Source organism: Lissotriton helveticus, chromosome 8 (assembly GCF_964261635.1).
Source record: "Lissotriton helveticus chromosome 8, aLisHel1.1, whole genome shotgun sequence".
In the NCBI taxonomy this organism is placed as follows: domain Eukaryota; kingdom Metazoa; phylum Chordata; class Amphibia; order Caudata; family Salamandridae; genus Lissotriton; species Lissotriton helveticus.
In genome coordinates, this window is record NC_136069.1 from 1270210843 (window position 1) to 1270282931 (window position 72089).

The following is a 72089-nucleotide window of genomic DNA, read 5'->3' on the forward strand; positions in this document are numbered from 1 at the left end:
AATGAATATATCCTGGACAACAGAGTCGTTAACCCATTGTCAACCACAGAGAGAGTTTTCTCTAAATTAATACAATCAATTTCTCGTATTCTTCCTGCAGTCTCTGCTTGCGTAATCTTCCATGCTTCATTATAAGCAGCATAGATACTGGCATATATAAAATGTTTAAGACGCGGTGTTATTGGTCCTAGCAAGAATTCCCTAAGATCAGCGCCATCTTTCAGTAAAGATAAGTGTTGTTTTACATCCTTTAGTGTAGATCTATGTAACCATTCAAGGCACAGTTTCCCTACACTGTATGTTGTTACTATTCCTGGGTGCTGTCTTTGAACATATCTTGAATCTGGCCTATTGAATGTGAAACCCTGTGTTTTGTTCAGGAATCTATCTTGACAGTTGTTTGTGTCTGTGGGCCAGATTAATCATTTATTCCAATCTGGGTCCGTTCTGTTGTGAAGCAAAATAGTATGTACGTCGACCTCCCCCTCTGAAGTGTTACTGCTATCAGGTGTAGGTGTAGGTGTTGACGGATTGTTCATGTCTTTAATCTTGGCTAACCCAAGGCAAAACGTCTGTTGGACAGTGTCATTCAAAAACATAATTTGCTCAGGGATTATGCAGGCTCTAAATAAAGCTTCTGTACCCTGCACTTGCCAATCTTTTGTACCCCAGGCAGTTTATGTCTCAATGTTGTCTTTCCAAAAGTCAAAACGTAGTCTAGACACTTGGGCATAAAAGGCTGCAGAATAAATCTGTTTGGTATTTGTCAACATACTCTTTATTCCTGTTTTGATCACATTTTTAAAGTAAAATGATTCAGCATTTGATACATTGAACCCTGAAAAGTACGGAAATTTTCTTGCAAATGTTTTTGAGCTACCCTTTGGTGGTGTAGAACAATGTTCCCATTGGTTATACATTAATACATTTCTAGGCAGTATTGATTTGTGCAAGAAATGGTGACCATAATGGTTATAACAATAAATTTGTTAATAGTCTGATGAACCTTCTACATATTCAAGATTAGTGAACACTGCAGACATTTCTAAGTCTGACATCATATCATTAACAGTCTCGAAGTCCCAATCATCAGAAAAGGTACTAGATAAAACAAAGTCATTCAAGGAAATTTTGAACTGGTGTAGAATCTTCAACAGCTCTGACGGGCCAAAAATGTCATATTCAGTTCTGTCCCAAACTATACTCCACGGTATAGGACCAGCTGTGATGTTCACTAAAGACAAGTCTCTTTGTTCACACAAATCATCGATGAGATGATTTGTGTGGCTTGAGGAGTAAGTTGATGATCTTACTTGCTGTGTCCATTTTGACATATCTTTCATTTATCAGCATACCCAGAGTTATTACTAGAGTCAACCAAAGTAGAAGAAAAAGCACCCCCAACACAATGCAAAGTTCAATCCAAGGTGAAACCAGATAAGTCTTTTCCAGGTGATGAAAAAGTTCTGTTGCTTGTTCTTTGAAATTTCTTTTTGCTGGCATCGTTTCAGGTTTGCTGGGATCCTCAGAAAACGTATCAAAGTTAATGAAATAGCCAGAGGCAGTTCTGCCAATTGCAGAGATTGCATCAGGATTCGTTGAAATCCCTGGAACCACTTGATCACTTGATACATTTGTGTAGTCAGTTGATACATCGTTGTAGACAGGTGTTTCTTGACAAACTGTTATTTGGGTTTCAAGAGGTACAAGTTCCATTGCTTTGTTGCATAGTCCTTCTTTTCGCACTGCAGATTCTTCAAAGGTGATGAGTCTCTCAGGCTGAACCTCTTGGATAGTAGCCAGATTAGGGTGTCTGCTACTTAGTCGGAATCCACTTGGCCTACTGGTTAGTATTGGCCACATGAACGTGGTTTGACCAGGTCAATTGACACAAACCTGTTCTCCTTTTGACCAGCAAGGGGCGGCAGTAATACTGGTCTTGATCCGTGGATTGCTAGGACAGGTACTGTTTGTCTGTAAGAAGGCCCAAATTCCTTCTTGTCTGCGATCTTTTCTCTGACTAGATCCCCACCTTAGGAATTCAGACAGGCCTTGCTGGGACAGTCGGTTTCTCTTCAGTTTTGGTTGGCCTCAGGAGCACGTTACTTTATTTCATTCTTATTTCATTTAAATCCTGTAAAACAGCCAAACGGTCTTTGATATCAAAAGATTTTTGGTCTACCACTGAAGTCTGACAATCGAGATCTGCTGCTAACAGTCTGGTCCCTAAAAGGAGTTCCTATGGAGTGATACCCCCTAGAGAACTTCTTGGCAGATTGTTAAGACTACGTTGGACACTTATTAGATGTTTGACCCACCCGTCAGCCTAATACCCTAGCTGTAATAGATTGCTTTATGTGCCAGTTTCTTATCTCCACAACCAAATTTCCCTCAGGATGGAATGAGCTAGAGTACCGCAATGCAACACCCAAACTGGCCATGGCCTCCTTGTAAGCTCGAGAGCTAAACGCAGGACCCGGGTAGAATGTAGCATGCAGACTGCGTATGTGCCGATAAAGACTCGCAAATCTTTTATAACATATAGCAGTAAATAGTCTCTGTATTCGGATTTTCTTTTCTTTATTCCAGTAGTTGTTGCCAACACGTGCTTTGTCGAGGCCACGAACGCCAATATCGAGACCCGTACTCGGGTTGGAAAGAGAATCGCCAGGTAAGCTTGGAGAAACAGCGTAATTACGGGGGACAGGGCCTTTCTTACATTTAATAGGTAGTCATACTAAGATATGTTCTTAATTTATTTGTATGCAGAATCCGAATAAGGACTGTGATTTCACGTACTAATTTTACTGGGGAAGACTACGCCACTACAATGTTCCGCCTTCTCCCTTATTTACTTGCTACGAGCCTTCCGAGACACTATTTACTGCTATATTTTTTTGCATGTATATGAACGAAATGGAATAAGGATTTATGTGTGCTAGGACATTGTAACTAAATTTGTACAGTTCTCATGTAGGATTTCTGAATGATGAGGTCAAGGATGAGGTCCCCCTCCCTAAGCACCATAACACACTAAATAGTACAGTACAGACATACTGTTAATTAAGTGAGGCGCCACTATCACTAGACTATACTCATCCTCCCGAGAAATAAATCTTTTATAACAGTTCGAGCGTCAGCCGAGCGCTGAGGCCACATTCAAATGAACCTTGTCTTAATATTTGTGGGACCGCATTTGTCCACAGGGACGTCTGCGTGTAGAAAGTCTAATGATGTCTAACAATGGTGTCTGTACTGGTCTGGCTATGCTATAGTCAGGTATCTGGCGGCTTTCTCTGCTGCGATCTCTATTGCAGTCATGGCATTTATGTGCAAATAAATGAATGTGTGCATTCATTCCTGGCCATCAGTACATCTCTTTTAATTCTTATATAGTCTTAGACATCCCCTGATGTATCAGACCCTCTCCCATATGTGCTTCGTGAATCAAAGCTATCCTGCGCTTCCTGTTTGGAATTACTCTGTCCCCCACTCCAGGGATTCGAGCAAAAGGAATGCTGTTTGCATCAATTATGTATGAGCATTTGAGTGGAAAGTTTTGAGGTAACGCTGCACCGCTGCCTTTGCATGTCGCATTGACAGCAAGCATTATTTCACTGTCTATTTTCGTTTTTGAACAAGTGATTGCAGCTATGGAAGCCGTTTGCACAACTGTCTTTGCGGCTTCATCGGCAATGAATTCCCTTCAACGTGAACGCTATTACACGTTGAAGACTCAGGGTAGGTATCGCATGAGTGTTTTGTAGTTCTTGTCGTAACTGAACTACTTGTTCCCAAAGCAATTTATGCTTGATTGTGCCACCTTTTGCATCTTTGAAACCGTTTTGAATCCAGTTCTGCAAGTATTCATTGTAATATTGAACACAATAATACGAATCGCACACTATGAGTGTGGGGAATTCGCGATCTGTATTTTCAAGTGCCATCTTGAATGCTTGTAGTTCAGCTTGCTGAGCTGTAGAATTTCCTAGCGATTGTGTTTTAGTGACCATTGGTCGGAATTTGCCATCGCGCCAATGACCTTTAACGATCGCGCACGCCGCACTATAGGCTTGTTTACCCCTCGTAGCCGGTTGAGCTGATCCGTCAGTATAAATTATACATTCATACTTCTCTAGAGGCAGAATTTCAGTAGGCAAAGGACATTCTTGTTCGTATTGTAGATATGCTTGTGTTTTCAAATAAGGATCAAAAACGTATTCAACATCTGTTGCAGCATGAGAACTAACCCATTGTATCCATCTCGAATGTAAAGCTTTAGCATTAGGAATGCTAGGTTTCGTTACTGCCTCAAAGGCAGGTACAGGTGTAACGACCATAATGCACATACCTTGTGCGAGGGCTCTCTCTTTTGCTACTGCTGTTTGAACCGCTATCAGAATTTTTTCTGTAGAAGTGAATTTCATTTCTGCTTGTGTGCACAAATGTGATTTGTAAGCTATTGGTACTTTTTTACCTTCGCTAAAAGTTAAGTATGTGAATCCGCATTGTCCTGGAATGATTCGGATCACTAAGTTGCGTAAGTTTACGCGTGTTTGTAAATGTTTTGTTGCTAATATGTCTGTTTGCAATGAACGCAAAATTTCAGTGTGTTTTTGTGTCCAATTTACTGTTTTAAAATCAGGTTTGATTAATTCATAGAGAGGTTTCAACTTTTCTCCGCAGTTTAGAATGTAAGTTCTTCCGAAATTTAAGAATCCTAGAATCAACTGTAAGTTTTTCAGTCTGTTTGGAGAATGGAGCAGCGCACATTTCTCCAGAAAGTTTGCTGCTAGGCTTTTGCCTTCACTTGATAACTCATACACTAGAAATAGGACGCTGAGATGGGCAATTTTCGATTTCTTAAAATTGAATTTGTACCCTTCAGAGGTGAATCCAAGTATAATGGCGTTCACTCTGTTCAAGTACCTATCCAAGTCATCATCTGTCAGATAGATGTCATCCACATATGATAATGCTTCATCATTATAAGTTTGTAGTAACTCTGTTGATCTTGCTGAGAATAACCCAGGACTGTTCTTGAATCCCTGTGGGAGACGACAGAAGTGGTTCTGTGTTCCCATAATTGAGAAAGCGGTCAAATACCGACTTTCTAGTGCAATGTTTTGACAGAAGAAACCGTTAGAAATATCTAATGTGGTTTTATATTTTTTACGCCCAATGTTATTCATTAATGCTGCACTGTCTGCATTTTGTAGAGCACATGTTTTGCAACAGGAATTTAGATGTCTGTGATCCAATACTAAACAATATGTATTGTCTGGTTTGGATACAGGAAACAAAGGATTGTTCATTGCCGAGGTGCATGATTCAATCACCCCCTGATATTCAAGTTGATCTAAGATCTCCCAAACCTGTTTTTTAGCTTCTTGCTTAACTGGGTACTGCCTTTGCGCAGTTGGCTGATTTTTTAACCTCTTCCATGCTCATGACGGCTCCCGGCCGTCATGAGTCACGGTGGGCGGTAGGCAGACAAAATATCGAAATTAAAATATCGATATGCAATAATATCGATGTTTTAATATCGATGGTATAGTATATCGATGTGCCATAATATCGACAGACAGAATATCGAGATTAAGGTATGTATGTTAGTAATATCGAAATGTAGTTGTTTAGTGTTATGTATTTTATTTTGTTGTTTATATGTTTGCTAAATATGTTTAGAAATGTATGTTTGAAAATTAGTAATTTTATTAACATTTTGCGTTTTAGTATTAGAGCGGGTTGTGGGTTTATAGGGTAATAGGGTGGGAAGTAATTTAATAATAATTAATTAATTAACATATGTTTGTAAATATTTTTAATTAATAATTAATTGGTAATTAATTAATATTAATTAGTTAATTAATTAATATAATGTTGTACATATTTTTAATTAGTAATTAATTGGTAATTAATTAATATTAATTAGTTAATTAATTAATATAATTTTGTACATATTTTTAATTAATAATTAATTGGTAATTAATTAATATTAATTAGTTAATTACATTAATTCGAGTAATTTTTTAATATATATAATTTTTTTTATTGTTAATTAATTATTTGGGAAAGATTAATATTAATTAGTAAATTAAATTAATTATAGCTAATGTGCTAATATATTTACTTTATTGTTATTGTTAATTAATAATTAATTGGTAATTAAATAATGTTAATTAATTTTGGGTAAAGGAGTATTTTTAGGGTTCAGGGTCAGTTTTCAGTTTTTGGGTAAAGGGGTATTTTTAGGGTTCAGGGTCAGTTTTCAGTTCTTGGGTAAAAGGGTATTTTTAGGGTTCAGGGTCAGTTTTCAGTTCTTGGGTAAAGGGGTATTTTTAGGGTTTAGGGTCAGTTTTCAGTTTTTGGGTAAAGGGGTATTTTTAGGGTTCAGGGTCAGTTTTGGGTTTTTGGGGTACAGGGGTATTTTTAGGTTTCAGGGTCAGTTTTCAGTTCTTGGGTAAAGGGGTATTTTTTGGGTTCAGGGTCAGTTTTCAGTTCTTGGGTAAAGGGGTATTTTTAGGGTTCAGGGTCAGTTTTCAGTTCTTGGGTAAAAGGGTATTTTTAGGGTTCAGGGTCAGTTTTCAGTTCTTGGGTAAAGGGGTATTTTTAGGGTTCAGGGTCAGTTTTCAGTTTTTGGGTAAAGGGGTATTTTTAGGGTTCAGGGTCAGTTTTGGGTTTTTGGGGTACAGGGGTATTTTTAGGGTTCAGGGTCAGTTTGGGGTTTTTGGGGTACAGGCGTACAGGGTAAAAATAAAATAAATTTAAATGTATTTTAAATCAATTAAATGAAATTAAAAAAAATAAAATTACATTAAATTATTAAGTTTTTAATTTATTTTAAATGTATATGTATTACTTTTAATTTTTTAATTATGTTTTAATGTTTTTATTTAATATTTGTTAAATTATATGTATTTTAAAATTATTTTTACATTATTATTAATACATTTAAAAAAACGATATTTTTTAAATTTCGATATTTTTGTACTACGATATTATTTTTTCGATATTTTTGTACTTACCATTATGTAGATATAATTTCGATATTTTTGACTTCGATATTTTTGTCTCGATATTTTTGTAGGTCGATTTTCTGTCTGTCGATATTTTGTCAGACATTCACGGTGGGCATGTGCTGATGACGGCCGGGAGCCGTCATGACCACGCCCGGAATGTTCAGCACTGCAGCGGAATTTGCGCCACAGTGATGAGGTTAACTGAATCTTATGGTGAGGAGAATCCTCATCCCATCCTACATGATTTTTTATAATGCTGGAGCCTGGGCGACTGCCCATTTCCTGGCATACGTATATTTTTGAATTGGAATGTGGTTGGAGAAAGCTGGCATAATGATGTATTCGCCATGTGAGCACTCCCTGACAATTTCTGGTGGCCAGTCTTGTTCAGCTAGATGAATGTCATAACCCTTAGAGAGTCGCTCCCAAAAGAGTGCTCTTATTTTTCTTGGTATGTCTCCCTCCATCTGGAGTGTTATTTCATATAACTTATGTGGAGAACTAACCCTGGAATCTGCAGTTTCAACTTGAAGGAATTCATTCAAGTCTACTGTCCAGATGATCCTTCAAGTTCTTGCGAGCTATGGTGACTTCTGCAGCGCTGTCCAACATTGTCTGAGCCCATTCCCCGTTCTTGAGTTGTGTCCTCAAGATCCTCGGCATGTCTGATTTTTTGACCTGCTACATTCTTTTTGGTGAATTGAGTTTTCTTGTTTTTCTGAACGTGTTGATCGTCTTTGGACTTCACGTGTTCTTTTTTGTTTTCTGACCGTCCTCTTCTTTCGGATTTCTGTAACAAAGTCTGAAAGGTACGAGAGGAACTTGTATCAGTATCTTGATATCTGTCAGGTTTTCTCAAATTATCCCTATTCCTGAGGTTATACCTCCTTTCAGAGGGCTCCTTTTGAGGAGATTTACCTCTGGATTGAGAACGCTTCTCTTTAGAAGTTTGTTTGCTATTTTCCCACTTCTTTTTAGAAGGCGTAGGAGCAGTTTTAGGAAAGACCTTTTCAGGACTTTCGACAGTTGGGGTTTCACTGGTTTCCCACCCAGACTGTCTCTGCCTAATTCTTCATAGGATTTTCCAATTATTCTGGCCAGTTCTTGTGGTTGCTCAGTTACATCGAATTCCCTTAATTTCTGGCGGATAGCCACGGATGCTGCTTCACCTTTAATATTAGCTAATATTATTGCTGAGACCTGTTTGAAATCTTTAAGTAGTTTCATACCCAAATTTAAAGCAGGCTCTGCCCTGTATTAATTTTGAATCTGTTTCAGGAAATCAGGTATTACCGAAATAGATGGCACATCATGTGTTTTAGTATAGATAGCAGCGAAGGCTGTACCCCATGTGTCACAGTCCTCCACAAGTGGTGCGATCCCCATTGGTAAACAGATTGTTAAAATTGTGTGTTTCTCATGAGGGGTAGTATTAGGAAATACTGCTTCGATTTGAGTAATTTTTTGAGCTAACCAGAATGAAATTTGCTCCCGTTTCGCAGGTAACTTACCAATGACTGAGTGTAAAGTCTGTGGTGTAATTTTTAGTGTATTCCCCTGGTAAGGGGTATGTTGTGGAATCATTATTGCAGGCTAGACTGTAAGAGTCCGCATGACATATTGAACAAATTGTCTGTAGATTTTGATTAACTCTTTGAGTTGAGCTAGTAATGCCACATCTGTCATGTCATTTATGTCAGGATGTGGTGTAAAGCCAGCTAAAACCGGCCATGTGGCTCCTGGTCTACCTAGTGGACCGAGCCTGGTAATTTGATTTATATGTTTTAGGGCGCCTTTAAACCATAGCTCATGGTCCTGGTATGTGAGTGGAATTTCAATATCCTCTAAAGGAATATACTCATCCAGTGGTTCATCTTCTTTGTAGAAGTGAAACATTTGTGTTACTGGATTTGCTTCAGGGTAGACTATCCATGAATAGAATACCTCTGTCTGGTGATATTCATGTGCCTCTATCACAAAAACTATTCTACCACCTCTCGATGTTAGGCCATGTTTTATAAGTTTTATAGTGATGGCTTTCCTTAAATTCACAGAAATGCATATAGCATCTGCGTTGGTTTCATTAAAACCTGTTGTGTCAAAAGCTGCTGGATCAACCGCAGCTCCACCGTTCTCTGTGTTATTGCCTGAAAGTTTGCAGAGCAAGCTTCACGGAAACAAAGATAAGGTGCACAATATTTTGGAACACTGTATCCTTCAACGTTGAACAAACCAAAAGCTAATACATGGGATTTTCGTCCTACTCAGCTATGGCGGATATTATCCCTTTACCCACTCCAGACGTCTATTGGAGTAATACGGATATGGGGTCTCTGAGAAAAGCACGACTGAGTTACTTTAGTATCTAGCATTAAATTAGTGCCTTACCAAATGTTGGGCGCCATGTAGTGTAGTTCCTATATGCCCAATAGGCTCTGCACATTGGAATAATATATCCTATAGATATGACGTAGGACTTAGGTCAGTAGGACTCTATCGAATATACTAGACTTAATAGTGAGTGCCAGCTAGCTCAGAGGTCACTAGAAACTTTCTCAAATGCGCAAGAAGGGATTAGTTTCTGACAACCGCATAAACATGACAACTTTGTGTCCATAGGACTGGAACAATATTTTCAGAGTCGTATAAACAATAGAAAACTATTTTACCCAGTCAATTGTGCATGCTTCGCTTCTACAGAGTTGCAGGGAGAATAGAGAGACGGGTGTTTCAATAAAAAGGGTTTATTGAACAGTCTTCTTTCCCATGCAAGAGAGGTGAACTGCTACAATCGTTAGACAAAATGCAAAGTATAATGCATACAGCAAGAATAGTATTATAAAATAATACTGTAATAGCATTGTATGGTTTCCAAGCAATATAAAAATACATACATAAATAACATAGGCTAAAATACTCAACTGATGCTTCTAAAATACGCCTACCCCAATGACCCTAACCTAGGTCTATTACCAGGGAAGAAGTAAGAGTTTGTTTAGCATAAGTTTTAGTTCTGCCAAGAACTGCTTCAAGGTTTCCCTAGGTTCTAATCAGCTCCATACCTTAGAATGAAGGAGGTTTGGTTTCTCTGTCTCTGACTCGATTTACCAACACCCTGTCAGAAACACTGGAGCTGAATTCTGGGCAGAGGAGGACAGCTTTTCATCAGTGGAGAGTCGGCTTCCTTCGGCACTTGCTGTAGCGAGCTGCGTCGGGCAAGTAACGCACCAGTAACCGCCGCATGAAGCTAAACGCGGCAACCGCCGCTGGAGAAGACGTGGCAGCAGCCGCCCTTGAGACGCGGCAACCGCCGCTGGTGAGACGCGGCAGCAGCCGCCCTCGAGACGCCGCAATCGCCGCTGGTGAGACACGGCAGCAGCCGCAAGAATTAAACCACGGCCGAAGCCGCCAGTGAAACATGGCCACCGCCGATAGAGAACCACAGCCGAAGCCGCCATTGAACCGTTGCCGAAGCCGCCAGTGAAACGCGGCCACCGCCGCTAGGGAACCGCGGCCAAAGCCACCATTGAGACGTGGCGAAAGCCGCCATTGGGACAACGTAGCCAAGGCCGCCATTGAGACGCGGCCAGCGCCGCTAGTGATACGCGACCAAAGCAGCCATTGAGACGCTGCAAGGGACGCTAGTGAATCGCGTCCAGAGCCGCCATTGAGACGCGGCATTCCGCCGCTGGGACAACGCGGCAACCGCCGCCTGAATAAGAAGGAGCTACGAAGAACCAACCAGGGTAACGATAAAGAAACCGCTATGGTATTTTGAGATTCACATTAAATATATTGCACCAAGGGTGGTGTTTTGTTTAATTCCAGAAGCTGTGCCTGATTATCCTTTTTCTGAGAAGTAGAAGCAGGATACTTTTATATTTTCATTCGTCTTTGATGCGCACGGCAGGAGCCGGCGGCACTGCCTCCTCCTATACCCTTTCTATTATTTCTTTGAATCTTCTTAGGCACACGGCAGGAGCCGGCAGCTCTGCCTTCAACACCCAGTATCGCGAGACTTGGTCTGTGGAAGTGTTGGTTTTCAGACTAACGGACCCCTTGCCTTCCTGAGGATTGTCTAACTCGCCAGACCAGATAACTCGCGCGACGCTTGCGTGCAGGCAGGCGCTTTTAGGCTCTTCCTTACAAAACGCGATTGCGCTTTTAAATAACCTTCTTTTTTTGTATTTGTGTTACTTTATTATTTTGGCATTGTTTCCCTGTTTTTAACCATATTGCCCTCAATCTTGCACTATAATCGGTGTACGCACCGCCTGTGGCGGGTCCCCGACCTCACGCCCCTTGTGTAGCGGCCATCTTGGAGGTAGAAGTGGACGCCTGGCGGCGCCATTTTTGTTGGCAGGCTAGCTGTCATCAGGACAGGCTAGACCTGCATTTAAGGCGGGCAGTATAGGCGGGCTCCGTTGACCATATAACTCGCGCGACGCTTGCGTGCAGGCAGGCGCTTTTAGGCTTTTCCTTACAAAACGTGATTGCGCTTTTAAATAACCCTCTTTTTTGTATTTGTGTTACTTTATTATTTTGGCATTGTTTCCCTGTTTTTAACTAAATTGCCCTCAATCTAGCACTATATTCGGTGTACGCACCGCCTGTGGCGGGTCCCCGACCTCACGCCCCTTGTGTAGCGGCCATCTTGGAGGTAGAAGTGGACGCCTGGCGGCGCCATTTTTGTTGGTGGGCTAGCTGTCATCAGGACAGGCTAGACCTGCATTTAAGGCGGGCAGTATAGGCGGGCTCCGTTGACCATATAACTCGCGCGACGCTTGCGTGCAGGCAGGAGCTTTTAGGCTCTTCCTTACAAAACGTGATTGCGCTTTTAAATAACCCTCTTTTTTGTATTTGTGTTACTTTATTATTTTGGCATTGTTTCCCTGTTTTTAACTAAATTGCCCTCAATCTTGCACTATATTCGGTGTACGCACCGCCTTTGGCGGGTACCCGACCTCACGCCCCTTGTGTAGCGGCCATCTTGGGGGTAGAAGTGGACGCCTGGCGGCGCCATTTTTGTTAGTGGGCTAGCTGTCATCGGGACAGGCTAGACCTGCATTTAAAGCGGCCCTTCAAGCGCGCAGTGTTTGCGCGCAGTGTTTGTGCCGTAGTAACGCCGGAGTCACGCCAGAGTCCAGCCCGTCCGCGCTAAGGACGGGATAATGGACGGGATCCATGGGGTGATATGCTGTCCAGAGGTAGATACTCACGCAACCTTTAAATATTCCATCCAGGATATGCGCGCCTATAAACCATCTCGGCTACCATGTCACTTTTCTTGCTCGCCGGAGGCTCTACAAATCTCTCCTTGCTGTGGCTGCTTTGCCAGCCGGGGCAAGTTGTTGATAGGTGACTCCCTTAGATCTCCCCCTCCCGCTCTCCTATCTTGTACCACCAGTCCCACGAAGGACTGCAAGATCTTTGGTGAAAAATAATATTGCTTTTAATGATTTTGTTCTGGTAAGAAGGTCCACCTGGGTATTTATAACTGAAACCTGGGCCTCAGACTCTTCAGGCCCTGATCTGGTGGCTGCCATTTCGGAGGGATATGCGCTGGCCAGGCTGGATAGAGTCGGGCGTAGAGGAGGTGGACTAGGGATTCTTTATAAGATTTCCCATACTTGTCGTATCTCGGAACTGTCTGGTCCCTCTGATTCTTTCCAAGCTCTACACTTTTCAATTGGTCTTCCCAGGGCCGCCCCTTTTGTGGGCGTATTGATCTATAGACCTCCGGTTCCTAGAACTGACTTTAGCCAGTCCCTGCTTAACATCTTGGAACCCTATTTTGGCTGTGCCCAATTGACGGTCCTGGGCGACCTAAATTTCCATTTGGACAACGTCACTTCCAGAGATTCTCTTACTCTCGTGGACTCCTTGTCCGCCTATGGCCAGCAGCAGCTGGTTAAAGTTCCCACTCACCAGGCGGGTCAGTGTGTCAGAAGTGTGGCTCAATGGTTAGAGCAGGCAGACCTTGATGCAGAGCTCTGGCCAGGGACCAGGGTTCGATTCCCGCCTCGGCGGGTCTCCGACTCATTAATTCCCTGACTGGATATTCTCGCCTCAGTACCTGTTCTGATCATGGGTCCCACGCTGCAACTCTGGGCAATAGCTTGCTTAGTCTCCACAACGGCCCCAAAAGCGCTGGGATGCCTGGCTGCACCTGGGGGTGCCCAGGAGTGGACATTTCCCAGGAAAGCCAGGAAGGGTTCCTAAGCGGTATACGGACAGCGCCGGGACACCTCCGGTGGAGGTAGCTGTGCGCTTTACAAATTCCGACATTTACATTTACATTTACACCCTGGATGGGGTTTTCTCGAACGATCCTGGGTTAACGATAGGTTTTCCTATTCCACTGAGCTGGTCTGACCATTTGGCCGTCCCACTGGAACGTCATGCTTCTCCTAGCAATCTTAAGTGGACTGGTCCTAGTAAACTGGAACCTAGAAGAGACTTCAGGAAGGTTACCAATGCTTCTCTTGCCCCTTTGATTCAGATATCTGCCATTAGCTCAGCTAAAGATGTCAATATAGCTGCTTTTGAATTAACCAATGCTGTTACGACAGCTGTAAATGTCTTAGCCCCTGTAACCCTGCGTTACTCTGCCCGGCAGAGACCATCAGCCCCGTGGTTCTCGGAGCCTTTAATACTCCTGAGGCAGGGGTGCAGGAGGCAGGAAAGGTTATGGCGGGTGAGTTGGAATGCCCTAGAGAGGGAGAAACATAAATCTCTCCTTAAGGAGTATAAGGCGGAGGTCATTAAGGTGAAACAAGAATATTTCGCTCATCTAACGACCACCCTCACCTCCCCGAGAGACCTTTTCAAGGTAGTTGATTCCCTTTGTACATTACAGATGCCTGATCCTATAGTATGCTCACAAGACCTCTGTGATAAAATCGCAGGATATTTTCATACGAAAATAGCAGACATCTACTCGGCCCTTGATTCACAAAAGGCCTTAATGCCCCCTTCTTCTCCTGGTCCGGTTCTCCTCCCCTTCGAAGTTGATGCCCCTGCCACCACGGTGAGCCTATCTGTGTTTCCATCGCTTTCTCTACGGGAACTTGACTTGCTTTTAAGCAAGATGAGGTCAGGGTCTCCTGTAGATCCCTGTCCTCTTAAAGTTCTTAAGGATTGCAGAGATACCCTGCTCCCCCCGGTCTTGAACATCATGAACAGAGCAATGAGGGATGGTATTTTTCCCGACCAGTGGAAGAGTGCTGTAGTCAAGCCCCTTCTTAAGAAGCCCACACTAGACCCAGACGTACTCAAGAACTTCCGCCCCATTTCCTTGCTCCCAGCCCCTGCCAAGATGCTGGAGACCCACCTAAACAAGCATCTGGCTGCGTTCTTGGATACCTCGGGTCAGTTAGATCAGTCCCAACACGGCTTCAGGAGAGCACACAGCACGGAGACGGCCCTGACGATAGTGCTTGACAACATCCGCACTGAGGTCGATCAGAGCCATACTTCCCTGCTGATCTTATTAGATCTGACAGCCGCCTTCGATACCCTGTCTCCCTCGGTTCTAACATCTCGTTTGAGGGAGATAGGGGTAGAGGGCGTGGCTTTGAGCTTGCTGGCCTCTTTCCTGAATCAGAGGGAGCAGAGGGTTAAGCTGGGAGACTTTTTATCTCCTCCCACACCTGTGCAATGTGGGGTCCCTCAAGGGTCGGCATTAAGTCCGACCCTGTTCAACATCTATGTGGCCCCACTTGCCAGGTTGGTGAGATCGTATGGGATGGAGGTAGTCTCCTATGCTGATGATACACAGATCTTGGTGTCCCTCTCTCGCTCCGTGCACGCTCCTATTCATAACTTTAGAAGCTGTATGGAGGCGGTTGCTGAGTGGATGATTAACAATTCACTCAAACTGAATGGGGAGAAGACCGAAGTTGTGGTCTTTGGTGGAAACACCAACATCTGGACGGCCGAATGGTGGCCTCCTTCGTTGGGAGTCTGCCCTACACCTACAGATTCTGATAAGAAACTGGGAGTAATTATTGACCTGGATCTCTCAATGGCACAACAGGTCAATAGAACAGTCGCTACCTGTTGGGGCATTATTAAAATTCTTCGCAAAATTAAGCATTACTTGTCCCCGCAGGTTCGCAAGCAAGTCGTCGTTGCATTGGTGGCTTCGCGACTTGACTATTGTAATGCTCTTTATGCTGGTGCTAACAAAGGTCTTATGCAGCGCTTACAGACAGTCCAGAACGCGGCGGCCAAATTCGTACTAGATGCTCCTAGACTATCTTCCGCCACGGCTGCCAGGAAAACCTTACACTGGCTCCCAATTGAGTCTAGGATTGCCTTTAAGACTCTTTGTGTGACCTATGGGGCGCTTACCGGTAATGGGGCTGAGGACGTGAGGAAGTACCGGAGAGAGCACTCCGTTCCCCAACCAAGAGTCTGCTGGTGGTCCCCCGCGTTCGTAGAACCAAATGGGGTGGGAAGGCGTTTTCAACAGTAGCCCCCAAACTGTGGAACAGCCTTCCTCTCGAAATTAAATCCCAACCGTGAGTTCAGAACTTTTGGAAAACCCTAAAAACGTGGCTATTCTCCAAGGCGTATCCGTAGTGCTGGTTAACTGGTTATTTTGATCTCTTTTTTAGGCGCCTTGATGCCTCCGGGCTTAGTAGCGCAATATAAGACTCCTTTCATTTCATTTCATTTCAAGTAGGTCGTCGAACTGCACCGAACCACACCGTGCTTTGCCATAGCAAGTGACTGTATATTTATACCTTGAAGGTGTTTAGGAATGCCATCTTTGGCGTAAAGTCGGGCATATGAACATCATGGATGAACCCCTAAGGAATAGATGTTCATGCATAATAAATTAGCTCTTGGAGAAATCAATATCCAGGCTGGGGAAAGTCCCTTCTGCTTAAGAGTCTGGTTTTCCAAGAAATCGTTGTGACATTTGGTGAACAGATGGAAGTAGCCATGCCTGTATTTGGGTAGCATGGGCTATGCCTAAATAATGGTTTTATTTCTATGCCTATATAAGGGCAACGTGAATTGTACCTATATAAGGGCATGCATCAGAACCTTAAACGCCATACAACAGGACCATCTGCCAGATTTATAAATGAACTCCAAGCTGGTGGGTGGACGATTATCTTGATTGTATAGTACCCCTTCACCTTTGTGAAAAAGCATCTATACAGCCAAGATATAAATCACCCTAGTTGCAATTCACTTAAGTTACATCCACATCTACACTGTTCTGATAGCACTACAAATCATGCAGCCTCAGATCTACTGCATTCAAGCTTTGGAGTAGGTCATATAATACACATGACCACTGAAGGCAAGGCAGGGGAGTCACATATAAATAAATAAAGACAAAATTAACACTAAAAGTGCAAAGCTTGTAACTACCAAAATATAAATAAATGAAATAGCATTACATGAAATATTACATAATCGGATGTATGCCACATCGTACAAATGTAAAATATATTTAAAAATAAATTAAATGAAATAATTTATTTTAAAAAATATTTATAAAAATGTTGACAGTTTCTTCACCCTTATACATTAAATATAACAGGTTACCTCTAGTACATGGATTCATGATCCACCAGGAAGTAAAAGAAAAGAAATCCGATTGTCTTCTCCTGCTGACGATCAGATTTCTTTTCTTTTACTTCCACCAGGATGTAAAAGAAAAGAAATCCGATCGTCAGCAGAGAAGACACCGGAGTAGAGAAAGACGAAGCCATAGCTTGAACGCCGCAACAGATAGAAAGTTCGGAACCCTGAGGAAGAAGGAAAGATAGCCAAAAGAAATATTGCGAGCTTCAGTACCGGACCTCCAAACAAAAGCATACACACAACCCTATTGAAAAAGGACTGAAAAAGAGAACAGAAGAAAAACCACCACCAAGATTTAGAGCCGCTTCATAGCCTCACAGTCTTTAGACTGAAATCAATAGCAGTGTCCTACAACAAGAAAACTACACCAGCCCTGAGGAAGACCTTCTTTTAAGCACTTAGGACCAAACACGAAAGTGTCCATGGTACTAGGGGGAACCTGTTATATTTAATGTGTATTAGATTCCAGTCCCTAGGGTCCTCAAATGAATCAATCCCCGTAATCTTCACCCTTATACACAACATTGCAAAAATGTAAAAATAATTAAAATATGATACAATATATGTGAAAGAATGGAACTATAATCATTGCAGAAACCTATACAAATCATTTGATAAAATTGTAAACATAACATGCAAATAAACAGAAAATTACAAATAAGTAAACTTTTAGTTAATTTAAAAAAAACAAGACACAACACACATCTAACAGTACTCTTTACATGCTCAAATACACATTATGACAAATTGTCTGTTCCAAACACACACACATAAACAGATGCAAAATGACACACAACACAAAGGTAGGTGATGTCTTGCTCTGCTCACAAGAAAAAGAGGTCATAGCGCAGGGTGTGGATTTTATTTGACTGCATACAGAAGTGATGTTTGTCAGGTCTGTTTTATGTTTTATCAGGTGATACCTGTTTCCTGGCTGTGTTCAATTTGTAGTTCAACATAATGTAGGCTGAAGTATCTGTGTATGCGATGTAGAGCAATATATTAGTGACTTTACGGAAGTATTTATGAGTTGTACTTGTTCTCACCTCGTCGAGGGGGTTGTGGTAGCCTATTCTCACTCCTAGGATATAGTTTTCATCTAATGGTAGTAAATTATGTTCATGGATAGATTTATGCGGGGACATGCGTGTAAATCTATCGCTGTGGAGATCTCTGCGCCAAGATTTAGCTCCATAAATTGGGACTGTAAGTATTGCCGGTGTCAGGGTGGAGTATTCCCGAAATTCAAGAGTAAGCAGCACCTACCAAAATCTTTGTGAAAATTCTCCAAAGTACTAGTTCCCCTCACTCCATTCTGCCTGTTCATATCGTTCCTCCTTCATTTATGTTTTTTGTTCATTTGTCACCTCCTTCTTTACCACTCTCAGCCTGTAGTTCTCTCACTTCCTTTGCCATTTCATTTTGTTTCTCTTTCATTTCTCTTTTCATTCAATTACTCCTCCCTCTTTTAAAAAGGAGAAACAGATAAATGAGAACTATGCAGACTAAGGGGAAAAGAGGGAGGAGTAATTGAAAAAAAAAGAGAAATGAAAGAGAAACAAAATGAAAGGGCAAAAGGAAGTGAGAGTATGTTTCCAACTCTCATCTTATTTTTCCCCTTAGTCTGCATAGATCTCATTTATCTATTTCTCCTTTTACTTTTTCTCCCCCTCTGGCAGTATGTTTCCAACTCTCATTTTATTTTCATCCCTACCATCTCTTTTCCTGTATACATTACGGTCTTTATGTATCTGACTAGTGGAAGCTAGCATGGTTCGCTGGTGGCGGGCGGGTGCGGGCGCACGAGGGTAGGACACAGTGTGCAATTTAAAAAAGGTTATTAAAAAAACTCTTACCTCGCCACACCGGGTCCCGTGTCTCTGCAAGGCATGGGGTTGTTCTCCATGCAGGCTGTAATTCAGCCTGCATGGAGAATGGGGAAAGTGTGCATGACTGGTTTGGGAACCCGAGAGGGCCGATCAAACAGTCATTGCACACTTAGGAGTGGGCAAACCACTCCTCCCCCTGCCCTGCTCTGACAGTAGAGCAGCCTCATCCACCCGCCCACCTGCAAAGAGACAGAAAATGTAAAATGATAATAACTCCAAGTTATTATCATTTTATGTTACTTCTTCCTTAAAAGCAGTGGGGCTACGCTATTCCGCCATAGTGGAGGAGCCTCCCCTGTGTTTGACTCTTTTCTCTCTGCTCTCTCTTTCTTTCTGTCTCTTTTCTTCTCTGTCTCTTTATCAATCTCACATTTGCTCAACCTAATTCCTGATTTTGACCCATCTTCTTTTCCATTATCTATTTCTTTTATCCTGACTGCCTTTTTCTCTCTGACCCCCTACGCCTCCCATCAGCTCTCATTAACTTTTCATATCTCCTATCTATCATTTGCCAGAATAATTATATGGAGTAACAAATGAATTAGGGTAAACATACTGAAAAACCTCAAAACAAGGAATAGTTACAGACTACGACTAAACAAATTAAATTTTTAATCTATTTATATGTGTTTGACAGAGCTATTATTTATCACCAATATAGAACATGTCCTTTAATCTAATGCGCTCAGGTCTGGATAGACATTTTGATCTCTGCAGCCTGTTCCTACAGGTTATTTGGAGTATGTAAATTAGTTTTTTGTGTAGGTTCTGCATACTGTTATTGCCTTTTGCTGATATAAAGCAAACAGAGAAGTCTGACCCTTCATGTAAGTGTCGATGTTTATGTAACTTTAGGCTGAAATCAATTACATATTTGATATACTTCTACACCGGGGTATTATGAGAATGATTTAGGTTGTTAAGTCCATTCTTAGAATGCTTTGGAGGAGATAAGTTGCAAAGCATTCCAGGAATGTTTTACAGAAGATGACCAGATGATCATGGGAAGTCTATTGTGAATTTTGGATGTGAATATAATAAAACAGTTTACTATTGCAACATCCAACCAAAAGGAAAGGCACAAAATATAAAAGTCATATAAACAAGACATTTAATGAACGTGTATCTGCTTAAAATCATATTGTTTAGCTATAGAGTGGACTTGATTAAACTGATTTTAGCTGTTGTACTGGGTAGGCAGCCACTCCAAACTAATGGTCTTATTTATGAGAGGCCTGCACTGCTGTTGCATCACTATGTTTGATGCATGTAGCTGAATGCGTCACTTTTGGCAGACAAGAGTCTGCCTGCACCAGAACTGGCTGCTTCAGATAGATAATAATGTATTCAAGGTAGGCGTTCCATCGTAAAATTCAGCCTAAATCTAGCACAATGATATTTATGGGTTTGACAATATGTGACGCATCATTGGTAAGTGGCACAGAGAGCCTGAACTGCATCAAAAAATCTAGACCTCGGCAACCGAGGCATAGGAAATGACACATTGGCTGTAGTACATAAAGACATGCCACACAAAACACCTTTGCAAGCTCCATTGCACCATGGAGGTGCTCATTTTGCAGTTGTGAGTAACCCTCTACCATGTAGGGCTGGGAGCACAGCAGAACAGACCAATTCTTAGACAGCAGACGTCCCTCATTGACCTAAGGGAGGATGAGGTCATCACATACTACCAACTCAGGAGGGAGTCCATAATAGAATTGCTGAACCAGATAGCAGCAAGGCTCCAACCCCCTACTGGAAAGCCAACAACATCCCTCTACCGGCAAGCTGATGGCTGTCATCCACATACTGGCAGCTGGTTCATTCCAGATCACAGCAGCCAGAGTGGATGGAATATCACACCCATCTTTTTATGCATGCCAACCCTCTGTCTGGATGCAATCATCTACCTAACACCCCAGTACCTCCTCTGCTCCAAGACACAACAACAGGAACTGGCAGAAGCAGCTAGTTTCTTTTCTTCCCTGAGTGTATACAGAATCCTTAACACGTCATATGGTAGAATGCAGACAGAGAGTACGAATTTAGATGTTTGCTCATATTCGTGAAAACTATGGTGTATTACATTTGCATAGCACTGCAATATCTTTGACCAAAAGGATGCCTACTCCACAGCTACCTACATTGACCCAAACATACTATACTGTAGGATCAACAAAAGGTTTGTAATGTTTCTACACATCACAATATGCATGTTTCATACTGAAAAATATATTGTCACTCATAAGGTCAGCACAATGAAGGCAATTACTCACATATAGGCACACTGTTTCCAATGACATTCAACACATCCAAATTCATCAAGGATGTCAAGTATGAAAAGTGAAGCAAGGAAAATCAGTCCATGGTTTGTTTACCTGCATTCCACAAATCACTACACTGTATCATAGACAATAGGCCAGTTGCATGGGTCTAAACCCATGCATTGACCCCATAGCGCATTGCATTGCACCCAAAGTGTCGGTTGTTGTTGTCACTTTTATTGTTATTGTCACTGTATTGTTGAATGTTTGTTATTTAGTTGGTTTTTTTTGGGTACGGTTAGGGAATATTTCAGGCTGCTCCCCAAGCCGCACACCACCACCGCTGTGTCCGTGCCTCTCCCCCGCTGCTGCCGTAAGTTCGCCGCTCCTCCATTGTAATTGTAACTGTGCCTGATTGTCCTGTAATTGTGTACTTGTTGCCCACTTTTCTTTTCTGTGCCCCTTTGTCAATTGTTTCCATCACTTTCCTTGGGATGTATGACGTTACAACGTATACTTTTACAACGCATACCGTTACAACAAATTTTTTACAACGCAAAAACTTTTACAACGCATACCATTACAACGCATGTTTTTACAACGCAAGTACCTTTACAACGCATACCATTACAACGTAAGTATTGGTAAGTATATAATATTTTTTTATTTTAAATTAATTGTAATTAATATAATTTAATTTAATTTAATTAAATTAATTTAATTTTTTTTTACCCTGTACCCCTGTACCCCAAAAACCCCAAAATAACCCTGAACCCTAAAAATACCCCTGTACCCCAAAAACCCAAAACTGTCCCTGAACCCTAAAAATACCCCTGTACCCAAAAACTGAAAACTGACCCTGAACCCTAAAAATACCCCTGTACCCCAAAAACTGAAAACTGACCCTGAACCCTAAAAATACCCCTTTACCCAAAAACTGAAAACTGACCCTGAACCCTAAAAATACCCCTTTACCCAAAAACTGAAAACTGACCCTGAACCCTAAAAATACCCCTTTACCCAAAAACTGAAAACTAACCCTGAACCTTAAAAATACCCCTTTACCCAAAAACTAAAAACTGACCCTGAACCCTAAAAATACCCCTTTACCCAAAAACTGAAAACTGACCCTGAACCCTAAAAATACCCCTTTACCCAAAAACTGAAAACTGACCCTGAACCCTAAAAATACACCTTTACCCAAAAACTGAAAACTTAAAAAAAACCAAACATATAAAATATTAAATATAATTATATACTTACCAATACTTACGTTGTAATGGCATGCGTTGTAAAAGTACTTGCGTTGTAAAAACATGCGTTGTAATGGTATGCGTTGTAAAAGTTTTTGCGTTGTAAAAGTTTCGTTGTAATGGTAGTGCGTTGTAAAAGTTGCGTTGTAAAGGTTGTTTCCCCTTTCCTTGTGTTGCTGCTAACCCCCTTTTTTGCCGCCAGTACCCTGCTCTTCCCTCCGTTCCCGCCGCTGCTCCCCTGCGGCCCTGCCCACTCGCCGCCCCGCTCTCGCCTCCCAGCTGCCCCTCCCTCCCACCACCCCATATATGGAGGACACGCAGCGACAGTGAGAGCGACCCTTGACCTTGCTTGCAGGTCAGGCCGCTCCCCAAGGCACACAGCACCTCCGCTGTATCCGTACCTCTCCCCCGCTGCTGCCGTAGTTCGCCGTACCTCCATTGTAATTGTAACTGTGCCTGATTGTCCTGTAATTGTGTACTTGTTGCCCACTTTTCGCTTCTGTGCCCCTATGTCAATTGTTTCCATCACTTGCCCTGTGTTGCTGCTGGCCCCCTTTTTTGTGGCCAGTACCCCGCTCTTCCCTCTGTTCCCGCCACTGCTCCCCTGCCACCCGCCCACTCATTGCCCCACTCCCGCCTCCCCTCTCCCGCCTCCCAGCTGCTCCTCCCTCCATTGCACCGAAGGCGCGTCTAAGGGAAGCCCGTCTGTGTTCGTCCATGCCTGGACCGCATCCAGCGCCAGGACCCCGCCCAGCGCCAGGACCCCTAGCCCCCACGAATGCCACATCGACCGCCTCTGCTACGACTCCAGCACCCTCCACGCACTCAACGCCAGACGAGCACGCCCCTGCTGCCTGGCCGCCCTGAAGCGCACCCAAGGACCGTTCTCCTACAGGAACTGCAGCTTCACCAGCATCCGGCCCACCAACCGACCTACCGAAGAACCCAACTTCCTCAGATGCATCCTGCTCAACACTTGCTCCGCCCGCAAACACGCCATTGAACTCTGGAACCTACTCGACACCAATGCCCCAGACATCGCCTTCCCGACATCGCCATAGCCATTCCAGAAGGCTACAAGATCACCGGCAAGGACAGCACCAACGGAGTAGGAGGAGGAATTGCCATCGTCCACAGAAACACCCTCAAAGTCTCGACAGACACCGATGACACCCTCAGCACCGCCGAACACCTGCACTTCCATATCCACACCGACCCCAACACAACCCTTAAAGGCACCCTCGTCTACAGATCCCTGGACCCCGACTGCAGTTCAGCGACGCCATCGCCGACTTCATCAGCACACACGCCCATACCTCCACGGACTACATCCTCCTCAGGGACCTGAACTTCCACCTTGAGAACAACAATGACACCAACTCCTCCACCCTGATCAACAACCTAGCCAACCTCGGACTCAGACAACTCGTCACAACACCCACCCACTCTGCCTGCCGCACGCTTGACCCCATCTTCTCCGCAAGCTCCCACGTCTTCTTCAACCACACCACCGAACTCCACTGGACTAACCACCGCTGCATCCACTTTACCTGCGGGAAACCCACCACACACCACCGCACCAAGCAGATGCCTCGCCGCCGCTGGAGCAAGGTCACAGAGGACCAGCTAACCACTGCCATCACCCAGATCCCACCCGCAGACCCGACCGAGCCCGACATTGCAACCCGCAGCCTCAGACAATGGATCAACAACTGCGCCAACACCCTCACCCCGCTCAAGAACCCCCCCAACACCCACACCACCAAAGGAGCCAGCTGGTTCACTGAAGTCCTCCAGGCCACCAAGCGAACCTGCTGAAAACTCGAAAAAAACTGGATCCGTGAGCTAACACCGGAAAGCTACACAGCCCACAAGAACGCTACCCACAGACACCAACACCTCATCAGATCCGCCAAAAGGACCTCTTTCAAAGACCGCCTAGACAACAATGCACACAACAGCAAGGAGCTCTTCAACATTGTGACAGAACTGTCCAACCCCAGCTCCAACACCAACAACATCCCACCGTCACAAGACCTGTGCGAACCGCTGGTCACCTTCTTCCACTGCAAGATCGCAGACATCCATGACAGCTTCAACATTGTCACCACCCCGGCAACCTCTGAGACCCCTGCTTCCATGACCACCACCCGCACCAACCGCCTGCTTGCCTGGACCAACATCAACGACAACGACACCATCAAGATTAAGCATGGGCGGATTTTGCGAATTGGCAATCCGCGAACTTGCGTATTTACGGATTCGCAATCCGCAAAATCCGCAAACTCTCGCGAATTTGCGGATTTTCTTTTTTGTGTTCGCAAGGGTTTCTGCCAGTTCGCGAGGGTTGTGTACCAGTTCGCAATTGCGAACTTACTTGTCGGCTCGCAACGGCCGCGCCTATGTTGTTTCTACGTCTGGTTCATCATCACAGGTTCACAGCACCCTCTATTTCACCACTACCACCCTCTGGTACACCCATGCCACCCTCTGGTACATCACTGCCACCCTCTGGTTGGTTTATCACTGTAGATTATGGGGGTGAATAAAAGCAAGCACACCTGCCCTGCTTCAACTGACATGAATTAATTTGGGGTTGATTAATGTATCACTGAATTTAAACTTCCAGTCTGGCTGGCACCTGCTTCCTTATCTGTAATTTGCTTTCTGTTGCAGTGCAATTTTTTTTCACAGGACCTTCGTGGCCTACTTGTAGCTATTCTATGAGCCTGCTGTGAGGGTCAGACCAGTATCATAGAATAGTTGCAAGTAGGCAACTGAACTCTGAAGGGGCCCCTCAGGAAGCACTACAGGGAATGCTTACTAATGATAAGATTGCACTTTTGCACCTGCTGAGTGCTTTCAGTTTTGCAAAAATCCAAATATGCAGCAGCATCCACAAAAAGTAATCCTTCCAGGCACTACAGGGAATGGTTACTAATGATAAGATTGAACTTTTGCACCTGCTGAGTGCTTTCAGTTTTGCAAAAATCCAAATATCCAGCAGCATCCACAAAAAGTAATCCTTCCAGGTCAAGATCCAAATCAAAGTGATCAGCACATGAAGAAAGCACTGGGAGGAGCCTGCTGGACAGGAACAGGAAGTTGGAGACTGTGGGGCACTTCCTTCCCCCCCCCCCCCAAAATGGACTCCTTGCAAAGAAAAAGTACAGGCAAATGTCAAGCTGAGGAGTTATTCTGATAAAAATCATAATTTTCAAGGTTTATGCTGCCTGCTGGTGGATTTCTTGTGCGAAATTGCAAATTTTGCAATCTCGCAATTGCGAGATTGTCGCTGCCCGCCGCATCTACGTGTTTGCAAGTGTTTACTCCCGCGAAATTGTATAGTATTCTAGTTGGCAAGTGCGACCAAGCAAAAAATCCGCTTCGCACGGATTTTACGAATTTTCGGCAAGTTCGCGAGAGTTCGCGGATTGCGAATTGGCCAAAAATCCGCAAAATCCGCGAGAGGAACGGATTTTACGCTCATGCTTAATCAAGATCATGAACACCATCCACTCCGGATCCCCGGAAGACCCCTGCCCACACCACATCTTCGATTCAGAAAAGGGGGTGGTGATGAACAGAGTGTCTGAATTAAGCAGACCACTCTTACCCAGTCCAAAGATCAGGGCTTGATCCATCACCGTTATTTAGCTCACTGCCCCATCCCAGCTCAGAACCTGGCTATATGCAAATTAGTCTGTCCCTGGCCCAGTGCATCATGGGAACAGGGCAGACCAAACTACCAAGCCAATTCTTCACCAGAAAGGATACAAGCTACCGGGTACCGGTTTCTGGCATTTCAGCCTCGTCGGCCCGGCTTGCTTGAATCCTGATGGAGCAGTGAGCAAGGGACTCATGTCTGAGTATACCCTGCCACACCTATAGTGGCCAAAAACGATTCAGAAAAGGGGGTGGTGATGAACAGAGTGTCTGAATTAAGCAGACCACTCTTACCCAGTCCAAAGATCAGGGCTTGATCCATCACCGTTATTTAGCTCACTGCCCCATCCCAGCTCAGAACCTGGCTATATGCAAATTAGTCTGTCCCTGGCCCAGTGCATCATGGGAACAGGGCAGACCAAACTACCAAGCCAATTCTTCACCAGAAAGGATACAAGCTACCGGGGACCGGTTTCTGGCATTTCAGCCTCGTCGGCCCGGCTTGCTTGAATCCTGATGGAGCAGTGAGCAATGGACTCATGTCTGAGTATACCCTGCCACACCTATAGTGGCCAAAAACGATTCAGAAAAGGGGGTGGTGATGGAAGGGTATACTTTGGCCATTGCACCATTAGGATTCAAGCAAGCCGGGCCGACGACGGCTGAAATGCCAGAAACCGGTCCCCGGAAGCTTGTTTCCTTCCCAGTATAAGAATTGGCTTGGTAGTTTGGTTTGCCCTGTTCCCATCATGCACTGGGACAGGAACAGACTAATTTGCATGTAGCCAGGTTCTGAGCTGGGATGGTGCAGTGAGCTTAAAAACGGTGATGGATCAAGCCCTGATCTTTGGACTGGGTGAAAGTGGTCTGCTTAATTCAGACACTCTGTTCATCACCACCCCCTTTTCTGAATCATTTTGTCCACCATAAGCGTGGAAGGGTATACTCAGATGTGAGTCCCTTGCTCATTGCACCATCAGGATTCAAGCAAGCCGGGCCGACGATGGCTGAAATGCCAGAAACCGGTCCCCGGAAGCTTGTTTCCTTCCCAATATAAGAATTGGCTTGGTAGTTTAGTTTGCCCTGTTCCCATCATGCACTGGGACAGGAACAGACTAATTTGCATATAGCCAGGTTCTGAGCTGGGATGGTGCAGTGAGCTAAAAAACGGTGATGGATCAAGCCCTGATCTTTGGACGGGGTAAGAGTGGTCTGCTTAATTCAGACACTCTGTTCATCACCACCCCCTTTTCTGAATCATTTTGTCCACCATAAGCGTGGAAGGGTATACTCAGATGTGAGTCCCTTGCTCATTGCACCATCAGGATTCAAGCAAGCCGGGCCGACGACGGCTGAAATGCCAGAAACCGGTCCCCGGAAGCTTGTTTCCTTCCCAGTATAAGAATTTGCTTGGTAGTTTGGTTTGCCCTGTTCCCATCATGCACTGGGACAGGAACAGACTAATTTGCATGTAGCCAGGTTCTGAGCTGGGATGGTGCAGTGAGCTAAAAAACGGTGATGGATCAAGCCCTGATCTTTGGACTGGGTAAGAGTGGTCTGCTTAATTCAGACACTCTGTTCATCACCACCCCCTTTTCTGAATCATTTTGTCCACCATAAGCGTGGAAGGGTATACTCAGATGTGAGTTCCTTGCTCATTGCACCATCAGGATTCAAGCAAGCCGGGCCGACGATGGCTGAAATGCCAGAAACCGGTCCCCGGAAGCTTGTTTCCTTCCCAGTATAAGAATTGGCTTGGTAGTTTGGTTTGCCCTGTTCCCATCATGCACTGGGACAGGAACAGACTAATTTGCATGTAGCCAGGTTCTGAGCTGGGATGGTGCAGTGAGCTAAAAAACGGTGATGGATCAAGCCCTGATCTTTGGACTGGGTAAGAGTGGTCTGCTTAATTCAGACACTCTGTTCATCACCACCCCCTTTTCTGAATCATTTTGTCCACCATAAGCGTGGAAGGGTACACTCAGATGTGAGTCCCTTGCTCATTGCACCATCAGGATTCAAGCAAGCCGGGCCGACGACGGCTGATATGCCAGAAACTGGTCCCCGGAAGCTTGTTTCCTTCCCAGTATAAGAATTGGCTTGGTAGTTTGGTTTGCCCTGTTCCCATCATGCACTGGGACAGGAACAGACTAATTTGCATGTAGCCAGGTTCTGAGCTGGGATGGTGCAGTGAGCTAAAAAACGGTGATGGATCAAGCCCTGATCTTTGGACTGGGTAAGAGTGGTCTGCTTAATTCAGACACTCTGTTCATCACCACCCCCTTTTCTGAATCATTTTGTCCACCATAAGCGTGGAAGGGTATACTCAGATGTGAGCCCCTTGCTCATTGCACCATCAGGATTCAAGCAAGCCGGGCCGACGACGGCTGAAATGCCAGAAACCGGTCCCCGGAAGCTTGTTTCCTTCCCAGTATAAGAATTGGATTGGTAGTTTGGTTTGCCCTGTTCCCATCATGCACTGGGACAGGAACAGACTAATTTGCATGTAGCCAGGTTCGGAGCTGGGATGGTGCAGTGAGCTAAAAAACGGTGATGGATCAAGCCCTGATCTTTGGACTGGGTAAGAGTGGTCTGCTAAATTCAGACACTCTGTTCATCACCACCCCCTTTTCTGAATCATTTTGTCCACCATAAGCGTGGAAGGGTATACTCAGATGTGAGTCCCTTGCTCATTGGACCATCAGGATTCAAGCAAGCCGGGCCGACGACGGCTGAAATGCCAGAAACCGGTCCCCGGAAGCTTGTTTCCTTCCCAGTATAAGAATTGGCTTGGTAGTTTGGTTTGCCCTGTTCCCATCATTCACTGGGACAGGAACAGACTAATTTGCATGTAGCCAGGTTCTGAGCTGGGATGGTGCAGTGAGCTAAAAAACGGTGATGGATCAAGCCCTGATCTTTGGACTGGGTAAGAGTGGTCTGCTTAATTCAGACACTCTGTTCATCACCACCCCCTTTTCTGAATCATTTTGTCCACCATAAGCGTGGAAGGGTATACTCAGATGTGAGTCCCTTGCTCATTGCACCATCAGGATTCAAGCAAGCCGGGCCGACGACGGCTAAAATGCCAGAAACCGGTCCCCGGAAGCTTGTTTCCTTCCCAGTATAAGAATTGGCTTGGTAGTTTGGTTTGCCCTGTTCCCATCATGCACTGGGACAGGAACAGACTAATTTGCATGTAGCCAGGTTCTGAGCTGGGATGGTGCAGTGAGCTAAAAAACGGTGATGGATCAAGCCCTGATCTTTGGACTGGGTAAGAGTGGTCTGCTTAATTCAGACACTCTGTTCATCACCACCCCATTTTCTGAATCACACCACATCTTCAACAAAGCCAGCAGCACCATCGTTCCCCGTCTCCGGAAAACCATCAACATCTCCTTCGAGACAGCAACCTTCCCGGAGAGCTGGAAGCACGCTAGACTGCTAGGTTTTTAAACTCTGCAGTTCAGTTATTGCTCAGGCTAACTTGCAGTATACATGCCACTTCTCATCTCCTTGCTATTCAATGTGTCCCCATTCTGACACAGTACCAGCTCAATGTGCTCAGCAAAACCTACAGTGCACTGCACTACCAGAGTCCCACCGGGCTCAAACGCCATCAATTCTTTCAATGAATATACATGGGGGCTTATTTATGAGAGCCTTGCATTGCCTGTGCACCACATGAAGTGGTACATGCATGATGCAGGGTTCTGAATCAGATTTCTGAATCCTAGCAATTCCACCCTGCATGACTTTGAATGGCCTCATAAATGTTGACTAAAGCAACGAGGTGCTGATCGCTGACTCGCCTTACCCTGCACTTGGGAGGCCTTCCATGGGCGTTGCAGTGGGTGTTTTCAACAGCACCAATGTATTTTGACGCTGTCACAGATTTACAAAACCATGTAAAGCTAGGGAAGCCCAAAATCCATATGCCTCCCGAGGTGAGGTCCAACAAGGAGGGTTTTCTTTCTTTCTCCTTTTTACCTCTGTCTATCTGAGTTGCATTCTGCGGCACACATGGGACGAGGAAAACAACTCTTTGTATTGTTTCTGTGCAGGAAGGAGCCCCTATTTGCATAAAACACTATCCTGCATCCAACTTAGGCACACGTGCACCATGCTGCAAGGGTGCCTGCATTAGTACTGGGCAGCCAAAATGGCACAAACACAGGCACAAGGGACAAGACAACCCCAATTCATTCCATTGCTTTAGAGTTCAGATTTGGCTGCATGCACACAAGTAAGACACACTAACCTCATTGTGCAAGGGGCCTGCATTGTCACCATCAGGTTGGACAGGGTTCAAGTATACATGCATGAGGTGTTGTTCCTGTCTACATTGTATGCTTTGTATCGTGGGACTTGTAGTTCTGGTGACTCATGTTATACATTTCACTACAACTCCCAGTATGCAATGGTCGATTCAAAACTTTTATTCGATTAAACATTTTGTTAATCATAAAAAGTACATCATATTTTTAGGCACAACATTTTAAAAAAAAAGACATTGTTATTATTACAATATTACAGTACAATTAATTACATAAAAAGGAAAATATGCTTAATTCAACTACATGGTTAGCACAGTTTTTCAGAAATTCAAATCTTCAGTTCTTATTGCTTTACGAATTGTTAAACATGATTTCAGGAACATGGATAAATTCTTTGCCACGTATTGTGACTCGAGATGTTGTAACGCTAGAAACGCCGGGCGACAGGTTCTCAACCCCATCTGACGCAGCAGTGGGAGTACCCAGCGTTTACGTATTTCGACGTAGAAATGACAAAAGAACACTACATGCATAGTTGTTTGGTGCGAGACCTTATCACATGGGCATTTTTCCAGTTCGTGAGACCAATTCAACAAATTTGGAAAAGTGATCAATCGAAAAAACAAATTAAAACGGAACCTGGTTAATAGGTATTTTTCGTGGTTGGATAAATGATATGTAAGGTAAGGCTGTATACCTGGTGACACTTGAACCATCATAATATGTACATTAGTTTGCTTGGTAGCTTCGCCGGACAGACGAAGTTCCCTAAGATGGTTAAGACATAGATGCTTAAGGGTTTTTCTGCTTAACTCGCTTATAGATGATGGGTCAATGACATATTGGGTAAGATCCAGATCTTTCAGAAAGTTGACCACATACGCCAACCATGGGATGTTTTTCCAGGATATCAACCCCAAGCAATCTAAAATCAAGGCACGAGTAAGATGGCATTCAAGCTTAGTCCAGATACGGTGCCATAGGAGCATTGGTTGGCATTTGATATAATCTGCTAGATAGTCGATCCCAAGCTCAATATGGCATCCGTATGTGGGGGCACTCTGTGGGAGGGCCAACAGGTATTTAGCAAAGCCGTTCTGAATTTTTTGGAGTTCCATCGTGTTTACATAACCCCAAACACCGGCTCCATATGTGGCGATGCTCTGGCACTTAGCTTGGAAAATTTTGAGTAAAACGGGTGGGGTTGGTTTACCCATTTTCCTGGAGAATGAAACAAGGGCAGAAGTAGCACGTTGGTAGAGCAATTTTCTAGATACCAATGCCCTTTTCCATGTTAGCTGGTCATCTATTAGGATACCCAGATAGGGGTATTCCCGAACACGTTCCAGTTTGGATTGCTCAATGCAAAGATGTTTTGAGCTTTTCACCTTGGGCCCTGTTTGCATGACAAAGGTCTTGGTCTTATTCACCTTTAACCCAAGTGAAAGCATAAAATTACAGTATTTATCCAACTGTTTCTGAAGCTGTACTAGGGTCCTTGCGAAAATTACTGAGTCATCAGCGTATAGTAGTGCTGGAATAGGGCGATGGTTAATAGTAGGTAAGTCCTGACTCCCTTCAAGCATGGCCGCTTCCAAACCATTGGTGTATAAATTAAACAGGAAGGGAGCCAGGACACAGCCCTGTCTAACTCCACGAGATATTGGAAAAGAAGATGTTAATTCTCCACCCGTGCCAAATCTTACGCAAGCCGAGGCTTCAGAATAGAGCTCACGCAATAACTTAATGAGCGGAGGGTCGACTCCCAGCTCCTCCAGAATGGACCATAGCTTGGTGTGGATTACGCAATCGAACGCCGCACTAAGGTCGACGTAGACCATAAACAGATTGCCCCGTTTTACTCCCACATACTTTCCTATTAAAAGTGTCAGGTTTAGAGCCTGTTCAACAGTGCCCAGTCCCTCCCGGAATCCATACTGGAGGTCGGTAAGGATGTTCTTTTCTGCCGCCCAATCCTGCAAGCGATCAAGAATTAGGCGGCCCACGACTTTACCCAGTGAATCCAGGAGGGAGATGGGCCTATAACAGGCAGGATTATTTCTTTCGCCTATTTTAAAAATTGGGAGGAGTATGGAGGTGGACCAAGAATCCAAAAGGCCAGTGCTCAAAACTGCCGCTATTAGCTGGGTTATAATTGGGGACCATAAGTCAATATTTGAGACAAATATATCAAGCGGGACGCCGTCTGGGCCAGGCGCCTTTCCAGTTTTTGAGGAGAGTAGTGCACTTATGACCTCCCCCTGGGTAAAATGCAAATCAATTGGGTAAACCCCTTTATTTGAGGACACAGTTATTTGGTTTTGCTGCGCCACGCTAGCCGAGGGTAGGTCACTAAAGATCTTAGAGAAGTGAGTCACCCACTCGTCCGCGGACACAGCTACATCCAGATGTTGGTGAGTGTTTGCCTCAAGCAGAAATGGAGATTTGACTACCTGCCAAAACTGGGAACTGTCCTTAGTATGACAACTCTCATGTAGTTGAGCCCATAATTTTTTCTTATGGTCTTTTTTACATCTAGTTTGGGCCTGCTTGTATTCGGATCTTAATTTAGCTACTTTATCCTTATCTCTAATTGGATTATGGAGTTCTTTCTTTAGGGCGGTTAAGGCTTTCCGACATACCGTGTCGAACCATCTTGGGTCCGGGTGATTACCTGATTTATGGGTTCGGACTAACTCGTTCTGGATGGTTTTCAGGATTTCCCCAAAGCTGGAGATAATTTGCTCGGGGGTAGAATCCTCCTTAAGGCAAGTGTTTATCCAAGGAGATGCCTTGGTAATAATCTTACTTGATGTTACTAGAGGATCTACCTTTGACCATTTCACAGAATATCCGTTGGTTCTGTCCATGCTTAATGTTTTTTGGGTCAATAAGCTCTTCCTAATAGTAGGAGGGATATTCGTGGATAGCTTGAGTACAATGCTGTTAGGGAAGTGGTCGCCTGCAACTTCTGTTCCTGTGATGAACTGGTAAAGCGCACCCTTCAAAGAATAAGAACACAAAATAAAATCTATGGTACTAGAGCAACCCCTGCCGTGAAAAGTAGATTTAAAGTCCACTGGAGGGTCTACAAGTTCATTAGCGTACGCCATTTCTAGGGACATTAAACTATCGTTAAGGGAGTCTCCTACCAGGGAGTGGGTAAAATGGGTCAACGGGCAGTCATTTTCGTCCAAAAGGCCACAGTCAGTTTTCTTGTAAGTATGACACACTTGTACATTAAAATCACCTCCCCATATTACATTACACAGTGTTGATAAATGTTTAGCACGGTATTCACTTATAGATAGAGTGATTGCAGACACAATTTTCGTACATTCTACCGGGGATACATTATTATAGAAATTGATAAAGCTATATGACGTGCCATTTTTAAAAATGACCAAAAGAATTTGGTAATTCGGAGTGGTAGATATTAAGGAGATTTTCCTTACTGCAAGGTTGTTTGAAACATAAATGACCAAACCCCCCATAGGTCTGCCGTGCGTTGATGGACAGGCCGGAGAGTGAAAAGTTACATAGCCTTGTATGTGCATTGGGTCGATTGCCCAGGTCTCTTGCAAACAAATTATCTGGTGTGTAGTGACAAATTCCAACCAAGATGGCAGTAGAATCTTGGTTCGGAGACCTGCCACGTTCCAAAACAATATAGTTACTAGCTGTAGAGACGAAGTCTCATTAATGAGAACAGATCTTTCTGTATGTGATGGCTTTTTTTGAGAAAGACAGGGATCAATATCAATTGAGGTGAACAGAGATACATCTTGATAGGTGCTGATAGCAATAGGGCAAGGCAGGTTCTCATCATGGTGGTGGAAGCCTATAACTTCTATGTCAGCTGAAGCTGATGTGGTAGTTGGTGACAACACTACGGTCGATGGACTTGGGGGTTGGGAAAAACTTAATGGTTGGGAAAAACGTAATGGTAACAGGGATGATGAGCCGGAGAGGGGTGACTTCCCATTACCCAGTCCCAAGACTGGTGGTGGTCAGTCCACCATCTCCAAACAGTCAAACCTGTTGTAGGTGGAAACACCCCTCCAATCGGGAAATGGCATGGGTTCTCTACCTCCTTGTCCCGACCAGTTTGACCGATTCATTTTATTGTTCCAATTTCCTACCTGAGTCCAGTTCCACTCAGGGCCTGGCGGTAGGGATTTGGCTGGAGGATAGAAAAAGGCTAATCTTTTCGTGGAGATTCCTTCAGGAGATGTTTGAGGCCCCCAAGAGGATATGAGGTCGACTGTTTGGGGGTCTTCAAAATTTATTATTATACAATCTCCTGGGATCAATTTTGGATCCTTCCCTACCCAGGGAACTCTGCGAACTGAAACAACTCTATTATTGGCGTAAGGCGGAAGTGGCCGGTTCATTGACAACCAATGAAGTACCTTATTTTTTAGGGACCATCCAGGTTCATCAGAGTTAATATGCAGCTCTGGAACCCCAGTCATAATGATGACATATGGTGTGGCTTCTGGGGGAAGGTAAGCAGGACGCACTCCATTGCGTCTCGTGTTGTAGGCTGCGTTTTTATGGGCTGGTGTCTTTTTGGGAGCTGAGGTCTTTTTAGGAGCTGGTGTCTTTACTGTAGTTGGAGTAACCAATAAATTGGTGGGGTGGGCCACTGATTCGGGTAAGACAGAAAGGGCAGATGTAGCTGACTTTTTTGTAGCGGTATTAGCTGCTGTGTGCTGCACGATTGTAGTAACTGTGCTAGCTGGTTTTTGATGTACCGCCACTGTATTAGTCACAACTTTGGGGACTTTAGACGTATGTAGGGGGTTTGTTCCCCCTACGTTATTTTGTTTTGGATTATGTATTTGGGCCACAGGAAGTGAAGGCATAGGGATCAGGCTTATCTTGGCTTTTAGGTCAGATGTTAATTTAGCTATAGATTTTTCGATATTCATCAATGATAACTCTAGTGGTTTCAGGTGAAGTTTAATTATAGCCTCTATAGAGGCCAATGTGTGAGTATCGTGTGTATTGGGATCCAGCCTACTACGTGTTATATCACTCGAAGTAGGATTATGCATGTCAGATAAGAGATTTATTGTTCCTGACGATGTAGTAGTGGTCGGCTGTTGGAAGGAAGCCGATTGAGTTAGAAGTTGAGCTGAAGTAGGAGAGTTAAGATTAAATTGTGACAATGAATCCTGCTGATTATCAATATTAATTTGTGGAGACTTCCTCCTTCCTTTTTTGCCCTTCCTCTTTTTCGGGATAGCACCTTCCCTCTGACCCCTCATGGTGGGAGAGGAAAGATCCTCATCTGGAGGGTTTATAAAGAGAGTCGGAGTTCTCTCAATTGAGGGGGGAAGATGAGATACAGAGGATTGCGATAATTGTGTTATAGATAGATCAATAGACACCGATAAATCCACAGTCCCGGGAACCATTGGGGTCTCTTGTTGTATACCAGGAACCAAAGTGCGTTGCGGTGTTATAGCTGTAGCCAGTAGTCCCAAGGAGGAACGCCTGGCTGCAGCTAGGTCCTGCGAAACCCTCCGTTCTAATAGAAGGACACCTTGATTGATAGCGTCATTCGCCTTAGCAATAAATTGATCTATTGGCCCTATGACCTGGGCAGTATGTGTAGGTTTGCTATTTCTGGTGATTCTGGGTGACATAATGACGAAGTCAAGGGACACGATATCAGAATGCAGAGCAACAAACCCCGAGGAAGAAGGTGTAGTGGGGGCACAAAATTAAATTGTCAATGGGGTGGCCCAGTCCAGTCTTACCCGGTCTTGAACGGGCTTAAACGGGCCCACCCTTGGCCCGGGCTTAGCTCCGCGCTTGGCCCCGCGCGCGTCCCGCGTTGTGCGTCACTGTTCTTGCTAATGAACTCCCGGGTAGAGGCGGGGCGTGGCACTGGGAGGGGGCGCGGCTCCCCCGGGAAGAGGACACAGCTGAGGATGTTAGAGGCTGTTCCTCGCAGTCCCGGGGCGGCGCCTCTCACCTCCTCTGCGGCCTCGCGCTGCAAACTCCTTACACCGGCAGAAAACACAGGGCTAAAACAGGTAGCTGCTACTCCAGTAGCACGAGCAGAATTGTGGCACAGACAAACTCCTCCAGGCGAGCGGCACCCGCGAAGCGGGGGCCGCGAGGAGTGAAGAGCACTTCGGTGGGGGCGGGCACTGGGAGGGGGCGCGGCTCCCCCGGGAAGAGGACACAGCTGAGGATGTTAGAGGCTGTTCCTCGCAGTCCGGGGGGCGCGCCTCTCACCTCCTCTGCGGCCTCGCGCTGCAAACTCCTTACACCGGCAGAAAACACAGGGCTAAAACAGGTAGCTGCTACTCCAGTAGCACGAGCAGAATTGTGGCACAGACAAACTCCTCCAGGCGAGCGGCTCCCGCGAAGCGGGGGCCGCGAGGAGTGAAGAGCACTTCGGTGGGGGCGGGCACTGGGAGGGGGCGCGGCTCCCCCGGGAAGAGGACACAGCTGAGGATGTTAGAGGCTGTTCCTCGCAGTCCCGGGGCCGCGCCTCTCACCTCCTCTGCGGCCTCGCGCTGCAAACTCCTTACACCGGCAGAAAACACAGGGCTAAAACAGGTAGCTGCTACTCCAGTAGCACGAGCAGAATTGTGGCACAGACAAACTCCTCCAGGCGAGCGGCAATGGTCACTCTGGGCTGATGTTGCACATCACACATGGAATGGGCATACTTGACAGAGTTAGACTGAGCTGCACAACATTATAACTGAGCAGCATGACTTAGATTTATGTGATGTATGACTGTACATGAGAAGGATTACTATTCTTTCACACAGTGCAGCACAGGGACATAGGTCGCTGTGCTGCACAGCATGGCATTTTTGCCCATATTGTCCATTGCTGCCACTTACACTGTAGGTCTTGTTGGTCCTCATAGCCAGCACTGTCCGGTCCAGGAAGTCTTGATACCAACTATGTTGGGATGACTGCTGCCACCTGCTCCTCCAAGGTGGTCAGCTCCTCTGGCTCCTCATGTCCTCCTCCTCCTCCGGTCCGCATGGCTGCCTTCAGGTTTGTGGGCAGTTTTTCCTTGGTCCTACACTTATAATTGTGCCAGCATTTCTTGCACTCTGGCACTGTCCTCTTAGCTTGCCCAATATTGTCAATCTTGTCCACTACATACTGCCAAAGGGTCTCTTTCTTCCCTAATTGCAAATTTGAGCTGACAAAGAGTTGATGTTCATGCTTTGCCACCTTTGTTACTAAAATGTCATTCTCTTCCTCACTAAAATGACTATTCCTCTCCCCCTGGGGGTCTGTCTGGACATCCTAGCTGGGTCTGCGGCTGTTGGAGTTGTTGCCCTGGCTGCTGCTGCCTGCTCTATCTTTCTGTTTTGGGGTGTGGGAATTTTTTTTCCAAAATGTGTCACTTTTTAAGGGATTTATGATGTTTGATGCACTCTAATGTGATGATATGGTGTTTTGTGGCATGTAAACATTGGTTTACGGCCCGCAAAGCAGCATAGCGTCATGTGCCCGCACGTGCATCAACTTCCCTGCCCCATGAAAGCATCGTGTTTTATGACATACCATGGGATATTAAACCATGGTGCATCATACCATAACTACAAAGCATACAAGGCTTTGTAAGCTGGCGTACAGCAGTGCAAGGTTTTCTGATATATAGCTGGCCTACTGAAGCAATGTGTAAGTTCTCATAAATAAGGCCCTAAATGTGCATGAGAGTTGTTGGTGTCAGTATTCTCTTAGATTTTCATGATGACATGTAAAATGTATTGATGTGTCAATTGTTATCTGATTGTATCATAATGGTGGTCTTCAAATAATAAATGTCACATACTTATTAGTACTCCTGTAGTATTCTTTTACATATCTTTACGTGCTTTTGTGACTAGGCCTCAAAGCATCAACAATGGGAATAAAATTGAAATATTCACCTACAATTGGTAAAGGACTGCATCATTTGTTACTTTTAGTAATAGGGAGTTGGGCATTTTAGGCCAATTCACAAATGCAAATAAGCCCTTACTCACACATATGTTTGTGAATTGACTACTAGGTTTTTAAACTCTGCAGTTCAGTTATGAATCACTAAGCACAATGTATGAGTAGAGGTTGTACAATCATTTCAAAGAAACATAATGCTCTCAATGTTATACTGTATCCTTGTGCTGGATGGAAGTGAATGATTTGCATTAGGGGGTTGCAGTATGAGTAGAGGATTGAATTTACATGAACACAGTGCCATCGAATTCAATTTTTTGAGTGTAATACAGAAAGGACTAAAGATGTGGGATATAAAAAGGTAACAGTATGAATTATACTCCAAAGAAAGAGTACAAGGAGAATGAGAAGGGGCCACAGAGCTACTGGGAATGAAAGAAGAGTGAAGAGAAATGGACCCTGGTGTGCCTTAAGGAAGACTTTAAAAAAGGGTATAGATGTAACAGGTGTCAAAGCAACCTCATGGAGTACAGTTGGAAGATCGAGCAGAGAAATCGCCTTTCATAATTAAGTTAGCAGAAAAGACAGAGAAGATGGCAGGCAAAAAAATGCAGGGAAATGTAGTACAAGGAATTAGAAGCAGCACAGCCACGGGGAGCATAGCAAGACAGAGAAACAAAGAGGCAAGCATGAGTAGATAACAGGTGAGAGTAGAGAGGACGGTGGTGTTTTGTAGGAGAGGCAAATTGAATGGACTGGAGTAGGCTAGAGGAGGTGATGTAGGACTGTAGGGTTGTCCATCTATACTATAAAGAAACACAACTAAAGAAAGAATGATTTAAAAAAATAATGTATAAAGGAAGACAAAAAAGAAGTGATCAAAATAACAATAATTTTACACATACATTTTTTATCATATACATGCTAATGAAGTTAATTGGAACCGAATTAACAAATACAACTATGCTACAAGGCTGCTGTACATGAATAGTGGTTTCAGAAATTGGTTGCAAATTTTTGCGACTGGTATTGCAAAATCTACAATCGCAAGTAGTCACAGAATGATCTGCCAAATAAATATTCATTCAACAGATCACTATTTGTGACCCATTGTGATTGTCTAGAAACATAGTGATAGTGGCCTGTAAGATATGAAATACTACCATCCCTGTGTTTGGACTCCGTTATCCCCGTCTCAGCCTCGCGAGCTACCATCCAATTCTTATGAGTGGGGATCTTGAGGTTGATGTTAGTACAGTCAACACCTGGCTTATACAGGCAGCTGATTGTATCACACCCATTAAACTGAGAGATGTCAGTCCCTCAGAAAAATTATAGTCTGCCTCTTGTTTCAGACCTCAAGAAGTTCCAAAAGCATTGTAAGAAACTGGAAAGACGCTGGAGGCATCAATAGCTTCCAAATGGCAAATCCATATACAAGAAGGCTTTAAAGGTTCATCACGGTGAAATTAAGAAAGCACAATCTGACTTTTTCTTAGCTCAGAAAGACACACCTAGTGAGGTATTAAAAACGTGAAATAGTTGACTTACCCAGACGTCCTGCTTCGGCCTTCAACATCCCCTCTCGAAATGCACCCACTGTTCCAATTTCTTTGATTGTAAAATCAAAACCGTTGTGGACTCCCTACTTCCCATGAATGACATATCCAAGAGTATCAGGGGCCCTACTGCTCTGCAGGAGGCTATATCAACTCATTAGGGCCTTTTGCTGCAGGTATCCAACTCTGTCTCGCTGGAGGAGTCTGCTCATGCTCTGACAGCATATAAATCTGGGTTGCCGGATGCCCCCTGCCCTCCTCATCTTCTTGTTTCCAACTGGGATGCTATCAACCCCCCTTTAAATAAGTTCTTAACTCAGTCTATGCGTCTGGCCACAGTGTCCAGTGGCTGGAAACAGGCCAAGTTGATTCCCCTCTTAAAAAAACATGTGGGAGACAAATCCAACCTCAACCATTTTCGAACTATCCCATACACCCATATACTAGAGAAGCTCTTAAATAAACAGCTCTCGACCTTCTTAGATTAGAACAGGCTAAGTCATCCTTACCAGTCGGGCTTTCACCTGGGCTACAGCACCAAGTCTACACTGCTAGAGATGGCAGTCAGGATTAGGCTACCGATGGATCAGGGGAAGCAGGTGGCCTCGGTGACATAAACATCTGTGGCACAGTCTTTGTATGGCTCCATTCCTTTCTAGCAGACAGGTCCCAATAAGTCTGAATGGCCCCATGTGCCTCGGAACCTCGGAACCTAAACCCTTGTGTTTTGGGTTTGCTTAGAGTTCTGCATTGAGCGCCACTTTGTTAAATGTGTATATGATGACCCCCCACCCAAGAGACTTTGAGAGAATCATTTGGATTACAAATTCTATCCTATGCTGATGATACTCAACTGCTCCTTACTCTTGACAGGAATACATTCAATTTACTTAGCAATTTCAAGGCATCCTTGACTGCTGTGCTTCTATGGGTGAGCGACAGCTGCCTTCAATGCAACACCAGCAATGCTGCTCTTTGGGATTCCCTCAACCCAGCTGGGGCAATGGCTATTGGGCAAATGAAGTGCACATGTCTCCTGCTCTTGCGCCTGCTGCGGTAGTGCTTAACTTGGGTAAGAAATTTGACAACAGTGCTTCTTTTGCCCCCTGGTGGTGGAGGTAGTAGCCATCTGTTTTTGTATGTTAAAGATGGTAAAAAGGTTCCTTTACCTTATCCCCCTTCTGAAGCAAAAAACAACAACCAGGCCCTGATCACTTCTAGGTTGGACTCACAGTACTGGGGTCTACCGGCCTACCTCCCTAAGAGATTACAGCTCATGTAGAAGACCACTGCCAGGCTGGTGCTTTGACTCCTCAGGTGAGCTAACATCCAACCTCTCCTAAAAGAACTGCACTGGCTGTCCATCAAAGAGCATGTGAGGTTCAAAGGACTGTTTCTAACACATAGAGCTTTCTATCACAAAGGCCCTCAGTACCTGTCCAACAGATTCACTCCTTATCAACTGGTCAGGTAAATTCAGTCCTCCAGCTCCTTGCTGTTGTTAATTCCTTGAATCAGAAGAGAAGGAAAATTTAGGGAGGCAAGTGAATGGAATGCCCACCGTCAACAGCTCCATGCCACTCTGGACATCCAAAGATTTAATGACTCCTTAAGACCTGGCTCTTTGGGTCTGCTTTCTTGCATTCCTTGATAGTTTGTGATCAGATTTTACTGCCAAGTGCTGGGACGCTCATTGAGTAGCTGTTGCGCTATACCAAATCCCAAATATTAGTAATAATAATGGAATTTTATTAAAGCAGCCTGTGCTCTGTAAAGGAAATGGTGGTGCTTTAAAAAATCCAGTGTGGGAACATCATAGAAGGAGACAGCAGTCTTCTGGACCATTGCTTCCCCTCCCTCCTAGTGTACTGACATGATTCCCAAGGAAAACTGTACAATGAAAAATCTTCCATTTTTTCAAGCAGTTACCTCCTCCTTTGAGAAGTAGATAACTGTTTAATTGTACGCAACCACAATTGCGGTGGTAAACCTTTGATACTTACCTTGTTGAATCACAGTTAGAAATTAGAATGTGTTAAAAAATTGGTTCTCTAGTTGGCAATGGTATGCACCTTTGTCCAAGTAGGGACCCGTCTTCCTGGTAAGGGGGATACACTTCTACAATAACCCCTGCTCACCTCCTTAGTAGCTTGGCATGACCATACAGGCTTATCTCAGAGACAGTGTTTAAAGCATTTGTGCATGCATACAGTAACACAGTGAAAACACTACAAATAGACACCACACCATTTTAGAAAAATAGCAAATCTTTATTTAAACCAAACAAGACCAAAAATGACAAAAACCCAACATACCTTACTGAAAAATAGGTTCTCTGCAAAATAACCTTTATATTGCAGACATATCTCTAAAACACAGTGAGTCGGTAGGCCCGTCCAGGGCTACAGCGATGCTGAAAACGACAGCCTAACACTTCCAGCTGGCAGCGGCTCCTTGGCAGTCATCTAACGGTGTCAGTGAGAACAGGGCTGCGATGCGGAGGGAGGAGGTGCTCAATGCAGTGCTGGCAGTTTATGGTGCAGGCGACGGAGCCGGTCGATATTCAGGCAGCCAGTGATGATGTCAGTGAGGTTCGGGTGGCAAAGTGAAGCAAGGCTCAGTGGAATGCGATGCCCACAGGATGCAGTGCAAGCAGCGGCTCGGAGACAGTCATCCAGCAGTGCCAGTGAGACCTGGGTTGCGATGCAAAGTGCGGCGGTTCCTTCTGCAGTGCCTTCAGGACACAGAACCAGTGATGGACACGGTGATGGAGTTGGCTGCTCTTCTCCTCTGTGGCGACTGAAACCCACAGATCCAGAGATGGTACCCAGAGGGATGGTGAAGTCATAGCTGTTCCTGAGACTTCTTGAACAGTGGGCAAGCTCTACTGCAAGCCCTTGGAGATACTTTTCAAGCAGGATACACACACAGTTCCTCTCCTTGGCAGAAACAGCTACTGCAGGCCAACCCCAGACAGCACACAGCAAAGGGGCAGTACTTCTCCTTCAGCTTTTCTCAGCTCTACTCCTTGGCAGAGGTTCATCTTGAATTCCAGAAGTAATCTAAAAGTCTGGGGTCTGGGCTCCAATTTTATTGTCAAAATTAATTTGTTATCTTGTTGCATAGAGTGTCTGTGCTCAGGAAAAAACAGTGCTCTCCTCCTTGGCCCAGCTCCCTTGTGGGAGGTGGAGATAGCACTGTCCAAGGCAGACCAGGCCCATTCAGGTGTAACGGAAATCTCTTCCCCCTACTCTAAATGCGGCCCAGATCTATTCAGCCCAGACCTGACTTACCCTGGAAAGGCAGGACACACCTCACCACCCCAAGTGGCTGCCCCTGTCACTTCAAAGCCGGTCAATACACAAACCTAGCAGAGGCACACTGGATGGCTGAGCAAGAAAACATCCACTTTCTAAAAGTGTTATTTTCAAACCAGGATATAAATGCCATTCTTACTAAAAGATGCCTCTTCATATTCTAAGGTTCAGGTATACCAAACTCCACCTTCCCATCTTGTTCCCATGGGCAGTTATATTTATAAGTTGTTATAAGTAAACTCCCCATTCTATCCTATGGGACAGATGGTCTTTCAATAGTGAAAACAAAATTCTCTTTTCACGCTGGTTCTTAATCGCCATAAAGTTTGGGTCAGTAAATCCATTTTGTGAGTCGAATTCATTTTCCGGCTTGTAAAATGGGTTTCCTACATACAAAAAAGCCATTATACAGTTGTCACCCATGTGATTTTTTAATCACAGGTTTTTGACCGCAAAAAGGCTTTGTGCATTAGCCCCCTATTCATAGGAGGGTAATGCTGCCATTACTTTGCTAACACAAGACCCGACTTTGGCTTCACATAAGTGCCTCCTCCGCTTTTAGCTCACAAATAAGAGAAGGTAATCCCGGAAAATCAATGGTGTGATATGAATTCAACCATAAATTAGATGTAAGGGGGGCTACAGGACAGTGGCGGGGAATTATTTAGGTGATCATCCACCTTTCACCATCTTGCAGATCTATGAGGGGGGCAAACTTATTGGTACAGACAACACATGTTTCCCCACCCTTAGGGTTACCAGTCTTACCTTCCGCAAAAGCTGCTTTTTCTGACCCTGTAGCCACACATCCCTCGGTTTGGGACTCCAGGGTACCTCCCCTTATTGGTTTATGAAATATTGCAGGAATTGTTACATATTCTCCTAAGCTAGATTTGTCCGGTTTGGAGGAGCCTATGGTCTGTTCAATACTACTAGCTCGGGAGAGTGTGTTGTTTACTAAAATATCCTCACATGAGCCCCACCCTCTTTAACATTTACATGCAGCCTCTAGAGGGGATAGTCCACCCGTTTGGTGTGCGGATTATTACATACGCCGATGATACCCAACTGGTGGTCTCCCTGGACCATTCGGAGGGCTCATTTAACATCTTGGGCCCCTGTCTAGAGGCTGTTGCTAAGTGGATGCAATCTTCCCACCTTAAACTCAATGGGGAGAAAACCGAGATCATGTTATTGGGCAATTCTTCTCTGACCAATTTAATTTCCATCTGGCCCCCATGTCTCGGTGCCCCCCCTCCCCCTAAACCCCTGATAAAGAGCTTGGGAATTTGGCTCGACAAAGCACTGGATTTCTCAGCTCAAGCCAGTATAACTGCCTCCACCTGCGTCGGGTTGATGAAAATGCTCCGCAAAGTGCTCCCTTTGCTCCCAATCCAGGCGAGGAGGGTCATGGTGCAGGCCCTTATACTCTCTCGCCTGGACTATGGAAATGTGTTATATCTGGGAGCCCCTGCGGCAGTGGTCAACAGGCTCCAGCTCACCCAAAACTGTGCCGCCCGATTGCTGTTTAACATCCCTCGCTGGCAATCTGCCAGGAAGGCGCTAAAAGAACTCCATTGGCTCCCGGTGGCCGCTCGAACGCAGTTTAAAGCCATGTGCATTTTGCACAAATCTTTCCATCGAACTGGCCCGGCTATTCTGCATTCTCTAGTGTCACCCTACACTCCCTCCAGAGCCCTTCGCTCTGGCACACTACATCTGGCAACCCCGTCCAAAGTAAAGAGGGCCAGATGGGGCGGCCGCTCTTTTACCCACACAGCGGCAAGGCTTTGGAACTCTCTGCCTCTTACCTTGAGAGAAGACAGCAACCTACAGTCCTTCAGGAAGGCCTTGAAGACCCACCTGTTTGCAAAAGCGTATTAGGTACCCGTTGGCCCGACACAGTAATCAGTCTAAAGCGCTGCGAGGCCTCCGGGTAGTTATGCGCTATAGAAATGTAATTTTTCATTTCATTTCATTTCATGCGCTGATCAGCGTATCTATCCTATCTATAATACAATTATTACCCATTATCTTTTGTTTCAGCGATTTCCTCACCCTTTTCCCCCTACTTTCTCTATTGCTTTCTCCACCCTCCAGGAGCGCCACTATTCCCATCCATTGTTTTTCTTTTCCCCATACTCAATCCTTATTGAATTTATTAATTCTAGGTCTCATAAGACTTGTACAATAATTCACTTTTAACACTCAAAGTAATCAACTTGAGTACCCAAAATCAGCATGTGGTAATTAGCATATAATGCTATATTAGTACATGAAGTTAGGTTAATGATATTGCAACACTTTCCAGCAAACCTGGCGTATTGGTATGAATAAAGAGTTGCTCTGTCCACAAATGTTTGCCACATGAAAGGGGGGTGGCCCTGCACTGCCTCTTCCGGCCTGTGACGGGCACAGGACGGGCCTGCCCTTGGCCCGGGCTTTGGCCGGGCGCGGACCGCGTGTGTCCCGCACTGCGGGAGGTGAGGCAGCGCTTTATAGCATGATGTAGGCGCCTCCCCCTCACCTGTGCCAGCGGTGGCGCGGCGGGAAAGGTCTGCAATGCACCCTGGGACTTCGAGTCCCACCAGGGTGATTGGCCCGCAAAGTGAAGAAGATGGAAAATGGGCAACAAAACTAAAGAGTACAACACCCTGTGCTTAGGCTCCCGCCAGGGTGTTATCAGCAGGAGAGGTGAGAAACAGAGACCCGCAGTTGAAAACACGTCCCGAGCCGCAGGATGTGAGGCAGCACTTTGTAGAGTGATGTAGGCGCTTCCCCCTCACCGGTGGCAGCGGTGACGCGGTGGGAAAAGTCCGCGATGCACCCTGGGACTTCTAGGCCCACCAGGTTGATTGGCCCGCAAAGTGAAGAAGATGGAAAACGGCCCAAAAAACTAACGAGTACAACACACTGGGCTTAGACTCCCGCCAGGGTGTTACCAGCAGGAGATCTGGGAAACAGAGACCCGCATTTGAATACACTTTGGCTTCCTGACCTCTAAAGTCTGGACTACACTCTAGGTTTCCTTACACTTTGTGTAGTTTAATAAACAAAAATGACTGTCTTTCAGCAGGTAAAATCTATATTTATGCATTCAGTCAGTTTAATACTGTTAACATAGTTTGTCATGCTGAAGACCAGGGATGCTGATTTCCATACAACTCTACAATGAAAAATCGCTTATAATTCAGACCCTAGTTTTCTCTGGGTATGTGACCAAGGCAAAACTCCTGTATTTATAATTTCTGTGTTGTACAATCCCAATATGTCGCTGTGGAGCAACTGTGTAACAGAGGAATTAATGAACACCAAACTCAATGTGTGCCTACTTTGGTTATAAATAAAACAAAATATGAACATAAGTGTTGAGTTGCAACAGAAAACCGACAGAAACCTCAGAATTTCTTTGAACGGAAGTCGAGAAATACCTGATGGAAAATTCCCACAAAACAACCACTTAGCGCTGGAACACCGCAAAAGGTATTGTGTCAATGTATCTCTTTTACTTATAAAATTAAGTGTGCCTTTAATCTTTGGTGACAAGTCTTCGGTTCCCTTTTTAAAGAGAGGACCTGCTGCCACAGCAGATACAAAATCTCCCCAAAATGAATTGCATTTATTCAACAGCTTTGCTTACCTTTGCACTCTAACACAGTCTCTGCTCAGACATGATTACATTTAAATGGAAAGCCTAGATCTGGCTAACCTTCAACTTTATTTATTCATATTTTAAGTCCCATTTTATAATTTCCAGCTCACTTGCTCATGAATACATATTGTCCCGCACTTCACTTTCAGCTCTGGTGTGAAATAAGGAAACGTTTTTTCTGCTGAAAATGCATGCTATACCATTAATTATGTGAAAGTATTGCCCATTTTGCAAGTCAAAGAGGAAATAATGGTATTTATGTTTTCTAGTTGTTTGCAAATTAAGTAGAGGGAGCCCTACTTTCATATAACAAAACACTTGGACTCTTTCTGAAGAATGTGCTGAAAAGTCACCTTGCGGAGCTGGGACATTAGCTGAAGGCATATCACCAAAGTCACATTCCTTTAAAAGCAAGTCATTTTCTCTGCCAACATCAGATACACACGTACTGCACAGGAGCTGGGCCTCAAGCGCTCTTTTATGCAATGTATTTTCTAACTGTGCTTGGCACAAGGGGTCAGAACTGCAAATGAAGAATTCTTGACGCAGTAGCATAAAAAACCCTATTAATATGTTTAAAAAAAAACAGCAGGTAAGAGTGGTTTGATCCCATGATAAGATGTATTTCCACAGTGTTAGAAATTGAGTTTCTCATTGGCAGAGGTATGCACCCTGTTCGAACTGAAACCACAATGGAAAGGTCAAGTCACAACACACCCAAGATTATACTGTGCCCACCCTCTGGTAACTTGGCATAGAGCAGTCAGGCTTAACTTAAGAGGCAATGTGTACAGTATTTCTGCAACACTTCCAACAGTAACACAGCTGAAAACATCACACAAAAAAACCAGACCAGGGGGCATATCATCAACAAATTGAGATAAATTATCACCAAGCGTTAGAGGTTTTTTTTTTATCGCCGGCGAAGTCCTGTTTTTATCGCCAAGCCAGTGACGTATTAACAACGCGTCGCTACCCGGTGATAGATAGCAATACCGGCGCTAATGGATGGCGATAATTCCTGAGCACCGGCGATAAAAAAACACATGCTAATGCGAGAAAAGTCGCGATGGGCCAATTATCGCCAAAAGCGGCCTGCTAATTGCTATCAGGCCTGCATTTTGCATGCAGGAAGCGGTAAAATAAATTATAAAAGGCCTCCCAGCAGTGAAAAAAAAAAACAACAAAAAAAAAACGAAATGGAAAATACAGCTGAGGGCAGAAGAGACATGGAGGAAGCTGGGACCCAACAACCAACACCCCAGCAAGCCAGGAGGAGCAGAGAGAGATCATGGGGAAGGCCAAGAGGAAGAGGAACCCCAGGTTCAGCCACCAAGAATATCAGGCCCTGTATGCCCTGGTGGCTGAACATCAGCAGGAGCTGTTCATCAAACGGACAGTGCCATTGTCAAGGAAAAAAGAACTATGCGATGACATCATGGCGAAAGTCAATGCAGTGGGAGAGAGCAAGAGGAGGACAGTGGACGAGGTAAAGAAGCGCTGGAATGACAGCAAGAAGAATACTAAGGAGAAGATAGCAGCCAACAGGAAGGCAGCCATGGCGACTGGAGGTGGTAGTCCAGGGCCCCTGCTGGAGCTGGATGAGCAGGAAGAAATGGTAGCTTAAGTCATCACTGAGGAAACGGTGGTCGGGGTGCCCTCCAAGTCACCCTTGATGGCCACGCAAAACCTTGCACACGAGCCAGACACATGTGCAATGTTGTAGGTGTGCTGAGCTTGTTGTTGGCATACTTACTCGTGCACGGGATCAGTCACATTCACACTGCATGCTCATTTTGGCACATGGGAGATGTGGCCTTGTGAAGAAGATTTGTATATGTGTGGTGATGAGGCAAGAAGGACATTGTGACAACCCCATGTATTGCCCAAAAAAATGCCCCCTTGCCTGTACATGCTATGCAGTACTGCGTACAACAAGATGAGAAAGCAACAAGTGAGTCTGCATACCGGCAACACATGCAAGGTCACAATAGCAAAACCGATTTTGTGGTGTGCCCTCCACTGCAAAATGCAATGCAGGGCGCACCACAAAATCCTTTCAGTCTACTCACCTGCATTCACCTGTATCCCAGTCCATACTTCCCACCACCCTCCCCCTCCCTCCCCCTCCCGACATCAACGCCTGGCATGAACTATTTCCGCTTGCAAATAAAAAATTCATTAGGTCTGAGAAACCAAGATCATGACATCTAACAATATCACCAACCTAGTCCCTCGTCCCTCACTATGATGTATAAGTGTATGAGCATAGGATCCTTGGCTCGTCGGTATGACATTTCTCCTCTACTACCTTGAAGATGAAAAACCATGTAAGAAGGGGAATACAACCAATATTCAACACAGGCCATATAAACAAACATCAGCATCACAAATAAATCTATCATAAAGTCAATTTCCCCCACACCCCTCACCCCAGGCAAGTCACAACCCATGTTAGTCTGTACTCTTTGATATCCATCAGCAGTGCGTAATCTGTGGTCCCCAGAAGGTAAACAATAAAAACCCATCATACAGGTTGCCGCTTCAGATTCACTCATCACGCATATCGCCAATGGGGTTGAATGGTCACATCTACTTGCTACCAGCTCTCCTGGCTCAGTGTTGACATCGCACTCACAGTCTTGGTCTACCAATAGTCCAACCAAATGTTCCCATGCCCTAGCCGCCTCAATGGATCCCTTGCTCACCGTACCCTTGACCAGTAGTAGCCTATCCCATCACACTCTGCCCATGTGGTGAACTCTCTCTTCCATTGATCTAAACTTGTGGTCCCACTCGCTCTCCAGTGCATCATAATTTCTCCCATGGCCACTACCAATCCTATATCTATAAACTCGCTGTGATACTAGTTTGAGCTGTGTGTGGGAAGCAATGCAGTATACAAGCCCCCACTGCCAGATCTACCTCCCTGTCCATCACCACCTTCAATAGTGCCATCACTCTGGTCTAATAAGTAGCCAAAAGTGGTCACCCCCAAATCATGTGAGGGAAGTTTGCCCACTCTCCCCGACACCTTGGGCATTCGTCTGAGTCAGTGTTGAAACTTGCATTGACTCTTCGCCGTTGCGATGTAAAACATAAAAAAGAAGCCATTGAAAGCGGGCGTTCCTGTTGCTCTTCCACGCGTACTCTACAATGTCAGCCCAAGCCCTTTCCGGTATCTCTCTCCCTATATCTACCTCCGAATTTCAATTAAGTGTGTCCAACGGGGCAGCTTCTCAAGAGTCATGCGCATGTACAGGCATGTGACTACCAAAAACTTCCCTGCTCCTGTCAATATGTATTGGCACTCTAAAGAACCCTCAGGTTCTGCTTGGTCCCTTTACAATGCGCACAAATAGCCACAGTGATCACTGCATGGAGTATGAAGTCCCCACTCTTAAATCAAGTACAGAAGGTCTCCGCCTAGTACAACGCACAAAAAGTCCCACCACTGCCACACACACTCCACACATGGGCCCAAATTTGCAGATAATGTGTGTGGACACTGTCTGCTCAGGCAGCAAAAAAAATTGCAATACATGCTGCACCACACTCAGAAAGAGTAATCCAACAGAAGTGCAGGAAGCAAACATGCAAGATAAAACATGAAAGACGCAATGCACACAACACAAATCAAAAGGAGCAAAAGCATCTTAGAGGCACATGTGTCCTACACAGTGCAGCTCCGTTGAAAAAGCAAGTAGGCCCTCATTGCCAATGTGCCAAAAGTGGTACAAAAGGGGGTGGTGATGGACGGAGCATCTGAACCAATCAAACACTCACACCCAGTCAAAAGATCTGGGTTTGATACATCACCAATCTTTAGCCCACTCTGCCAACCCAGTTCAGACATGGCTATATGCAAATCAGTCTGACCCTGTGCCTCATGGGAACAGTCCAGCCCGAACTGCCAAGCCATGCCTTCCCTGGACCGGAAACAAGCTTCCGAGGATCGGTTTCTGGCATTACAGCCGTCTTCAGCCCGGCTTGCTTGAATCCAGTGGCAAAGTGAGCAAGGGACTCACGTCTGAGCATACCCTGCCACACTTATGGCGGCCAAAGCGGTACAAAAGGGGGTGGTGATGGACGGAGCATCTGAACCAATCGAACACTCACACCCAGTCAAAAGATCTGGGTTTGATCCATCACCGTTCTTTAGCCCACTCTGCCACCCCAGTTCAGACATGGCTATATATATATATAATGTCCCAAAAGTGGGCCCTCCTCACACATAACCAATCGCCCTGCAAAACTGCAGCTCCGTGAGCCACACTGACAAGACAAGTGGCAGGGCATGATGAATGGCATACATGTAGGACAAAGAGATTTACATGGTGCAGGACACCTCACTGATGTTGCGGAGTATGGAACACATCCTCAAAGGAGCATGTCACACCCTGACACAACCTTATGTACACACAACCCCTGATGTGAACAAGACACATGATGACCTACTATACACAAGTGTCACAACTATGACCAACACACATAATCCCCACAGCTTTCCACATGTCTGCATTGTACATCCACAGAAGTCCACGGCCCATTTCATGAAAGGGACAAGGGACTGGCAAACAAAAGCTGCAGGTGCCACCATAACAAAACACAGAGCACACACATACACATCTGAGTACATGAACATTGCCTACTACGTGTTCTGGACTGCATTAGTCACACAACACAACACAGGACACAACAGGTAGCATTTGTGTAGACACTCTCAAGACACATATCTCACATAGGTAACTTGTGATATTACAGTGTACAATAACACCCTCACATCTGTGATGTCTCTGAAATAATCACCATCCATAAAATAGCATGCATCTTGTACAAAATATCAATAATGTACAGTCTCCGCAGTCTGCTTGTTAAGTCAAATAATGCACGTCCATACATGTAACACACTGTTAAACTGTATTTCCCATGAACATTGCAGAGGGAGAGACAACACCTCCTGGACAGCAGACTGACCCACTCCGCCACAATGACTTGTCCGAAACCCCCACCATCAATGTGGAGAAATTCCAAGGGATTCTGGATTGCCTTGAAACACCACCTCTAGGAGCAGGGCCACCTAGCTGCATTGCGCTAAGCCCACCCTCTACAAAAATCACCCAGCAGAAAGCACCTTCCACCACAGCTGCCTCACAGGACACTGGTGACCCATATGTGACCCATATGTGTCCTTTCACCGCATGGTGCTTGAGGTCCAGCGTGAGACACATCACTATGTGCGGTGGGCTTGGAGAGCCTGGCAGCCAAATTTGACGAGTTACGTGGATGTCTAACTCACATCCACAACCACATGCAGAGGATGTCAGAAATCCACATCCCCCTCAATGCCATCCAACGCTCCCTGGATGACATTGCTGGAGTCATGATCCTGAGAGCTGGCACACTGGCACAGAAGGCTGGCTCCAGTAGTGTCTGTGCTGAATTGTCCAGACTTGCACAGATAATGGAGACCAGGGAGCGGAGGTACTCCGACAGATGGCTGCCACGGCTGAACACCAGCGCAATCTTGCAGGGATATGCCAGGCCCTGCTACGTCACATCACATCTGCTCCTAACCACTGTCTTTCACCCACAGATGCTGCTGCAGGCGCATCCACATCCTCAGCTCCGCACCCTGATGTGTCGGTGCTTCACAGTGCTGCTCCCACCATACCACCACCCACATGTGAGACACATTACACCTCAGAGGACGAAGCTGAGGATAAAACTGACACACTGGTAAGGCGCAAGTGCACCAAACAGTGACCTACAAAGGCCTGTCTCACCTTAGTATTCTTCTTAACATCATTTCACTGACCTTCCTCTTCCACTGTCTTCCAACGTCCACCCACACTCACCTGGGACCCATGCATGGAGTTGGAGCAAATCTTCCTTGACAATGGCACAGCAAACTCCGCCTTTTCCCTTGGCTTTTTCCTAGGCAACGAGGAGGCAGTGTATCCTCGCGGTAAGGGACGACGGTGGCAGCATCTCCCGACCCCGCTTGGCGCCTACCTCATTTTCAAACGGAAACGCTGCTGATGTTGCTGCAGAGTGACTAACCTTAAGTAGAATGTGAATTGTCCTCGCACTCGCTATTTTAATATTGTATGTTTTAAAATTGATTTTAGAATTTTAAATATACCTTGCACATCCCCTGATAAGTTTTTAAGTTGATTGATAATTTGGGAACTTGCGTGGGAAACTTACCCAGTCCAGAATCCTGCTCAGTACTCAAGTCTGCCCGCCCCGGTCCGACTCGGTGACCTATACCGTTGAGCGGAGGGCGGGGCAGACAAGAGCAGGACACGCCCAGGGAGGCGAGCGGTTAGCGCTCCAGCTCTCCACTTGACAGGGCTATATAGGCAACGAGGAGGCAGTGTATCCTCGCGGTAAGGGACGACGGTGGCAGCATCTCCCGACCCCGCTTGGCGCCTACCTCATTTTCAAACGGAAACGCTGCTGATGTTGCTGCAGAGTGACTAACCTTAAGTAGAATGTGAATTGTCCTCGCACTCGCTATTTTAATATTGTATGTTTTAAAATTGATTTTAGAATTTTAAATATACCTTGCACATCCCCTGATAAGTTTTTAAGTTGATTGATAATTTGGGAACTTGCGTGGGAAACTTACCCAGTCCAGAATCCTGCTCAGTACTCAAGTCTGCCCGCCCCGGTCCGACTCGGTGACCTATACCGTTGAGCGGAGGGCGGGGCAGACAAGAGCAGGACACGCCCAGGGAGGCGAGCGGTTAGCGCTCCAGCTCTCCACTTGACAGGGCTATATAGGCAACGAGGAGGCAGTGTATCCTCGCGGTAAGGGACGACGGTGGCAGCATCTCCCGACCCCGCTTGGCGCCTACCTCATTTTCAAACGGAAACGCTGCTGATGTTGCTGCAGAGTGACTAACCTTAAGTAGAATGTGAATTGTCCTCGCACTCGCTATTTTAATATTGTATGTTTTAAAATTGATTTTAGAATTTTAAATATACCTTGCACATCCCCTGATAAGTTTTTAAGTTGATTGATAATTTGGGAACTTGCGTGGGAAACTTACCCAGTCCAGAATCCTGCTCAGTACTCAAGTCTGCCCGCCCCGGTCCGACTCGGTGACCTATACCGTTGAGCGGAGGGCGGGGCAGACAAGAGCAGGACACGCCCAGGGAGGCGAGCGGTTAGCGCTCCAGCTCTCCACTTGACAGGGCTATATAGCCCTCGTCGGCCTAGCGCGCAGTGGTAGCGCGCAGTGGGGGCGCCGTAGCCTGCGCCGAAGACCAGCCAAAGACCTGCCCGTCTGCGCCCGTCCGCGACAGGACGTGGCCGGGGCCGGTTACTATGGCGGATCATCGAGCACACCGACTAAGCTACTCCTCACAGGTATTACTGAATATACTACATAATTCCTCCAATACCTGTCCTAACAGGATGAAGGACAATATCGAGGGCCCATTCTCCTGTCGCCATTGCAGAACTCAATTTGAAACCCATTTGAGCATGGCTCCTACCTTTAAACCTCGCCTTCACATAAACCAACCAGAAACTAAGTTTCTATCTGATTATCCCACTCATATTAAGACCAAAACCACCAGTAAAAACGCCCTCACCAACAAAAACATGCTTTGCAATATCAGGTCACTATCAAAGCATGCCGTCGAAGTATGGGATCTGATCTCCAGTAAGGAGCCGGACCTATGCTTCCTGACGGAGACCTGGCTCAAACCCCACCTAACACCCGTTATAACATTGGGGATCCCTATAGGCTATAAAATAGCCAGGATGGATCGGCCATTGAAAATTGGTGGTGGGATTGCGATAGTACACAAGGAGGAAATCAATGTGAAAATTCTGGAGGAAATGTGCACCCCTGAACTTGAACTTATGATTTTTAATCTTAACTATTCCACTAAAGCTAGCAGGAAAGGAGCGTTAGTATACAGACCCCCTGGCCCATGTAAAAACATTTCCATGACATTAATGGAAGCTCTGGCACCTCATGTAAGCGATACCTCAGACTTCCTCCTCTTAGGAGACTTCAACATTCACAGTGAGGTCGAGAACAACTCCGAAGTCAACACCTTTATTAGTGATTTAAGCTCTTTGGGCTTAAGGCAGGTCAACATCGGGCCTACCCACATGGCAGGCCACACTCTGGACCTTATTCTTACTAATTCCTTATCTATTGAATGTTCCCTCCCCTACCATGTAGACTGGACAGATCACTATGTTCTGGAATTCTGTACCCCCCTCCCCACCCCTCACGCCAAAATACCCCACACCCTACCATGTAAAAGAAGACCCTGGCACAGATTAACCCATGAAATGTTCTGTAAAACATTTGGAAAGCCGACTATGAGCAAGAATGACAATATAGACAAAGCCTTACATGAATACGAAGAATTGCTGTCTCATACAATTGACAAGACTATCCCTTTAAGAGTCTTTAAACCTAAACCTGCCCCTAAACAAGAGATATGGTTCTCAGAAAATCTCAGACTATCCAAACAGGCCACACGGAGGTTAGAAAAGAAATGGAGGATCTCCCGCCTAGACAATGATAAACACACCTACAAAGAGTCTTTGAAAGCATATCATAAGGAGATTAGATCAGCACGAAAAAGCCATATAGCCTCACAGCTTCTGGCGGCTGGCAATAACTCCAAGACCTTGTATCAGATATTACTGACCTTCACTAAACCCACTGCTTGTGAAAGTCCAGAAGTGGCGTCGCAACATCTGTGCGACAGTATTTCCCATTTCTTTACGAATAAAATCGACGCCATATATGCCAAAATCCTTCTTTCCAACTTGCCTTACAGTGCTACTAATGACCTCACAACTAATTCTGATAGCCCCCTCCTTCCTGAAAACTCCCTTTCTGCATTTCCCCCTATCCAGATTGAGGAGGTACAAGCACTCATGTCGCAGATAAAGAGTGGCTCCCCCTCAGACATCATTCCTGCACGTATCATGCCCACTTTAGCTAAAGCCCTAGGACCCACCATCCAGGGACTAATAAATCTCTCACTTAGTACGGGGCAGGTCCCGCTTGGATGGAAAAAGGCACTGGTCAAACCTCTCAGGAAGAATACCACCATTCCCTGGAGTGAGCTTAACAATCTGAGACCAATATCCCTACTCCCCTTCTTGGGCAAAATCACAGAAAAACATGTGAATAAACATCTGTCAAGATACATTGAGTCTGTAGGAGTGCTGGATCCATCACAGTCGGGCTTCAGGCCCAGGCACAGTACAGAGACCGCTCTTATGTCAGTCGCAGACGATCTGCGTATGTACCAGGATGGGGGGTTTTCCGTCATCCTGGTGCTATTAGATCTGTCTGCGGCGTTTGACACCGTATCTCATTCTATTCTCATGGCCAGGCTGGAGAACATCGGCCTAAAGGAGGATGCCCTCGAATGGGTAAGAAGTTTCCTGACTAATCGGACCCAACAAGTAACCATGGGCAATTTTCGGTCAGAGGAAGTTGAGATCACTAAAGGGGTGCCACAGGGCTCATGTTTGAGCCCAACTCTCTTCAACATATATGTGGCACCCCTGGCAAACATCTTGAGAGCATATGGATTTGTTCCAATATCCTATGCGGATGACACTCAACTCCTCTTTCCCTTCAAAACCTTGACACCCGAAGTTAGGAACTCCTTCTCCCTCGGAATGAAAGCGGTAGCACACTGGATGTCTTCCAACTACTTGCAATGCAACGTTGGAAAGACGGAAGTCATGTTGTTTGGGGGGGCAAGACAACTTTGGTCTCCGGACTGGTGGCCACAAGACCTTGGCCCAGTACCGGAGCCTAAACCATCTGTAAAAAATCTGGGGGTCCGGCTGGACCAGGAACTCTCCCTCAAGCAACATGCCAACCAGGTGGTGGGATCCTGCTTCCACATAATCAGTATGCTACGGAAGATCTTCCCCCTCCTGCCAGACGACAGCAGAAGAACTTTGGTACAGGCATTAGTCATGAGTCGTTTAGACTACTGCAACGCCCTGTTTCTGGCTGCCAATAAGGGAGTCATGGCAAGACTACAGGTGGTCCAGAACACGGCTGCCCGTCTGGTCTTAAACGCACCCCCCCGTTCACCTTCCAAACCCCTTCTAGAAAAGCTTCATTGGCTGCCTATCAGACAAAGGGCTAAATTCAAGGTAGGCTGTACCATACACAAGAGTCTCAACGGTATGGGTCCGGCATACCTGGCCACCAAATTTGTTCCTTACAAACCCCCACGCCCACTTCGTTCTAGCGAACAAGGCCTTCTAGCAGTGCCCAGAGCAAGAAAGGCAAGGCAGGGCAGCAAAGCTCTCTCTATAGCTGGACCGTCTCTTTGGAATAGCCTTCCCATCACCCTAAGGCTGTGTACAGAATATCTTCCATTCAGGAAAATGCTAAAGACCTTTCTTTTCAGCCAATAGACAGCATACGTGCTCCCTTTCCAAATGTGGCGGATGTCAAAAGCGCGGAGATGCTCCCTAGGGAGTCGAGACCAGCGCTATACAAGCCAGTAAAATAAATAAAATAAATAAATAAATTCACAAGTGACTCTGTCTGCCACTCTAACATCCATCCAATCTTGCGTTGCATGGGCCAGTACCGGTCCAGTCTCCCCCTTGTATTGTAAATAAATTCACTTAATTCACACAGATATGTGTTTACATGAACAATCAAGTATTCAACTGAGGCAATAGGTAAGGGGCTGTGAATCCACAAGAAGGTCAACCAAGGAAAATAGAACCAATCTACATGTGTAATTTGACACGGATAGGCAGTGAGATGTAAATGTAAATGTAAATGTAAATGTACCGGTATTTATAGAGCGCACAGCTACTTCCCTGAGGCAGTGTCCCGGCGCTGTCCGTATACCGCTTAGGAACCCTTCCTGGTTTTCCCTGTGAGTGTCCACTCCTGGGCACCCCCAGGGTGAAACCAGGCATCCCAGCGCTTTTGGGGCCGTTGTGGAGATTAAGCAAGCTATTGCCCAGAGTCGCAGAGTGGGACCCATGATTAGAATAGGCACCGAGGCGAGAATTATCCGGTCCGAGGAAATTGAGCCCAAGATCCGCCGAGGCGGGTATTGAACCCTGGTCCCAGGCCAGACCTCTGCATCAGGGTCTGCCGCTCTAACCATTTGAGCCACACTTCTCCACTGCGTATGTGCTAAATAGAGATGACCGCGTATGTGCTAAATATATTGATCAAGTTATCAAGCAGCACATCTGTAAAGCACACTACTCAGCCGTGAGTGTCTCAAAGCGCTGGGAGGGGATGCTGCTACTGCATGAAAAGCAAGGTCTTGCAGAGTCTCCTGAAGGTTAGCATGTCCTGGATGTGTCGTAGGAGCATGAGGAGAGTGCTCCAGGTCTGGGCGGTGAGGAGGGAGAACGATCTGCCACCGGAGGTCGCTCTCCAGATGCGAGGGCGAGGTTGGCAGAGCGGAGCTGGCATGTTCGGGGTGTAGAAGCTGAGTCATCGGTTGAGGCATGCTGGGCCTGTGTTGTGGAGTGCCTTGTGTGCATGGGAGAGGAGCTTGAAGGTGATCCTCTTGTTGACAGTGAGCCAGTGCAGGTCTCACAGGTGGCGTGTGATTAGTCTGCTGCAAGGAATGTTGATGATCAGGCGTGAAGAGGCCTTTCAAATGCGTAGAAGTTGGTTCAGGAGTGTGGTTGAGGGGCCTGCAGGGAGGGTATTTTATTTGGCCAATCTGATGCTGCTGAGGGCCTGGGAGACCTTTATCCTTGTTTCAGTGGGGATCCACCTGTAGATCCTGCGGAGCATGTGGAGAGTGTTGAAGCTGGAGGAGCAGATAGCCTTTACCTGCATTGTCACGGAGATAGTAGATTTGAGGAAGAAGCACAGGTTATGTGCGTGGTTGATTGGTGTTGGAGCTGTTACCAGTGCAGTTGTTCACCAGGAGTCATCACAAGCTGAGGATGCGGTGCCGAGGAAGAGGACTTCCGTTGTGTCAAAGTATTGCTCCAGTTGCCTGTACTCCATACACTCAGCGATGGCTCTCATTCCTACATGGAGGTTGGTTGTGGCGGTTAGGGGGTCCTTGGTGAGGGAGAGGATCAGCGGGGTGTCGTTGGCATAGGAGATGATGTAGAAGTCGCGATGTCAGGCAACGTGGGCAAGCGGTGACATGTAGATGTTGGACAATGTTGTGCTGAGGGATGAGCCCTGGGGTACGCTACATATGATTGTAGTGGATTCATAGCTGAAAGGGGAGGCGGATGCTCTGGGTCATGCTGGAGAGGAAGGAGTTGTTCCTCTCCAGAGTCTTATCTCTGTGTCGTGGAGGCGTGTGCGTAGGGTGCAGTGGCAGACAGTGTCGAAGGCGGCTGACAGGTCCAGGAGGATCAGGGACCCTGTTTCTACATTGACCAGCACGGCCCTGATGTCTTTGTTGGGGGCGATGATGGCAGTTTTGTTGCTGTAGTCACCTAGGTAGCCTTAGAACAAGGGCCTTTTGAGGATCAGATGGGGTGATGGTGTATGCGGGCAGTGTTCTTGGGTGCTGCGTAGCTGTCCATTGTCTGTACACGGTGACATTCCTCCTCTGGCTTTCGTCACGTTTGCTTGGAGTCCTGGAGGTCCTCAGTGAACCTGATGGCTTACTTGTTGGTGTGTCTGTTTGAGGGTTTTGTGGTTGGGGAGTTGGTTGGCGCAGGCATCAAACCATTGTCTGAGGTTGCGGGCGGTAGGGTGGGGGTCGGCGTGGTACCTTTTGGGCTACGGGCGAGGGTGGTGGTTAGCTGGTCTTCGGTGACTTTGCCCCAGCAGTGGCAGGGAATCTGTTGTGTGTGGTGGTGTGTGGTGGTGTGCCGGACGGTGAAGTAGATGCATAGATGGGCAGTCCAGTGGAGTTCGGTGGTGTGTTTGAAGGTGACGTGTGAGGTTGCGGAGAAGATGTGGTCAAGCCTTTTGCCGACAGAGTGGGTCGGTGTTGTGAGGAGTAGCCTGAGTCGGAGTCTGGCGAGGCTGTCAATCAGGGCGGTGGAGTTGGTGGTGGTGTTGTTACCGAGGTGAAACTCCAGGTCCCAGAGAAGGATGTAGTCTGTGGAGGCAAGGGCGTGTGTACTGATGAAGTAGGCAATGTAGTAGCTGGGCTGTGATCGGGGTCTGGGGGTCTGTACACGAATGTTACTCTGAGGGTGATGTTGAGATCGGTGTGGATCATGAAGTGCAGGTGTTCAACGTTGCTGAGGATGTTGTTGGTGTTGTTTGAGACTCTGAGAGTGCTCCTGTGGAGGATGGCAATTCGTCCTCCTACTCCGTTGGTGTGGTCCCTGCAGATGCTCTTGTAGCCGTCCAGGATGGCAATGCCGATGTTGTGTGCGGAGGAGGCGTTCAGGCAGATCTCCATCAGGAAGGCTACTTCTGGGGATGTCGTGACAAGTTGGTCCCAGAGTTCAACGGCGTGTTTGCTGTCAGAGAGGGTGTTGAGAAGAATGGATCCGAGGTAGTTGGGTTCTCATCCGGTTGGTGGATTAGTGGAGCGGAAGCTGGTGGAGCTGCAGATCCAACATGAGAAGGGTCCTTGTGTGTGTTCCGGTGACACTCAGAAGCAGGTGTGTGATTGTCCTCTGTTGAGTGTGCGGAGGCTGCTGGCATCGTAGTGGCATTGTGTTTTGTGGAATCTGTGTGTGCCAGGCATGCTGGCGCTGTGCGCGGTCCAGGCGCAGACGGTCACAGATGGCCTGCATAATGTGCGCCTTAGGCGTCCTTGCGATGTGGACACACAGTGACTGCCATAAGAAGGGGAGGTTGGAGGGAGGAGCATCTGTGAGGGTAGTGGGTAAAATCGCCGTGCATGGAGGCGTGGACGCAGGGGATGCTGCAGCAGGAAGTGAGGGCGGAGATGTGCGTGAAAAAGATGTAAACAATACATGGTTAAATATTGAAAAGAGGAATACTACCAAATCAAGCTGAAGGGGGCACAGTGGTCAAAATAATTTTACATCTGTAAACAAGGTACCGAAGAAATTTCAGAAGGCAGACAGTGGAGAAGGTACACAGGGGTTAAAACAAGAGTACAATGGCTAAGATGCTGTGCCCATATTTATCAGATATAGAAATATAGCAATGTACCAACTCTGACTCATGTCCATTGTTGATAAATGCATGTGTGATGACATGTACAAGTCAGTCGCAGTACACAAGTAGTGTCCCACAGAAGGATTGCAAACCATATTCTACTGGCATATCTACTTACACTGGACGTGGTGGATGAAGCTTTTTGTGACATTGTGCATTGCATATACCATCCCTAGATGTTGCACAGAAGATTCACATTGATGAGGTGACCTAAGGTCACATGTGTAACATACATAAATGGTACTACAAAGTCAGCCACCATATATCTGAGTCCACAATAGTGACTGTAGCCAAAGCGTAATTCTGTCACTACCTGTGAACAAACAATGGCAACAAAATTCTGAGCCCTCTCATGCTGTTCACACTGTCAGCATATTGGCCAATGTGTCCATGGGTGCGCAGTCCAGGCGCAGACGGGCACAGATGGCCTGCATAATGTGTGCCTTAGGCGTCCCTGCGATGTGGACACACAGTGGCTGCCATAAGAAGGGGAGGTTGGAGGGAGGAGCATCTGTGAGGGGTAGCGGTAAAATCGCCTTGCATGGAGGTGTGGACGCAGGGGATGCTGCAGCAGGAAGTGAGGTCAGAGATGTGTGTGAAAAAGATGTAAACAATACATGGTTAAATATGGAAAAGAGGAATACTACCAAATCAAGCTGAAGGGGGCACAGTGGTCAAAATAATTTTACATCTGTAAACAAGGTACCGAAGTAATTTCAGAAGGCAGACAGTGGGGAAGGTACACAGGGGTTAAAACAAGAGTACACTGGCTAAGATGCTGTGGCCATATTTATCAGATATAGAAATCTAGCTATGTACCAATTCCGACTCACGTCCATTGTTGATAAATGCATGTGTGATAACATGTACAAGTCAGTCGCTGTACACAAGTAGTGTCCCCCGGAAGGATTGCAAACCATATTCTACCGGCATATCTACTTACACTGGACGTGGTGGATGAAGATTTTCGTGACATTGTGCATTGCATGTAACATCCCTAGATGTTGCACAGCAGATTCACATTGATGAGGTGACCTAAGGTCACATGTGTAACATAAATATATGGTAGTACAAAGTCAGCCACCATATATCTGAGTCCACAATAGTGACTGTAGCCAAAGTGTAATTCTGTCACTACCTGTGAACAAACAATGCCAACAAAATTCTGAGCCCTCTCATTTATTTATATATGCTTTTATAGCGCCGGACTCGACCCCGGAGGGGTATCTCCGAGCTTCGCACGCTGTAGATATCAGAGAGAGGTGTCTTGGATACTGAAGGGGGTAGATGTCTAAGCTTCCCTAAAGAGGTAGGTTTTTAGTGCCCTCCTGAATGAGAGAAGATTGGTGTTCTGACGCATGTCCAAAGGGAGTTTGTTCCAAAGGGAGGGCCTCACATAAGAGAGGGCACGACCACCCTGCCTTGCCTTTTTAATAGATGGAATTTTTAGTAAGAGTTGGCTATTGGACCGTAGAAGACGTTCGATTTGTGAATTTGACATTTCTGAGCCAGGTAGAAGGGGCCTGATCCAAAAAGACTTTTATGAATGATACAACAGATTTTAAATTTGATTCGCTGGTGTGCAGGCAGCCAGTGAAGTTCTTCCAAAAGAGGTCTAGATGGGGTTCTTGAAGGAACATTGAGAACCAGTCTGGCCGCGGTGTTTTGGGCAACTTGAAGTCGGTTGATTACATGTTCATTTGCCGATATTAGGAGGCCATTGCAGTAATCCAATCGACTTATTACAAGCGCCTGGACTAAGGTCTTTCTATAGATATCCGATAAGTAGGGAAAAACTCTTCTCAGAAGGCCAATAGTCCGGAAGCAGGATCCAGTCACCAGATTCACATGTTCTTTTAGGACCAGGTTCTGGTCTAGTCTGACTCCCAAGTTCTTAACTAATTGTTTTGGACAAGGAATAGGTCCCAATTCTGGAGGCCACCAGTCTGGAGACCACAAGAGATTTGCGTTCCCAAATAGCATCACTTCTGTCTTTCCTACGTTACACTGGAGGCAATTTAAGGCCAACCAGTGTGATACCGCTCTCATACCTTCAGCAAAGGAGTTCTTTATTTCTGAAGTTAAAGTTTTAAAGGGGAACAGAAGCTGAGTGTCGTCAGCATACGACACTGGGGTAAACCCATATTGTCTCACAATGTCAGCAAGGGGGGCCACATACACATTAAATAATGTGGGGTTTAGGCATGAGCCCTGCGGGACCCCCTTAGTGAGTTCCCTATAGATGAAATGATAGGAGCCCAAGCTGACACTTTGTGAGCTGCCTGTGAGAAAACTCTCTAGCCAGGACAGAGCTACGCCTTCAATCCCCACCTGCTGCAACCGGCCGAGAAGAATCTCATGTGACACGGTGTCAAAGGCTGCAGACAGGTCTAACAGCACCAGAATCATGGAGCCTCCTCTATCCAGTGTCATTTTGATGTTATCTGACACGGAGAGGAGTGCAGATTTGGTGCGGTAGTTGGTAAAATAGAAGAAACACTACCCTGCCAGGGTTAATTCAGTGTTCCCATCACAGGGATCCAACGGGTAAGGGGGGGGGGACACAAATTAACGCTTCAGAGCCAATGACACATCATGTAAATTCAAAACATCTTGTTGTGAAAATAGAAAAATGTATTGATTAAATAACAATTCATAAATGGAATCCATAGAAGAACTTTAGAGCATATATACATACACAAAAAAAGTATAAGACTAAATATGTGTCATGGTTAAAAATTCATACGGAAAAATTTGTTTATTCACGTCCCACACACTCCCACAGTCATTCGCTAAACATACATACGCTTCTCAGTCTCACTCACTATAGTCATACACATGCAGTCATAGGGAAACCTAAGGGCCTGCAAAACCACATTCAATAGTTGCTAGGACTTGAAAAACAACATGGAGGCAGACAAGATCGAGGTGCAGTAAATAGTTGTCATCTGCAATTGAGGCCATCCATGTGGGTCACGCCAATGCGCGTTTCAATGCAAAGCCAGTTTGGGCTGCATCTTCATCAGGGCAGGAAAAACCAGGGAGGGAGGCATACACACTGTGGATGAAAAAAAGTCTGTTATGTGTGAATCACGTAGCTAAATACATTTCAATACATACAATAAAACTTGAATTGGATATATTTTAACAGGCAATATGGTTTCAAAATACATATGTATATTTACAGAAAAATATATAATATGATAACCTCGTTTGAATTGTATCTCACGGCTCTGAAAGCATTGTCACTCACGGCGTAAGAATTCTTACTATTTCTCCTCAATGGGAGGAACATTCAAGGCAACTAGGGATAAGCCCAGGACAAGCAGTACCAAACCCAGCAGGCAACCAGAGAAAAAACAGAAACATACAATTACAGGAACATATGGGTATCTGCAATTCGGGGGTAAGGACAATTTTTACAAGGTGATTTCTCGAGTGTGACTAGGAGTCTGTAGACAATGTCTTAATGCCAATGGGGGGCCTCATAGGGCTCACAGTAGGGAATACGGCATAGATAGGGACCTGTCAATATAGAGGAACAGAGAAAGGATAATCTTACCACTTTTCTCACTAAGGAGCCTTAACATCATATATATTTCATTCAAATCAAGAAGGGTTCCTGCAGGTAGGCAGTTCTCAGAGATCTAGATAGTTGTGAGATGGCGTAGCTTTGGATTTAAGAGGGTCCTATGGGTGAAAAGAAAAGTTTAAAAGTTTTTTTAAAAAGGAAAGGTAAAAGGGGACTGACTGGGGATTTAATACAAATAGTTTTAAATCTAAGCATTTTCTGCCTCAGTTCTAAGAGGTGTTGGTACATCTCTAGTTCTAAAGAGGCAAGCGGCCAAACCTAATCACCTAGAATACTGATAGGAAGGTTTACCTTGTGTTGCACAGGGCGGCGAGAGCGTCTTTCTTATTTCTTTGGGAAACAGCGTGTCCAGGTGCGATGGGCTCTGAATGGGAAATGATACGACTTTACATTTAGGCGGAAACCGGCAAGAGGAAAATGTCCAGTTTCGATTAGAGGCTACGAACTAAGGGATCAATACAGGGCTTAAAGATGAACAAGCTACCCGAACGTAAAAGGAACATAGGTTGCTGATTTCGAAGCAGTCGATAGATAATTCCCATCGTTAGGCAAAATCCCGCATTTTAAAGGGCGATATTTAACTGTCTGAAGTTATTCCCCGTCAAAGTGGATTAATATATGTTAATTTCTAACGGGGACGAACTCCCGGGAAACCAGTAATGGGAAGGGATAATTACAAGTAGGGGACGATCTTACCCTGCAGCAGCCACAATTGGCGCACCGCACCAAAACCGGGTTAGATAGCGCGGCCCTTCAGTGTCAACATGGGAGTCTCGAGGTGCAGGACACGGGTATCTGATGACAGGGAGAGGAGATATTCAGATATATATAAAAAGGCTAAGAGTTATAGCGATCTAGGGCGCTACTAAGTAGTGTATGGCGGGGTCCTTACCTGAAATAAATGATACCAGAGCGGGCTGCAGAGTCGGCGTCCGTCCTCGCCAAAGGCAGGAGTCAAAGGCAGGCCGCTACCGAAGGGCCCTTCCTTTTAAAGTCCGTTTACGAATTAGAGACAGCTGAGGTGGGGCACGCATAAGTATGGTTCGATGGGCGGCGTCAAAGATCATTTCCACAGGAAACGTTAGGTGAAGATAGAAACTGGCCCGGGGGGAACGATGTCAGAGCGGCGGCCATCTTAGAGGGGATACAAACTCCAGAAAGAAAATAAGGCGATGGTCCTTACAAAAGTATTGGTGCCATGATGGAGAAATCTCTTATTTATATCAAAAAACGACACAATAATAAGATTAATGGCGCCGGGATAAATAGAAATAGAAGCTCCCTAATAATTTCTCAATATACACCCAAGGAGTAGGTGTAGATGAGGTGGCCATCTTGAAATGGGGCCTCATATATGTATAAATTCCTCTAGGGCAGATAAGGAGTCGCAAAGATAACCAAGAAAAGAGAATTAACGAAAATAAGTTCAAGCTTTCATAATGGTTATTTTCAAACGGGCATGGATCGACAAAAGATCCAGTTTACAGCAGAGCATTGGACCAAGGGCATTCTTCATGGTGTCCTTTACTGACCGAGTTGAACGTGAAGATCCAAAAAACCTCTCTTTTCTTGCGGAGGTTGGTGGGGTCAATTCCAGGCTGGGCCATTATTTTCTCCAGAATGAACCATCTGAGGTCCTTTTCATTGTGGCCTTTGTCCAGCCAATGGGAGACTAGGGGGGCAGAGATTTTTCTATTTCGAATGTTGGATTTATGTTCCCCGATTCTCAGGCGGCATTCGCGTCCAGTTTCGCCAACATAAGGCCGATCGCATGGGCAAAGGATGCTGTGGATAATGTTGTCAGTTCGACAGTTGGTCATTTTTTTATTTCGGGCCACCGATATCGTGCGCTCAGTGGTGCTTACAGAATCACCTATAATGGCGTGGGGGCAAGCATGGCAAGTGCCACACCGGTGATTACCAAAAATGGGTTCAGCGTTAGTGATGGCCTTCTGGATGCTGGTGGAAACCTCCAACATTTTTCCCTTCACAAGATGATTTTTAAGTTTCTGTTTCTCTTAAATGCAAAGATGGGTCGGCCAAGAGGGTTTTTTTCCTTCTCCAAGTTGAGAAGATGCCAACTGGAGTTTATGACCTGTCGAATTTTATGGTTCATGTTGGAATGCCGTGTGATATACACCAGCTTTTCCTGAGGTTTCGACATGGAGGATTCAAACATCAACTCTCGATTCGCATATCTGGCTCTTTTGAAGGAGTCCTTAATGAGCTTTCTGGGGTAACCTCGATGGAATAATTTCTCCTTCAAGATATCAGATTGTCGTAGGTAGTCGTTCATGTCAGTGCAGTTCCTCCTGATACGTAGGAACTGACTGTAGGGGATGCTGTCTTTTTGGTTCCTCGGGTGAAAGCTAGAGTATAGTAACAAGGTGTTCCTGGCGGTGGGCTTGGTATATAGGGACACTTTCAAGGAGTTATCAGAGTGTTCGACCCAGATGTCCAGGAATTCAATCCTTTGGTGGCTGTGGTGGCTGGTGAAGCGCAGGTTGGGATCAGCCGCATTTAGCCATGATATATATTCCTCCAGGGTGGTATGGTCCCCCTGCCATATTAGAAAGACGTCGTCGATAAATCGACGCCATCCTCTGATGTTTTCATGGAAGGGGGCCATTTCGTTAAAGATGTTAATGCGCTCGAATTCTCCCATGTATAAACAGGCTATGCTGGGGGCACAACTGGCCCCCATGCTGACACCACTGGTTTGTTTAAACAGGGTGTTATTGAACTCAAAATAATTCTCCTGGAGGACCAACTCGAGACATTGTAATATGAACTCCGAGTTGGTAATGTCATGTCTGTTCGAGAGGATGTTTTCTATGGTGTCATAGGCTCCTCTCTGGGGGATGTTAGAATATAAAGATTCGACATCTAGGGTAACAAGAAACTCTCGATTTTCAAAGAATGGGGTCCCTCCCACCAAGCTGATAAAGTGTCCCGCGTCTTTGCCATAGGATTCTAGTTCAGAGACTAGGGGTTGGAGAAATTTGTCTATGTATTTAGACAGGGGCTCAGTGGCCGACCCAATGGTGGAAACTATGGGGCGTAGCGGAGGGTCAGTACAGCTCTTATGGGTTTTGGGAACCCCATAAATGATGGGGATTCTGGTATTGGTAGGGGTCAGGTATTCAGCTTCTGACTCACAGATCCAGTCCTGGTTCACGGCCTCTTGGACCATTTTAAGGATTCGTTGTTTGAGGACAGGTTCAGGGTTAGATGTGATTATCTGGTAATGACCAGTAGCAGACAGAAGGTCATTCATTTTGTCAGTGTACTTGGGGGTGTCAAAGATGACAATACCCCCACCCTTGTCACAGGGTTTTATGGTGATATTCTTGTCCTCTTTGAAGTTTTTGAGGACGACTTCCTCGTCCCTGTGGAGGTTGGAATTAGGGGTAAGGACATACTTGATCATTTTCTCCACCTTGGCGGTGACTGCTGTAGTTGGGTCTGAACCCAGATTGAGAGTGGTCCAGACCCCCTGTAGCCTCAACAAACTGTGACACATGGGTGTTTACATGTTTCTCGGCCAGTTTGCTTAGGAATGGAAGTAGGGAAATAGGGCGTAAGTTGGATATATCTGACCAAGGCAGGGCCGTGTTTTTACGTATGGGGTTCACACTGACAGCATATTGGCCAATGTGTCCATGGATGTCTGGAGAACTGCATTTTACATCTAGTGTGATTCTATTGCAACATTTCAATGTGTGTCATCACTATGAGTCAAAGCAAAAACAAACAGCTGGGATGAGTGGCTATGACACTGTCGGTACAGGGAGCAATACAACAAGTCCCCACCTTGGTGATGCAGAACAGTGTGCCGCAAGAAAACGTCATCAGTGACTAAAGCATCACTTAACTTATTAAGGGTGTCACCAAAGGAAGTTAGTAGAAGTTACATCAGTCTACCTACCAGTGCAAATCATAAATGGCATCTGTGAATGACCTCAATTCCAAAGTCATGAGTCTGTACCACATGACTCATGTGATTCACAAACACTGTTGTGCCCTGTGACGTTAACAATGGACACACATTAGACCTACATCATTCATGTAAACAAGAATGGTCAACCATGCACAGGAATAAGGAGGGCAAAGCAAGCTGATGTACTGGCACCACGCATCAAGTGTGCCAAGGTCTGTGCAATGGAGATGGACTCTGAGCCTGGAGCATCGGATGTGCATTCCTCCCAGGCCATATGTGTTAGCCAGGGCATACATATATCTCCATGATGGATAACTGTAGCAACTCTGACAGACTCACAATGCTATGTGCGTACGTTGATTTGCAAATGTGCAACAATGTGAAGTTTAACTCTGTGCATCACACTTCAGATGTTGTGCTTCACTAAATAGATGTTACTAGGCCGTGAGCAATCTTTGCAAAACTGTGCTCACATGTAAGGTTTCTCGACACTATACAACCTGCTAAGTAACAGGTCTCAAACATAGTTACACATACAAGGATTATTCCACAGATGGCATGAGTTGCATACAATGGAGCAAGGCCCATCCTCCCTGACATCAGTGCAAGCAGAATTCAAATTTAACAGTATTTATTATATAAATGGAACGTTATGATGACCTAAACTACTACTAAGCACTACTACTATCACAAAATTTTAAAAAACTACAAATATCTTCAATTTAACTACACATGCTACACTAACTAATCGCTAATACACCTAATTAAAATGGACATTAACCCCCAACCCAAAGATAAAAGAAACTTACCCCCAATACTATATTAATCTATTATAGAAAAAAGTCAGATTCTAAAACTACCTATGCCTATGCTAAAACTACTCTACCTAAAAAATAACAAACATCACTACAACACATCTAAAAAAAATATCAACATTGTGGGAAGGGAGAAGAGGGGGATGGGGAACAACATGGTGAGGAATCAAGGCAGTCCAAGATGTACATGTCCCACGTGGATCTGCCTGTTCAGGTAGAGTAGTTCCCAACGAACGTCAGTCAACAAAGTATTGTTTCTTGTGACCACACCTCTGCAATTGATTCCGCCACCTGAGGCACAGGTGCCAGGGGGACTGGCACCTGGGCTGGTGTGATCAGAGGGGGATTAAGTGACTGTTGGCCCACACTGGCACCAGAGGTTGAGGGAATGGGCTGCGGGCTGGTCAGGGCATATTCGGGCAGCGCCTTCCAGGTTCCAGCCTTCTTTTCATCCCGGTGCCTCCTCACCATCTGTCGGAACCCCTTGTTGACTCTGCGGACATGGTGGTAGCGGTACCTAAAGAAATACCCTATGCACACACTTGACATTCAATCACAGTCGTGTACAAATCAATACACAAATGTAGAGGACAAAACAAACAGAAATAAATAGGGATCTCCTGCACGGTATCCGTCAAGTTCAGTTCTTTAATTCTCTCTCAGAAACAGCCAGCCAACACATGTTTCATCGCTTCCACGAATCCTCAGGGCTGAGTATTTGGCCGTGTAAAGAAATAAGGTTGCTCCACCGGTGTTAATTCCGACCTGGCAGGGCCCGTGACCTAATAACTCAATCCCTTAGGTTGTTAGCTGCAGAGAAACAAATAGGGATCATGAGTAGTTCCCAGAAGTATAAGTCACCAATGCGCGGAAATGTAAAAACTCGGTATCCTTGTCAGGAGGAATCTGAAGTATGAGGCGTGCGCCCAAGACGTTGTCATCAGGGCTGTCAGCCCGGGAGCAAAAAACTCAGTAAACGAAATGGAGCAGATAACTCCTACGTCAACCTTGAATTTGTAAGTGGCAAAAAAAACGAGCCGATGAGTCTTCTCCCGGGTCACCGTGTTCCAAGTGTGGACACTTGGATGATGTGACCACACCATGCGTAGACACATTGCACCTGACACTCACTTTGCAAATCTTTAGCTATTGCACCACTACTCAATGATGTCTGCTGTGGGGGCAGAGGAGCAAGACCACTGACTATTTGTCAGTGAAATTGCTCTCACCCTTGCAGATCCACCATTGCATGTGGGCTCCCACAGGCCCCTGTACTCTCTAATGTGAGTGTCTGAAGGCCTCCTCCATCCACAGGTTCACCTGCGCCTCATCCTTGGTGTTCTAATGGACCTCTGTCTCCTGCTTACTGCTCCATATGGCAATCATTGACATTTGTAACATCAAATCTTTTCACCCTCATCGATTTACTACTCTTTGTTTTCTGGCCGTCTGCTACTCACTCTTTTTGTCCTTTCAGCCTTCCTTTCTTCCATTCACGCACGTGTTTCAGCCACTGATGCTGCCCCCGCGGACCTCTTGCCATCTCCATCACCGACATCATATCCCTGCATGCCATTGCAACCACCAATTACACCCCATTTGTGAACCGCAACTTCCACGTTGATAAACAATTGTACCCCAGCACAAATTTCCTCCAGGACAACCTACACAACATTGTACTCTGCCAGATTGTGATTGACCCCAGGCACTCACTAGACCCACACTTGTGCCTCTCTTCACAACAGTCGAAATGAAAGAACAAGGAAACCCTACTCACTGTGGAACCAGGGTGTGTACTTTATATAGGAAACAGCAGTTCCAGTGGAGTGATATGATTACTTGGTATAGTAAAAATAAAGCATAATAGCGATAATAAACAAGGGTTATGGAGGATGTCAAAGAGAGAAAAGGAGGCTCACAGCGAAGGATTTTTGACAATGCAATTGTTTTTACAAACATAAATCAAGATATGTACATTTACATGAGTTTCACAGTGCAAAAGTGTCCCCAGTGTACATATGAAGAACCTAAAGGTCAATTGAGTGATTACTGCTCCGGCAAAGATAAACTTGATTATCCTCGCCGGAGCAGCCAGATCATATCGGACTGCTCGTTGCCATCAAGCTGTTACATTAGGTATTATCCTTGGCAACGCTTGCCCCATTGTGGGCCAGAATAATTTCCAGTACTTCGGATCCATCAACACTATCGACACGTCATCGCGACCCACCTTAACTGCGCCCCAGTATTGACTCCATCCATTGCCTAGTCACAAGCACCAGTGAACCCGGCTGGGTTCACTGTGAGTACTTTTGCTTCACTTTTTACGCACAGGGGTGACACAGCACACCACACGTGACCTTCATTGCAAAAACCAGATGTCCCCCAACCTTTGGTCCTGATGAGACCCTTTATTCGCAACAGGGTCAAAACGCCCTCGACGAGTAAAGGAAAACGAACCTTGCAAACAGCACTTATGATTGTGTAAAGTGTCAGTGTATGTCTCTTGTATATATTCATAATGGTCGCTTTCCTTGAAATAATAATTGCACAGACACCTTGTAAATACTGTCACCAGTAATCACTCAATTGTCCTTTTGGTTCTTCATATATACACTGGGGATACTTTTGCACTGTAAAACTCCTGTAAATGTACATATCTTTATTTATGTTTGTAAATACTATTGTCAAAAATCCTTCGCTGTGAGCCTCCTTTTCTCTCTCTTCACAACAGGAGACTCAATAAGCTTCAGCTACACCCCCATAATAGCATTGACTGACCGTCCATGTGTCCACTCCACCTTCAAGCCAGTCACCATCCACAGGAACATGCTCCTACTCCCACAAACAGACCACACCTGAATCATTGCTCAACATCCACACTCATCACTCAGGAACTCCATCACAAACATTGAGGAGGACTAGACCTACGACAATGCATCACAAGACATGCACAGATGCATCTCCAACAGCGACAACTCCATGGCCTCCAAGAATGAACAGGACACCCCCCCCCGGAAGCAAAATGGTTTAGAAACAGACTTTGCAAGTCCTGATGCACTTGCCGCTGCATTTAAAAGGCATGATGGAACAACATGCTACAAAACACCTCCACAACTTCCAAACCATCCACAACGACCAACACCCACTCATCATGACAAACATTTGGAACAAAAATGTGGAAAGGATCCCCAATGATGCTC